The sequence below is a fragment of the Engraulis encrasicolus genome, chromosome 13, assembly GCF_034702125.1.
Source record: "Engraulis encrasicolus isolate BLACKSEA-1 chromosome 13, IST_EnEncr_1.0, whole genome shotgun sequence".
Lineage (NCBI taxonomy): Eukaryota > Metazoa > Chordata > Actinopteri > Clupeiformes > Engraulidae > Engraulis > Engraulis encrasicolus.
Window position 1 is genome coordinate 27330021 of NC_085869.1, and position 72089 is coordinate 27402109.

The following is a 72089-nucleotide window of genomic DNA, read 5'->3' on the forward strand; positions in this document are numbered from 1 at the left end:
ATAATGAATAACCATGAATCTAGCTTATAATACTTTATAAAACCAAGGGTATTATGAGTGCTCATGACTGGATATAAACTACAGGCTGCCTGATGGGGCTTACAGTACAGTAGATTACATTACAGTACATTATGATGCATTATAGATGTGCATTATAGATGCATATGAACTTCACTTTACTTAGAGCACTTATGATCTCACATGAAACATTATAGCATCGTATGAGCCCTTATGACAGTTTATCATCCAGGTCTGTGCATAGAGGGGTATAATGTACTATAAGCCCCATTGTGCTCTCTGATGATGGAGCCCAGGGGCAACATATATAGAGAGAATAGGAGAGGGCCCAAGCAACTACCCTGAGCAACTCCAAAAGGCACATCATACGTGTTGGAGACGTACAATGGTGACAAAAAACTGCCTTCCTGTAATATATGTTTTGAACCACTCTAAGACGTGGCCGGACATATGACGGACAGATGAATCACTAACATTTTATTGCTATTTTGTTCATTTTTGCTCATGGGTTAGTTTTTTGGTGTGTGTGTGGGGGTGCTGCGAGATATTTAACAGACTTTTATGTCAGCAACAGAGCAACATTAAATATCTGAGACATAGACATGTGTCAAAGTTTTGGTTTCTACTCAGTGGCGGTTCTTATATTGAGGCGTACCTAGGCAACCGCCTTAGGCCCCGCCAAATGTAGGGGCCCCCAGAGGACCCCCCCAAACTTCCCATAGGCCTACAGTTGGTAGTTAGGGCGCTTTGGTCAGTAATGCACATACTGCGTTCATAAATATTTATTTCTGTACGTCAGAAACAAAATAAACGGCATAATAAAACACAAATAAATATAGATTACATGCACACCCCCTCCCTTTCGCGTGAACATGGTATATTCCATCTATGCCATGTGCCAGACGAATATCCAAAACAACGTTCACGGTGACAAACTTGTGCAAGTCGGCGCGGCGCAAATAAGCGCATTGCCAATTACAATGCAATCAGTGTGGTTGTGCTCTGCTGCGCTGCCTGCGCATATTTGTGCAGCATGTGGCATCGCGAACGTGTTCCTTTTGCGAGAGGAAGTAGAGGAAAGTTGAGTCAAGCTCAGTTGTGATAAAGTTGCAAAATTATCAAAATGAAGCGCCAATACCCTGGTAGTGTTACCAAACGGAGGAAAGGGAAGATACTTAATCAAAGACAAATGCACTTACGAAGCTGATAATCTTTTTTTATGCACCAAAGCCAGTTGGCCCGAATGTTGTGGATGTCCATTAAGATGACGAGTGGATTACCAACTCCAAAAATGACGTGGTGGGGAAGGAGGATTGCAAGCAGACATGAAAGTTTTGTGCTTTCCTGAATATGGATACCACTATGCGTAAATCTTTTAAAACTCCAACATCGGTAACTTTGGATAACCCACGACATGACATGTTAGAAGCCTGAACTATCTCCGTGGATCCTGACCATTGACAGCCGTGCCGACAAGGAAGCGGTGCCCTACAGTAGCACTAGCAGGTCGACTACTGTGGCTATCCCCACTGATGGATCTGTGAATGACCGCGGCACTGATAAACCCAATCAGGTTTTGTTGAAAGAATACCTCGTGAGATATTTTGTTTCGAAAAGACATTACTTTTCCTCTAGCTGTGAACTGGGATTGGCTCGAGTAAGTTATTCCATTGAAAAGGACGCAGCCTTTTAAGCGCTTGCAGACAGTGCATCGGTTACTGTATCTTCAGACACACAACCTTCTCAATCTCTCTGAAATGATTTCAGAAACATGCTATCGAAATTTGGAAAGGCTTAAACAAGCATGCAGCTTTCAAGGAACATTCAGTAACTTGACGCGATGTGGCGAGATTCAGAAAAGCCCAGAACAGCTGACATGTCACCCACAGCTCTACATGTAGATATGCTGTAGTTTTTATTGGCTAATCAACTGCGTTACTCTGCGATATTGCTGGCTAGTTCTGGATGCTAACAGGAGGTGATGTGGAAGTTCAGCCTGGAGAAACGCCGACGTGATTGACAAAAGAATGCGCACTCTACTCATAGTAAGTCACATTGATTGCGTGTGTGTGTGTGTGTGTGTGTGTGTGTGTTCGCGTGTTCGCGTGTGTCTGTGTGATGGCAATTGGAACTATTGCTACTATGCCTCAGTTTGTTGCTTTGAATTTCACCCGCCGTGGTGTTTTGTTTTGTATTCAGTTTGAGATGCTTGCTGCTCGGCATACCATACGTCATGTGTACACACAGTTGGTGTGGTGGCGGTGTTGGCATTTGGGCAAAATGCAGCTACTCCTCTGTTGGTTGCTTTGAAATGCGTCGTCAGAGGTGCATCTTAAAGTGAAAGTGAAAGCCCATTGGGAAACTCCAACTCCCATTGTCATTGTGACACAGCGCTCCAAAGCACACAAGTGAACACTGCACACTGCACACAACGAAATTGCATTTATGCCTCACCCGTGCAAGGGGGCAGCCCTCAGTGGCGCCCCATGGGGAGCAGTGCGGTGGGACGGTACCATGCTCAGGGTACCTCAGTCATGGAGGAGGATGGGGGAGAGCACTGGTTGATTACTCCCCACACCAACCTGGCGGGTCGGGAGTCGAACCGGCAACCTCTGGGATGCAAGTCTGACGCCCTAACCGCTCACCCATGACAGCCCTATCTTGTCACCAGGCTAGAGAGGCAGGTGTGTGTGTGCGTGTGTGCGTGCGTGAGAGAGAGAGAGAGAGAGGATGCCCATGTGTAATTGATTGATGCGCATGTGAAGATTGCAATGTTGAATATGTCAACATTGAATGCTGTCTAAATTAAAGCAAAACTGTGCCCAAGCACATTATGTTCACAAGGCCTTCTGACTGTTGCAGAGAGCTTGGTTTTTGAATTGTGTAGATGCTGTGAGCTAAGCATTTTCCCTAAGCAAGCCTATTATTATTATTATTATTATTATTATTATTATTATTATTTTTTTTTTTTTTTTTTTTTAACGGGGTTACACACTTGGGTGGGCCGATGGGCCCCCTTGCTAATTTCGCCTTAGGCCCCCAAATTGCTAAGTCCGCCACTGTTTCTACTCATTTTGAAGACATTTTAGTGGCTGGAGTCAAATTGACCCCAAGGATCACGGATGTTACCCAAATCTGAGGGTAACAGGAGGGTTTAAAAAATATATAATTAATTTTTTATATAAGTGTTTATATAAGTGTATATATTTTATACTAAAGTGTATACATTTTTGGGACACCCTGTAGGCTATTACCAACAAAACTTGATTAAATAAAATATAAGCAACATTTGATCATAATACACACAATAAATTAGAATTTACAACAACAGCACAATTGTGAATGGGAAATTCCCCATGCAGACTTGAATACAGATTTTCTGGAGTACCAGACTGGCTCTGAGCACTTTCACAGTCAAATTACAAAATACAAATTATAGTCACATCAAAGTCAAATTAGCAATTCTACAGACAGGGGATGTCCAACAGATGTACCCGTATTGCTGATATCCACAGGGGCATTTTTTTCATACCAGGAAGCAACAATACCAAACTCATATAGACATACACATAGCGTTTTCCACATCATGATGTAAAAGTATAACTTTTTCCTCCACTTTGTTCCCTAGCCAAAACGGGCCAGGAGTGGGCATTTGAAACATAAGTATTATTAACTAAAGTCACAGGAATGGCAAATGACATGATACATACAAGGAGATACAAATGAATGAATGTTATAAGACAATTTGGTAACACTTTACTTAAAGCCAACATTATAAGCGCATTTATAACAAATTATAATGCACATTATAATTACTTACAACGTATTATGACTACACTCATAATGTTTCAGGATGCTTTATATTAACAGTTATGAATAACTATGAATCTAGCTTATAATGCTTTATAAATCCAAGGGTGTCATGAGTGCTCATGACTGGCTATAAACTACAGGCTACCTGATGGGGCTTATATATGACACAATTATATATCTCTGTTGAGCCTAGCCAAACCACTGCCATTCATGCATTGACTAAATGCATGTCTGCCATCACAGATTGGATGAACAGTAACTTCCTTAAATTAAATGAGGATAAAACTGAAGTGTTACTCATTGGCCCTAAGGAAAAACGTGCAAAACTCCACTCAAGCCTATAGGTGACCTAAGCATGCATATTAAAGATAATGTTACTAGCCCCCTAGGTGTGGTTATAGACTCGGATTTGAGCTTTGAGCCTCACATCAACAAGATAACAAAATCTGCTTTTTTCCATCTTAGAAATGTCAACAAAGTGTGCGACTTGGCCCCCGACAAGACGCTGAAAAGTGTATTCATGCCTTTGTCACCAGTAGGCTAGATTACTGTAATGCTCTCTTCTCTGGCCTGCCAAAAAAAGTTAATTGACAAATTGCAACTCATTCAAAATTCTGCGGAAAGAATCCTAACAAGAACCAGAAGGAGAAAGCACATCACTCCTGTCTTGGCAGACCTGCACTGGTTACCTGTCTCATACAGAATTGACTTTAAGATTCTGCTGACATTATTTAAAGCATTAAATGGACTTGCCCCTAGTTACATCTCTGACATGCTCTCTTTTTATGCACCTGCTCGAGCCCTCAGGTTCACTGATGCCAAGCTGCTAAGGACACCCACCCCCCCGCAAAAGAAGAGTGGTGGCGCCGCGTTCGTTTGCTATGCGCCCAAGAGATGGAACATCCTCCGCTGGTCTCTTCTTCCTGGCTATAGGGTTTTTTTTCTCAGACCTCATTGAGCTTCTTCCCCCTACAAACTTTGAAACTATGAATCAAGCCAAAGGGAGTTTTTCCTCACCCCTGATGCCACCAGGGGCACCAGGTGACTATCTATGACTTATGCTAGACCCAGCCACTATGGACCTTACGCATCTAAGAATCCTGGTCCTAACCTACGTTGACCTTAAGACTCTTCAATCTCTATCTAACTCTTCTTCCTCTGCCTTCCTGCTATTTCTGCCTCTCCTTTTAAATCCATCTCTAACAATGATGTTTTTTCCCATTTGTTAAGCACTTTGAGTTGCATGCCTTGTATAATACAGTGCTATACAAATACAATTATTATTATTATTATTATTATTATTATTATTATTATAGTTTAACAGATATTATTGGAATTTCAGTTGCTCCACATAGGCTACTCAAATATGAATTTCTGTTAGTATATAACATTTGAAAAGAAAAACAAATTTGTTTATCAAGGATAGTAACATCTATTATCCTCAGGGTCAATTTGACCCCTAAAGAAACATATTTCCAAACATACAGAAAGAGTTGTATATTCAACATTAGTTCTGCTTGAATGTTTAAGACTGTATGTATAGCATAAGGGTATTAGTTTGGTACCAGCAGAGATACATTGTCAATCAAAAGACCTTTTGGAATATCATAGAATATCATTGTTTTCAATAGCATTTCAACTATGTTTGAAGTAGTGTGCACATAATGAAGAAAAGGTTCATGTGTGCTCCTTGTAGACCCATTACATGTTCCTGGTATTGGGGTAAGGTTTGAAGGGACAGGTTTGTGATCTTATCCAAGGCCTATGTTTACCTCAATTCAATGCAATAGTAGCTCCCATGGAACAGGTTTGGGTGTAGGGGGTGTATAGGGTGTAATGTATTGTCTATGAATTAATTCCATACTGACTTTTCAATTGCTCATTTATTGTGTGGAGAGAGAGAGAGAGAGAGAGAGAGAGAGAGAGAGAGAGAGAGAGAGAGAGAGAGAGACAGACAGAGACTTTGGGTAGGTTAAATGTATGTAAGCGTGTGCTCTGTATAGTGAATATACTGTATGTGCAATGATGTGTTTAATGTCTGTGTTTTTTTCTGTATTTATGTATGTATGCTACTGGGAGACACTGACGAAGGCAACAGCCGAAACGTTTGTCTACACTTCTGCTGCTATGTAAATAATAAAAAATAAAAAAGAAGAAAAGAAGAACCCAAGTGCGATCCACTTTTTCACCTTCCCTGTATGCTACTGGACACCTTAATTTCCCTCGGGATTAATAAATGATAGGACTCTACTATTTCAGAACATTTCATTTCAGAATATTTCACACATGTAATTCACTGAAGTAGAACTGAATCTTCATGCATGGCCTTATTAAGCCTGGCTCAAACTACACGACTATTGCGCCGATTCTTGGCCGAAAACCCCCCTTACGACAATCGCTGGAACGTTACCCCCCAGGACCATCGCAAGCGATTGTCGGGAAAGATTTCCTCGTCGTGAGCGACGTTCTAAGATAGAACTTTGGCAGCTCAAAGAATCGCCGATCGTAAATCGTAGAAATCAAACAGTGTTTGATATTTGCGACTGGAAATAGAACGTCGGGCATTGTCTCGGTGGCTGCGAGCAGCGACAAGATTGACAGTTGCGATTCTCTTCTAGTGTGCGGTGCACCCCGACCCCAAAATCGCACACACAATCGCTAGTCGTGTAGTTTGAGCCTGGCTTTAGTCAGTCTCCTGAAATACATACAGTAACCCTTAATTAAAACTACAGAATAGCTTGTACACAGAACACATGCCACTTATGATACGGTATGTTCCTCCCACACACTTAGCCTGAGGTGATTTTGCGACTTATTTATGGTATGTTGTTCCTATGACCTTTGCCTGGTGATTAAACATTTGACAGGTGAGGTGGCCTCACCTATGTGGATCATGCATTCTGTACATGTGAAGCCTAAGGGCACTTGCTGACATTCCCTCTGTGAAAATGATTCATAGCATGGTACTGTGTTTGTTTTTGAACCATGGCTGTCTTGTCACCCCGGTGCACTGTCATCCAAGCTTTTTTTTTTGATTGGAGTCATAATAGCCTATTCATCTGTCGTAGTTGTGTGGATGGTTACTCGAGGTAGCCCAAATGATCAGTTAATCCACAATGAGAGTGCAAATTGTGATGGGCCTACCTTGGGGTGCATGCTTTCTCTGAATCAATTGCAATAGTAGCAATAGTAGCTCCCATGGAACAGGTTTGGGGGCGGGGGGGGGGATTGTGGATGGTGCTATAGGGTGTCATAGGTGCCATATATAATATAATAGGATAGTAGGATGCAGTTGGTGGATTGTGTCAACATTCCATTGCTGTAGTAGCCACCACTGGCAGTCATGGCATGAATGCAATTTCGTTGTGTGCAGTGTGCAGTGTTCACTTGTGTGCTGTGGAGTGCTGTGTCACAATGACAATGGGAGTTGGAGTTTCCCAATAGGCTTTCTTTCACTTTCACTTTTTCACTGCCCACGAACTACGAACTACGAACCAACTGTGCATTCACGCATCTGCGCGCGAGGTCTTGTCGCGAGCCACATTTGAAATAGCGCGATTACCTTCACTGCATTGCAAACACTGCGGCCATTATTAAGCAATGTTGCTTTCTAGCCCAGTTAGCTAAGTATTTTCACACAAACTGCAAAGGCAATGCACTGGTATCATTATTTGAAACACCCAGTCTGTTTTCACGTGCAGAAAATGCAAGCATCTAAGTTGCCTCTGCCGATGACATTCGGTGGAGGAACAGGCTATGGTAGTAAAACAACAGGCATTGTGCCACGAGTGTTCAACTGATGCATTGTTTATTACTTCGCTTTTAGCTTTGTGTATTTCCACACATTTACACACAGGACATTAATATAGGCTAGTTTTTAAACAGAATCAGCGTTGCTCTCAAACCACCGGCATTGTGCTGCCGCAAGAACAAGGAAGTAGCGAGACAATCAATCATAGCGCCTTTTTGTCTGCGTCCTCCGCATCCGTCCGATGGATAGTTAGAATTTAAAGCTGGGCTTACACCAAAGAAACTCGACAGAAGAACAATCTCTCGGGGGGAAATGCATTGGCCACGGTGTAGTACGGGGGCGTTGCCTGAGGACACGAGTGGATGGAAAATTAACTCCCTTGCGCATGGTCATTGGTCAGTGGGTGCGATGGATACAATTTCCGTACTCCCTTGCGCATGGTCAGTGGGGGCGACACCATGATGGATAATTTGTGGCCAAATTAACGGCAGCTGTTGGTCAGCATTAATTGCTGGGGGTAATTAAGGACAGCTGACAAACATTCACACTGTCCTATGACCTGTTCCACACTCCGACCCTCGCGGAAGTGTCATTGCATGCTTCCCTGATGCTTCCAATACTGACCGTAGAAGAAGAATACAATTTCCGTACTCCCCTCGCCATAATTTCGTACTACGCTGTTATGACGTGAGTAAGCCCTCTTGTCTCAAGCCTCTTTGGCTTATACTGTGCGACTTTTCCCCCGATTTTGCCAGGATTTGGCCCTCGCACAACTTTTTGGGAGTCAGGCCGATTTCCTGCTCAATCGCAGGTCAATCGTGAGTCTCGCATCGTGCAGTGTACATGGGATAACGACAAGCGATTTCGCGTCACGATCGTGCAATTGCAGGGTCGCAAGAAAATCAAAGCTGTTTGAAATCCTGGTCGCGCCTCGTGAGTAAATCGCACAGTTAAAGCAGTGCTACGACCGGAAACATGCACAAATGAATGGGGGCATGCGTTTCGCTGTTGATCACGTCCTCATCTCCACCTCAGGTGCGCATGTTCCCTCCTCTGCAGCCCCGGGAAACACGTGTGTCGTGTCGCACAGTCGGACCATTCTGCTCGCATCCGACCGTCGGCTCGTATAGTGTGAGGACGTGAGTCGTGAGATATGAACTTTTAACTTGCTAAATTTCCTCGTGCAGTGTGAGCAGGAGCTTAATACCCACAACTGAAAATATCGCATAGTGTAGGCCTATGCCCGGCTAAAACATTTTTGTGGAAATTTCCCTTTCGTCACATTTTGGCCTACCCCATCTACAGGAAAAGTAATCAAATATGAAGCAAAAGAAATATGTACTTAAAGGCCAACTTCCGATTAAACACAATTTTACTCACTCCTTTTGAAGATCGGACGGTCAGCCCAAGTTAAACTCACTTGCAAGGCTCTCATAGCGGTGCGTCACCTCGCCTGGCTGTGTTTCCCGGTGTTTCCCAATTGACATAAATAATGCAGAGAAACGAGCGAATCACGAAAGCCTTTCTGTGTTTCGTCACGTCGAAAGAAGGCGTTGGCCACAAAGGTTTATGTCGACCCATTTTTCTAAAAACATGTCGAGCAATTTTTTTCTGCTTGTTTTCAATACAAGCAACGTCTGGTGGCCCGAAATCTAGCTTAGCTTAGCTATCAGCTGGTTGCTACTCTCAGGTACACACACAGCACAAAGCCTCATCCATAGAGCAGGTCCACTCTGGTTGCTCCGTGCCTGCAGCTCGCCTAGGGGTCGCTGTCGAAAGAGCACAGCCCTGAATGGAGTATGCACGCCTCCGTTGGCGCCCCTATAGTGCAGTACCACCCGGGGAAGTGGCGACTCTGTTTCCCATTACATTCGCTCCAAGAACAGGAGGACTGAGCCAATCAGAGACGCATTTCCACGAGAGCTGGAAGAGTGAGCCAATCAGAGACGCATTTCCACGAGAAACACGGAACACCCTCTCGTTTCTCCACAAGCCACCTTGCTGGCTTTCAAAAACGGCTTGAAACAAAGCAACCAGAACGTTTTTTAAAACAGGACCAACGCGTAACACATTCAATAACAATGGGGAACACAGCAATATTAATCAAATGACGTTGAGAGGCCATCTTTAATGTATTTTTCAGACATTAAACATTCCAAATAGACCCCAAGGATAATAGGAGGGTTAATCATGTCATTTTGAAAGTGCAATAGAACTTACAGATATAATTTTGTTTTGTCACCACCTTTTCTCAGACCGACATCCATTCTACTGCAGGCACTTCTGACGATGCAAATCGGGCCACACAGGAAAACAGGATACACTCTGTCCACCTTGTAAGTTGCCTTGCTGGTTAGAAACATAGGCTAGGCCTACTAACGGAACAACCACAGGAGAAAAACATATACTAATAAACACTAATATATCACTGATTCTTGAGAAAGTGGCTAAAACATGACTCAGCAATAAACTGCCAATTCTGTTGAAAATAAACTACATTTTCATGAACAAAATGAATCCAGGTAAAGACCCAGGGGTCTGTTACACAAATGTACAGTCGTTTAAGTGTATATTTAAGTGTAATTTTATTACTTTTCATGGCTATAAAACTGCCCACACCCTGTAAAAACAGCTGTCCCAAGGACAGACATCATCATTTCAATTGACTTAAAATGTAAAAATCACTGATATTATTCAATAATATCACCATGATGTGAAAGTCCATATTGAAGTGGTTCTGCAGATATGCACATAGCGTGTAAAGCAATATTTACTACTATTTTCTGATTGCTCAAAGTGTGTCCAGCATATTAGTCACCATCGTCAGTTTTTTTTAAAAAAGACAATAAAATCAGGTATGCACAAGGTCATTGTCATTACTTAGGACCCCTTTTCAAACCTTTAGCTCTACTGAATACTTCACCATCACTGAATCTCCTGTACGTTTACTATTTTCTCCTGAATTTGTTAATTTGTTTGGACACTGGTACTGTCCCAATCATAAACTGTCAACACCGTCGCGGGTTTTAATAGTATTTTGTTACATTAATGTTAATTATATATACTTTTTCAGAAGCGGCACGAAGCCCTTAAGAAACAGAGCGAAAACGAAGTGGCTAATGTGAGCAAAAAATGCATAATATGTAAAAGAGTGTTTTTTTGTCTTACACCATCAGATTTTGTTCCGCTCATCATCTTGTTCCATTTTTTACTAAATTGTGCTGGTTAATGAAACATTACCAGACATGTTAGTAATAATTGTGACCTAAACTTATACTCTAGCCTCCATTGAGGTGCATTTGGAGGGTTTTTTGTCACAAAACCTGACATCGGATGTAGTTCACAAAAAAAGCATGTGTTTTACATGTTTTTGACAAGTTTTAAGAACATGCTTCCAATAAGTATCTACAATTATGTTGAATTGTAAAAGTAATTCACTTAAATACAGTAAACATATTTTTTTGCTTCTAATTCTGTCTGACACGGTTGAGAAAACCAAGAAGGAGCCCATTTTATGAAAAATGTAAAACATGGGGAGCTTGGCCAATACATTCACTGCACAGCCAAGACCTTCATCTATGATAACACACCTCTATATTTTGGATTTGAACAACTTAAAACCTGTTTATGCCACATTTTCAATAATCGAGGCCTACTTCCTAAAGTATCTAACAAATGAAGAAAAAACACACGCACAAACATACTGTGCACACACAAAAATAAAGTGTTTATGCTAGATGTCATTGACTTGAGAGGGCTATTTATTTTGCTAAATGTAGGTAATAATCCTTTGGAGTTGTTGAATTATCAAAGTAATAGCAAATTTAAGCCTACATGAATATTTATGAAATTACAACAAATTGTTTGGTCTATTTAGGCATTAAGTAAGCATTGTCTGACAGCACATATTTTTAAATTAGAACACATGAAACGGTATTAAAATAGAATGAAAGTGAATTTTCAACATTTAAAGGCGTATGTGTGAACCAAAAAAACATACACAATCACTTAAAAACTCCAGATACATATGCAACCAAATCAATATACTTTTTATTGCTTTTAATTGTGTCTGACGGTGTTGACAAAAAACAAGGTATGATCGGAGAAAAACCTGATTTCTGAAAAAAATTCAAAATGGGGAGATTGGCCTTGTGCATTTCTGAAAAGCCAAGACCTTTGTCTACGAGGATATACCATATTATTTTGTAATTCTCTTTGTTTTTTTCTTTCAAGATTACAACCTGTTTTAGCGACTTTCTCAAGAATCAGTGATTATATATATATATATATTTTATATGTATATTAGCCTAGCTATTTATTACTACATAGGCCTACTGGAAGAAGATACAGAAGAACTGACAGAAATTATAGGCTACATTGATCTAGTTGTTGCTACTGCTACTATAGAGTTAATTTTTGTTGCATTGGTGTGTTATTACATTCACTGGAAGAACTTATGTTGGCGTTACAGTGACATTTCATGTATTGCGCATTCCCCAACGACTGCATGACAGATGTAGATGATAAAGTACCCTTTATTATGGTAAACAGAAGAAGTAAAGGAAATATTAAAATACCATCTCAAAAGCAAACATTTAAATAGTAGCATAGACTGTATAATATTATATTACATCACATATAGCTGACACTGTCATCCAAAGCAGTTTACAGTTATTTACAGGGTATTATATTGGTTACAGTCCCTGGAGCAGTGTGGGATTAAGTGACTTGCTCAAGGGCACATCATTGATGGAGGGAGGAAGGGATTGAAGCTTAATTTCCTTGAAAAAAAACATTACAAAATATCCTTCTTGGGGAGCTAAAACGCACCTGTCACATTGGTGGTTTTATTTTTTTATTCCCATGCCATATTTACACGTAAGGGTAGTTGACAGATAGGCAACAAAAAACTATTTTTTCACAAAACATTGTTTATGAGACAAAAAAGTATATGTAGTGTGGCAAAAAATCCAAGTGGTCACTATGTTGGTCTATTAATTGATTATTGATTTACATTGATACAACACCTTACTGTAAATATGTCCTTTGGTGTGACGTTAAGAAATATATATACTAATAATTAACGTAGAAATCGCTTGAGGGAGTTTTATCATTGTTAAATTCTTTATATTTAGTGTATTATTTTAAAGTCTTAATTTAATGAGAAATGAACGTTTAAGTATTTTTTCCCCATTAGAGGCGAGAGCTTAATAGGAACCTTCAGGGAAACACAGGGATATCTCTTTTTAATTGTTCAAATTTTTCTGAATTTATACTAACATTTCAGGGATGATAATTTGCTGTCCCCTAATGCAATATTCAGTGTTAATCAAACAAATTGTTAAGCTCAATCTAATATTTGTGTATTTAAAACATGTCACACCATAGGGCATTCATGTCACGCTTAAGGCCAGAAATGTAAAATTGAGCCAGAAACAAATGTATCAACATGATAATTTGTCTTTTGCTGTAGTCAATATGGACCTACACGCTTATAAGTCTTTAAGTCGTAGATTATCAGCCATTACAGTATTTTAGTTGTAAATAACATTTCCATTTTGAGTCCAGAAAGATTGCTGGCTTCTGAGCTTTTTGCTCAATCAAATGAGGCTCATTTATTTCCAAAGCCATGTACAGATTATTTATCTTTGTTTCTACGCAATAGTTAAGATGCTTGTGTTTTCTTACTGCGATCCCTCATAACACAAAACAGAGTGCATTCATCAAATTGAACTCGATTTATCCAAATTTGACCTTAATTTCCCTCGACAATAGTTAAACAACAGAAAACACAAATACAAAGAACAACAAAGAATAAATATGAACTTAACTGTAAGGATCTTGATATCATACTGGTAGATACCATCACTCCCTCATAAAGTTAATGGTAAGTCTCCTTGTGTGTACAGAATTTACAGCTGTTGCTGTGATCTCAGTACATCCAAACTTGACCTCAACATTGATTTTGCGATCTCCCTGGGTAATGGGCGTAGGAAGCACAATGGAATCTATTTTTGTAATTCCCCAATCATCAACATATTCAGAATTTTCTCTTGTTGTGCTGTAGAATGGGAATATCACTTCTGTTTGGTCACTCCTTACTGGGTAGAATGTGTAATTTCTGATTTCATGAAAATCAACAGTCTCTCCCCTCTTCACCAGTCTGTGAAACAGATCGTAACAGTACGTTTCTCCATCAGCAGCAACAAATTTCTTTTCAGGTTTATGCTTTGACTCATCAAAAGGATGAGCAACGCCTACGCCATATGTAAGGGGACAAATTCGCGCCTTAACAATCTGCGGCTGACTTCCGAATTCTGCAGCACCAACCATTACTGCTTCCTGAGGATGATGTGGACAGAGGATTGTGCAGTCATTGCCAAACTCCTTTTTTACACAGTCCTGCAAGACATTGCTCAAGGCATATCCCCCCACCAACAACATGTATTGAATAGCCAGCCCTGGCTTCCTCATAATTTCATTCAGAAGCTCACATGTGCTACTAAAACTTTTATCAAAAAAAGATCTGAATCTTTCAGGTGAGATTACAATGTGGCCGTTTTTCCAGCTCACACCATGCATCTCCTGCAATAAGGTTTTTACTTCTACTTTTCTGCATTTTTTTACAGTCTCGGATAAATTATATGGGCAAGAAAATTTGAAGCCCTCATTCTCTTCACCACATTTGGCTGAGGCAAATTTGTACATAAGGTCTTGCAATTCATCTGTATGATGTTTTACATACTCTTCCCAGCATTCATTCCCACATATTCCTTGAAGTAATGATTTAAATTCTTTGTCTACGTTCTGACCTCCTAGTCCATTCCCTGATGCTTGGTCCACCTGCTTGAGAAAGCCACCTTCAAGCACTTCATGAACTGTGATGTCAATGGTTCCACCTGTAAAAAAAAAAAAAAAAATGACTGAACTGAGGACATACTTGAAACCACCCGATTCAATTATATGTATATAAACATTCCCCTATTTCAGTCGTTTAAGGTGCGTGACGATACCTCCACAGTCTACTGTCATGAACTGTGTTTTAGGCTTTTGTTCCAGTCTGGCTTCCTTTCCCCCCGCCATTTGAAAGCCATCACTAGGGAGCTGTTTGCAGTACAATGCAGCAGCCTCTGGCTCCAGGGCCATGATGAGTTTGTCAGGTTCTGCGTCTGTCACAAGTCCGGCCTAAAATTGAATGTGATTTTGTAGCTAATCAATGTAGGCATATAATTAGCTAACTATTCACCATGTGTTCTCATTCAATCATAGCCATTATGTTTATGTTTCTACCCCTTCTAGCAAGCCCAGTCTCACTCTAATAGTAACCGGCATGATTTTGAAATGTGAGATTTAATTGCTGTTTGGGCTTTAAGGTCTTACTTGTTTCGCTGCTTCCCTCATGAACTGCTTAGCTGCGTCATCCCAGATTGCAGGCACTGTTAACACCCAGGTGATGTCAGACTCCTGCACGATAATAGCTTTAGAGAAATTCTTGATCTTCTGGAGCGCATCGTCCTTTAGATATCGTAGACTTTCAGAGATGACAGTTATAGCTTTCATTGTGCCCCCATTGACAGCAGATATTTCCAAATTCCTCTGGATGTTCTGAAATGTTGAACAGATTTAGTCAAGGATTGCCTTAGGGTATTTTACACGCCTAGTCCCCCTCAAGTGAACCATACTCAGTCCTCTTTACATGAACCGAAAAGTGAACCGACAGCCAAACGGCTCAGCTCTGTTATGTTCATTCTTATTTTATTTTATTAAAGGATCCTCATTAGCTTATGCCGTAGCAGTTCGCTAGTCTTCCTGGGGTCCTAATTCCAAATACATGTAACACATCACATTTCAGATTAATAACAATACAGATAGACATGCCTTGCAAAAAATAAAGAGTTTTTCAAAGATTCAGCTCTCAAAATGTTATCAACAAGTCTAGCAAACTGTTCTAAAATGCAATGCTGCCACATTGCTGAAAGTTCTCCTTCACACATTTAAAACAATGAAAAAAAACAGACCTTACAACTTAAGATGACACCTATATCAACCATTCAAAAGATACCTTTTTAATTTCCTTTTAAAGTTTTTTTTTGCCTGTGTCTTCACGGATATCCAATGGCAATTCGTTCCATGTCTTAATTGCTCTATAAAGCACAGTCATTTTCATTGAATTCGTTTTTGGATTTGGTAGCACAATGTCACCCTTGCCTGCTTTCCTGGTGGCATATTTATGAGCCGTGTTACAAAACACTACTTGCTGGATCAAAGACTCAGGTCTCTGCGTTTTTATTGCTTCATTAAGACATGTCGCTGTGCTTAAGGCCAGTCTCTTCTCCACGCTGAGCCATGCCAGCGCAGTGTGCATCTTATGGATGCCAGTTCTAGGTGAACATCCAAGGACAAGTCTGGCAGCTCTGTTCTGAACGACTTGTAGTTTTGCCAGCTCCCTTTTTGAGGCTGAGGCCCAGACCACTGAGCAGTAATCTAGATGAGATAAAATTAAAGATTTGCAGACTTGCTCTTGGATTTTAAATGGCACATATGGTGCACATTGTCTAGTAAAGTGAATACCACTGCCCATTTTTTGAATGATTCTATCTATATGCTCTGACCAAGACAGATGGTTGTCAATGACCATGCCCAGCAATTTCAGCTTTTCCACTTGTTCAATGGGTTCTTTGGCCACATATAATTCTAACTTTGACTTGGTAGCCAGGTTGTGTCTAGACCCAAATGAAATACTCTTAGTTTTGGATATATTCAAGACCAACTTATTCACAGTAGGCCTAATCCATTTATACACCCGTTCCAATTCTTTGGATATTACTTCCCCAAGTTCATCACTAGTGTTGGCAGCACAATACATTGTTGAATCATCAGCATACATTACCAGTGTAGAATGTTTTACTACAGAGGGCAAATCATTGGTAAATATAGAGTAGAGTAAAGGTCCAAGACAACTTCCTTGAGGCACACCACAAGTTATGTTATTGATATTAGATAAGCTGCCATTGGCTACGTTTACATGATGTTTTTAAGTCCGATTTAATAAATGAGATTTAAATAGATCGGATTAAGAGTTATTTTGCGACGTGTATACATGGCACTTTCACTTAAATGCGATTAAACGTCTGGGGAAAATAAAGCATTGCGATTGGACTGAGGACGCACGTGCTGAGTGAGGCAAATAAGGCATGGGGGCGTGGTCGCCAAACCTCCGGGGACTCTTTACTACTGGGACAGAAGCTAATCTTCAGCCCGAAAATGAATTCCCTCAGTGGACTCAAGGCTGGAGAAATCCCCTTTGGGTCTGGTTCTTTCAAATGCTAGTTAGCACCCACCTAACTTAGAAAAACGAACTGGTGAAAGGGTGATGTGGAGTAACTTTGTTGTGCTTCATTACTTTGTGGGGCACTTTTACATCAATATATGGAAGCCACAACATTTATAGTCGCTTAGGGACTTTAAATTAAGCAAAACTTTCATGTGAAAATCAACAGGAAGTGCCGCCATTTTTTTCTCACTGGCAAAGAGCACGGGCTCTTGGCGCCATCGTGTGGTCAACGAGCATGCGTGGAACGACTGGATTTATTGTAATTCTGAATAAAAGGTTACATGACAGAGGAACGTGTTTAATCGGATTTAAAAGAGGAATAAACCACCCACTTTAATCGGACTAAAATCGGTTTAAATCGGAATAAACTTAAATCCTGTTCGGTAAGCGTTTACATGATATTTTTAGAGCAGAATTAAGTTTGAATCCGATTTAAAGTTAGTTAACACTAGAACTACCAGGATTTTTCTGCCTACCTAGAAGTACCAGAGAGGGGTCATTTGACCCGGCGGCTTTTACCTAATACACTATTCACTCATTTTGTTATGGTAATGAGGCTGTTAGGGGCCGTGTGTGGGGTGAGGGGTGAGGGGGTCACACCTTACAGTGCTAACAGCCAAGACAAACAGGGGCAGACAGCTTCTTCCCAAGGACTGTCAGCCTCCAAAATCACCACAGGTAAATAGCAACTTGCATGAAGATATCAGCAGCAAAGACAGATAGCACAGTTTGGCGGACAGTGTGTTACAGTTTTTCTCCATTGGTTTGGCTCATTTCTTGAAACTGAGATGTCATTCTCAAAACATGGAAAAATCCCCAAACTAATTTGCAGTTCCTCACAACAGAATGGCATTTATCATTGCTTTCATCGAATTTCAAATGCTTTTGTACATGTCTCAATCATTTAGTACATCCTTGCAAATGGCTATGTATACTACAGTTAACACAATCAGCTTACATTTAGTAGAATTTTCAAATGAATGTACCTTGCTGATCTATCCCAATTGGTTGATTCTCAGTGTAATGGTTGTCCTGAAAACATGTCAGCACATTTTCTTCATACAAGTCATCAATGAACGTGTGAATGTCCCATGTGATCATGACGAATCATATGACTGCAACCAGATAATGGTTGAATTACAGTTTTTCTCAATTGGTTTGGCTCATTTCTTGAAACTGAGATGACATTCCTATAACCATTGGGTCATTTGGCCAAACATTCTTACACTTCTGCACAACAGTTCAGATAACTAGCAAAATGTCATATACCTCCCAAAACACCCCATCAGCACTAAACCGTCTCACATATAAATAGTCAGTACCATCAAAATGGCATAGATCCTTCTCAATTGCTTTGGCTCATATGCATTCATTTAGTCAAAATAAACTGAATGGTACATGGATCCTCATCACTCGCTCATATCACCCCAAAAACAATTTACCCATGTTTCAAAACTAAATGTCTTCCCCACATATATCATCAGTACCCCCAAAATACATTGTCCCTTTGCCATTGTGTAAGCACTGCCAGTCAAAATGGTTAGGTGTTTTATCTACGTTCAGCTAACAGATTTTGACTATGTATAAAAATGAAAAAGTGAGTGAAACCATTGAAGTTTGACAACACAGATAATTTACCAAGGACATTTATCAGTAACTTTCTTTACTGTAAATTCATATACAGAAAGTAATGCCCATATATCACAGGTTTCTCATGGGTTTGGCTCATTTCTCAAAACAGAGATAACATTCTCAAAATAACATGGACAAATGCCAAAGCAACTAGCAATTGTTCAAAACAGAATGTCGTGCGAAAAAAAATGTCATGAAATTAGCCAAATAACAGAGGAAACTGTAGTATACACGGTTGTAAAATTATTTATCTAGTTTAACTTTAACTAGTAAAGTTACAATACCATCTGACCTGTTGAACACTGTCATGAATTTACTATGTAATGAAATTCTTAAAATATGATGTCTTTGACTGTTTTGGGAATTGCGTAGACCACTTTGCATATGATGACTTACACAATGAAATAATGCTGACGTGTTTTGGAGAGGGCAACCATTAGACTGAGAATTGTCTAATTCGTTTAGATAAGCAAGGTCAATTTATTTGGAAAATGTGCCGACTGAAGGGTATTTGTACATATCCATCTGCAGAGATGTACTAAACATTTGAGACATGTACAAAGCATTTGATATCTGATGAAAGCAATGAAAAATGCCATTCTGTTTTGGGAAATTGCAAGTTGGTTTGGGGATTTGTCCGGATTTGTCCGAATGTCATCTCAGTTTCGAGAAATTAGCCAAACCAATCGAGAAAAACTGTAACGTGTGAATCTCCCATGCCATGTGACCATAACGACTCATGTGAATGCAACCTGGCAATTGTTAGATGGATAAATACCAGTGCATGTGGACTACTGCTTCATTTCCCTCAAGAATTTTGTGGTGAAAGAAGCTCCTCTCCAAGGAACGAAGATGCAGAGATACAGCACTCAACAGGCATTGGAAATGATCCACACAAGCACACACACACACACACACTCTGTGTCTTAAGTGACAGCTGTGAGCTGCTAACAGCCACATTTCCACAACAAAAGGAGTGTCCGCAGGGGGTCCAAAGGGTCAAATGACCCTCTTGTGGGGCTTTTAGGTAAAAAGGTCAATTGACCCCTCCGTGGTAGTTCTAGTGTTAAATCAGACTTAAGTGTCTCATGTAAACGCACAGAATGTAGCAAACTCTTTGTGTTCTAGCACAGAGATAGCTCCTAATCATGGAAATGGCATTTTGTGTGAAGCCATAGGATATAAGCTTTCCAGTCAACAACTCATGATCTATTACATCAAAAGTAGCACTGAAATCTAACATAACAGCAGCCACTTACTTTGAGTTATCAATTAACCCACTTTAGCCTGATGCTGCGTATACGCTGTTTGACCTTTGGCTCCTGGAGCGACATATATGCTGCATTCAGGCTCTCGAGATTTGAATTTTGAGTGTAAAATGTGAGTATGTTAGAGCTGAACGAACACATACCCATGCAATATGAAGGTCCTAGCTTTTAAATGCCACTTATTTCATGTTTTATGTCCTTTGGAGGCTGAGATAAGTTTTAATAGGCAGAGAGCACCCTATTTCCAAAAAGGCCTTAGGCATTGAACAGATGTTTTTTTTTGTAGGTGCCTTAAAGGGTTTTCACACCTGGTCCCTTTCAGCCATTTAAGTGAACTCAGACCTTTGATTCAGCGTTATCTGTGCATAGTGTATGTGAATGCTTCAAAGTGTACCTAGACCCCTTGGAAGTGAACCGTACTGAGACCTTTATTGGCGTGATCTCAGTGTGGTTCGCTTATGAGTTCTGACAAGTTACTAGGTGTAATCACTTAAAGAGGGCATATTTGTATATTATATATTCGGTAACACTTCAATTTAGGAATACATCTATTAGCACTAATACATACAATGTGCCTGTATAAGAAACTTATAAGGCATGTACAAAGCAAAATCAAACATTTGTTTGGCATGTATTCACAAATGTCTTGTTCATGCACAATAAGGGATTTATTACCAATTTAACCTTAGTAAGGACAGTCTGCCTTAGCGTTTACTTAGTACATGTCTTACAAGTTACTTATGCAGGCATTAATATTGTATGTATTAGTAGTAATAGATGTATCCCTAAAATAAAGTGTTATATTCACACCATAAAACAATTATCTTTTGCCAATTTACTATGTGCTCCCCTGAAAAAATTATGTCTCCCCCGGCCCCCTGGTAATTTCGGTCTAGAACCGGCCCTGCATAAATAACCCCGCTCGGTCACGTTAGGTTTCGAGAATCTTAGCCCCACTCTGCTGACTTCCAGTGATCGACCCACCCCTGCCTGACTCTCTTCCCTCCTACCCCGGTAATCCTGATCTGCCTTCTGCTTTTCGACGACTCTTTTGAATATCCCTGAACGGTACTTCTGCCCTGATTAATTTGCCCTGTTGTCTGTGTGTTTCCCCCCAGGACTTCCGGCCCCTCCATCATCAGCTCCCAAGGATGCTTCTCTGCCACTGGGGGGGGGGGGGGGGGGGGGGGGGCGCGCACACACACACACACACACACACACACACACACACACACACACACACACACACAGGCACCTGGGGCCTCATTTATCAAGCGTTCTTAGGCACAGATCTGTGCATAAAGCGTGCGTGCGATCATTCCTGAGCAAAGTGTGGGATTTATGAACATGTACTTGAACGTAGAAATGTGCCTAAATCTACGCACACCTCAGACCATGCGTGCCAGTGGAAGAAACACGAAATTGCAAACAAGGTACCGTGCAAGGTATAGTTTACTTCGAATGACAATGGAGTATGACAGTGTGCTATTTTACAGTGTTTTCGTCCATGTGTGTCTCCTTCTTTTACTTATTTTGAAACACTGTCCTCCTCCTGTCGAAAGCACCTCCACTTCTGCTGAGGAAATGGCTTGACTGGCGCTCGACTGGCGCGTGTGTCCGCGTGTGTTCATGTGTGTCCAAACAGGGTGGCGCCTTTGAATTAACATGGCATTTGAATATATTTTAATACCATGTATGGTTACTTGGAGGTGTTTTGGGATACAAATTACCCCGAATGCGCGCGTGCACAGTGATTTGGAAGGTGTGGGATTTATCATGCAGACGTGTGCGTAGGAGCAGCCAACGCACGTTTGATAAATCCCGATTTTTCTGTACTTGCGAACATTCTAAATTTCACTCGTAAGACACAATTTAGAAGACATTCTACAAACGAATGATAAATGAGGCCCCTGGACTTCTGTAAAATAGCACACTGTCATACTCCATTGTCATTCAAAGCAAACTGTACCTTGCACGGTCAATATTATTTGCAATTTCATGTTTCTTCCACTCGCACGCATGGTCTGAGGTGTGCGTAGATTTAGGCACATTTCTACGTTCAGTACATGTTCATAAATCCCACACTTTGCTCAGGAATGATCGCACACACACTTTACGCACAGATCTGTTCCTAAGAGCGCTTGAATGAGGCCCCTGGAAAAGCAGTGACTAAGGAAAAAAGCTAAAAACTAAGAGTCAAAGGCTAAGGTATAAAGTGTGTTTTTAGCCTAGATTTAAAAGTTGTGATAGAGGGGGCAAATCTGACAGCGGGAGGCAAACCAAAGCCGTGGGACAGCCACTGCGAAGACGCAGTCACCTTTTTTTTTTACAAAGCGGGACCTGGGAGTATGGAGGAAGCCTTGGTTTACACCTGGGTACAGGGTGGAGGCGCAGCATGTCAGAAATATTTAAGGGGGCCTGGCCATGTAAAGACTTGAAAACTAAAATAAGTAGGCCTATTTTTTAATTGGATTATAAAATCTCTGGGGAGCCAATGAGAGGAAAGGACAGGAGTGATCTGATCGTGCTTCCTGGCACCAGTTAAAAATACCCGTTAAAGAGGGCTCTAGAGCACTGTGATCAAAAAGAGGACTGACACACCATTTAAAAGCCTACCAGGACAAGAGAGATCAGCCAGTTCTTTCTGTAATATACTCATAATATGAACAAAAAGTTATTTTGCTGTCAGTTCACTTTTTGGTCCACTTAAGGGGACTACATGTGAAAACACCCTAAAGACTACAACGGGTTAAATGTATTTAAAAATGTTTTGTCCCGTTACATTTTCATGGTGTTGCAGCCCTCTCTTTGATCACACCCGGTCCTCTAGAGCTCTCCTCAAGTGATTGGACCTAGTCACAACTTGCCAGGACTCATAAGTGAACTGTATTGAGACCATGTCAATAAAGGTCTCCATATGGTTCACTTCCGAGGGGTCTAGGCGATCACATAGGCACAGAAAATTATGAGTCACAGGTCTGAGTTCACTTAAAAAGCTGAAAGGGACCATGAACAACCTTACAAAATGCCCATGAAATGAAGTTCATATGCAGAATCCTTGCGGAAACATGACAAACAAGCTAGCAGCATCTGATAACAAATTGATGACAGTTGCACATATTTTGTTATAATATAACTTACTGCAAACTACCGTAGCATCATTACAGTTATTAAGTAACAAACCAATTGCTGAATTAAATTCCTTATCGATTCAGAACATCAGAGCTCTTTTTCAACTGTATTTATTTGCAGGTATACCTTGCCGAGCGTATGTTCCCCCACACCCCCTACTGATTTTTTTGCTTTTTTTTGTGCATGTTTGGCACATTTAACATCAGATCACCAAATAAATGTAAACATACGCACGGCACTGTATACTAATTTATCAATGTGTATTATTTATAATACTAAAATAATATTATTAATAACAAAGTGATTTTACACAAAAACAGTCATTGCACTTACTGGGTTTTTGTATAGATCCATTTTGAAGTTTTCAAAGAAATAGCCTGTTTTGTCTTGTAAGAACTTCTTCTTGGCACCATAACCAAAATCTAAAAACTCCTTCTTCTCATCAAATAAAATGCATGATGGTGTCTTACAGGTGTTAATCCCATATTTACCCCCCCACATAACACCTCTAAAACGCCCAGCCACACCAGGGACAGTACATTTCACAGAGTAGCCACTATATGCTGTGCCGAAATCTATGGAAATATAGAACAGAGACTTTGCCATTCTTATCACGTAATTGCTTTGGTTTGTTGAGTCTCTGTTGAAAATGTGGGAAATGTGGCCAACAGCACTCATTTGTAGTTCTGAACTGAACGCCCTGCAAGTGGGTGTGTCCATATTTACACTGTATATAAATGTAAGGCAAGGCACACCTCATAACTGGAAAATCCATTGATGCACAACATGGGTGATCAACATTTCTGGGATGAGAAAACAGACATCATCACAAGCACTCTGAAGGAAATGAGGTAATTTTGCTCTCCCTTCACCATTTCAAGAAAAAGTATGGGGAACTATTTCAGCTGAAATTTCTCAAATTAGCTCATTGTAGCCCTAAAATCGCACATTTGCGTGAAATATCGCTAATAACTTGACAAAGAGCCGGTTGTCATTTTTGCTCAATTAATTTTCACTAAAACACATTAGCAGATGATACTGGTACTGACGGGTGGCACAAGAGTCCACAGCTCAGGTAGGAGTTTTTATTTCATGTGTTATTCCGAAACTCTTCAATATTTTCACTGTAGGGAGAACCACAAACTTGAAGTTAAAGAGCTTCAGCAAAGGTAATCGTCTGCATGTTACACTCTGTTACATGATTTTGTTTCCAATTGAATGGTAACATGATTTTTTCACAATTAGAATACGTGCTGTGGATAATCGTCTTAAAGAAACACGCAAAGAACTAAAGTGAGTAGTTTTTGGTCCATTTAAAGACGACTGAGTTTGGTTCACTTAAAGGGGACTAGGTGTGACAATACCCTTTTTGACATGGTCTCTGTATGGCTTTGCTTATGAGTTCTGACAAGTTACACTTGTGACTAGCTGCAATCACTCAAGGAGGCCTTTCCGGGACTGGGTGTCATCAAGAAGAGGACTGACACAGCATAAAAGCCTAACAGGACCAGAAAGGTCAGCCAGTTCTTTTTGTATTCACAATGTGAACAAAATTCCTTTTGCTGCCGGTTCACTTTTTGGTCCAATTGAGGCCTGAGTTTGGTTCACTTAAAGAGGTCCAGGTGTTTTCTGTTTTTTTGGTTTTTTTTTCGCTTAGGTTAATTTGGAGAGTGTGTCAGAAATCTCCAAGTTCTACACTAACTTATGCGACAAGATCTACAGCCAGATCCTTTTCAGCCCTGCGGCATGTTAATCAATAGCCTACTGATAAGCTATGGACCTTACGCCTCTAAGAATCCTGATCTTCCTGAGGAAGAAATCCTTATTATTATTATTATTATTATTATTATTATTATTATTACTGTATTATTATTATTATCATTATTAAGCTATTGTTCTCCAATTTGTTTTCCCAATATTTTTTTCCATTTTGTTAATGTAGGCCTACCCTGTTTAGTCATGTGACCTTTTAACGTGCATCGTTGTATTACAATATCATCTAAAATTCTATGGAATACCACTGCTTTCATCCATATTCTATTTCTGCCAGAATAGCACTGTCAGTTGTTAGTGCTGCATGTTCTTGGCGTACCCCGAGGCAACAAAGCTAGTGCTGTTGCATATAGCAGCCATAGCTTTATTATAAGGAGGCCAGAAAAGTGCTTCTGATTATTTCCCTCTCAGCTTCTCTAAACTATTTTAACACCCTTAGGTTAGAATAACCAATTCAATTATGTTTGAAAAACTCATTAGTGTTCTGTATTTGTAAGGTAACACTAGCCCATGTTTATGTTACATGATGATGAATCCTGTGTAAAAAGAGAATATTAGATGGTCTTGAATGAAACGCATTAGTCAATAACAAACTGAATAACAATGTAGCAATAACAAACTGAATGCTTGAATTCTTGAGGAATGACAACTGACTTTTTTCAACATTATTAGCGTGAATGGCAATGCCGCTGAGATTGAGGCTCATTACAAGGACTTACTTCAGAAAGAAAAGTAAGTAAATTTGAATCACTCTCGAACAGTGAGGAAATTGTAATGACTCAAGGATGAACAGTAGCAAATAGAAATAAGGTGTTTTGTTTGTAAATGTAATAAGTGTTGACTTGTGAATCTTCACAACATTTCCATGTACATTATGTAGGCCTAGTGTTTTTCTAAACAAAATGTTTTTTTTTTCAGGGATAAATATAAAGAACTGGTCAAAGAACACCAGAGTCTGCTCAACAGGTGATTTAAGCATTTAAACAATAATTTTAACAGTGTCCCAATGATTTTAACAATAACTAGAAAAGGACCCAGAGTGTGCAGACCTCCGCCAAGGATGTTGATACTACTGTGCACATATATGAGTGTGTGATTTGTTTAACTTTTGTTTTGAGAAAGTTGAGGAAGTTTGCCATTCAATACAGTATAACTAAAGAGAAAGGAGGATTAGAAAGTCTAACCGTTCGTGTAACCGAATCCCAAACGTTTCCACTGCGCATCCCCTTCTACATCCCCCTCCCCCAACGACATCAAAACAACCTAGAAACAGACCCTGAACGTCATACAAAATACACGTGTTTTTTGATGTTGATGAACGTCGAGCAAAATGCAATAGCCTGTGCTTTTTGTAATGAAGGTTGTTTGTAATTAAGGTGCTTGTTAACTTCTCTAAATAGGCTATAGAGTGATAGCTTTAAGCCTCATGACAAATTAAAAGCAAATATCGTTGTCAATTTAAACATCCCTCTCAGACTCATGGCGAATGTTTTAGGCTATTAGGTTATAGCAATCGTAGGCCCTATTAACCTAATCTTAGCCTTATGCGCAAAAGGTAAAAATCAACCTACTTGAAAGCTTGTAATCACGCGCTAGAACTGCAGCCTAATTAGTGAAGGGAATGTAATGATTTTGACCAACAGCACTAAACAACCAAAGAAGGGTTAGGCCTATTTTTTTTGCCTACGATGGTATGCATTATTGTCATGGGTCACTGGTTGGTCTTGGCGCTGTCGGCTGAAGTGCATTTTCCTCTCCGTATTCCTCATGGGAAATCACTATTCGCCGTAGTTATTTAACTATTCAGTTCACGTAGGCCTACATTGCTGTTGCGCTTTGAGGTCCATCTCGCAACTGTGGTTAACTTTAAATTCAGTGAAGGGGGTGTAATGCATTTGACCAGCATTGTGAACTTACACAGCCACAAATTCCATATTTTTTGGCGATGGTAGGCTACCTAATTGTCAACCAAAATGATCTGCGGTGGTCACTGTCCATCTCGCAACAGTGCACTTCCACTTCACACACATTTTAGGCAGCGGTAATTAACAGGATTGCTTGTTAACTTCAACGAGGGTGTAGCCTACAGGTTGCCAGCTGATGAGCAACTTTTTAGGTTGATGTTGGAGCTGGCGTCAAATGAGACATTCGCAGCCCGTTCCGTAGGCAAGGCTACTGCTTAGAATGGCGCAGGCAAATCCGTGTGGAATATTCGCCGGTGCTCGGCCATTATGCATCCTGTCGGGCATTGTGATCCCTGTCCATCTCGCAAACAACTTGGGGTTCACTTTAAATGTAGCTAAGGGGATGGAATGAATTTTACCAGAATTGTGAACGTACATTCTTATTTTGGCAAGGGAGCCAAATAAATTCGACAGCATTGTGAACCCAAGTCACAGTCCACAACTGCATTGTGAACTTACACGATCACATATTCCATATTTTTGACAACGTAATTAATTCGACAGAATTGCCAACCTAAACTATCTGCGGGAGTGGTCACTGTCCATCTCGCAACAGCAATGATAAAAATAAAGGCCAACACAATCACAAATTCCATATTTTTGGCAGCGGTGGTAATTCATTTGACAGGATGCTGCCTGCGGCTGAGCAACATTATGAAATGCACTTGGCGTTGGAGCTGGAGGCGGAGGCAAAGGTTCCTCCCTGTTGCTGAGAGAAGCGCAGGCACGCCAGTGCTCTGTGCTTGGGAGCTCGCGCGCACCTTGTGGCAGGCAGTGAAATAGCAGGGAACGAACGAACGAACAAACAGGGAAAAAAATAGCAGGGAACGAACGAACACAGACAACACAGAGACTCAGGTGATCACATAACCTCCTGGCGGAGGTAATTATATCTGTAATTGAGAGTAACATCCTAACCCTTTGTAGAGTGTCTGCAGAGATAACAAAAGAATTTACAGCTTCAGTCGAGTTTGAAGACCTCTCAGACCCTTGTAATCAAGAAAGGCTAAATGAAATGTATGCCAAACTGAGGAACATTAAATGGACAGGACTCAAAGTAAAATTGCAAGAGAAAGACAATGATACTTTTGTTACTGAGTATGCCCAAACCTTACAGGTAGGCCTACCTCCTGTTTTAATTAGGTCAGCCAGTTCTTTTTGTATTCACAATGTGAACAAAAGTCCTTTTGCTCTCGGTTCACTTTTTGGTCCAATTAAAGAGGCCTGCGTTTGGTTCACTTAAAGAGATTCAGGTGTTTTCTGGGGGTTTTTTTTGTTTTGTTTTTCCGCTCAGGTTAATTTGGTGAGTGTGTCAGAAATCTCAAAGTTCTATACTAACTTGCTGCGACAAGATCTCCAGACAGATCCTTTTCAGCCCTGTGACATGTTAATGAATCAATGTTGATAAGCTATTGTTTTCCAATTTGTTTTTCCAATATTTTTTCTATTTTCTTAATGTAGCCTACCCTGTTTCTTCATGTAGCCTTTTAACGTGCATCGTTGTATTACAATATCATCTAAAATTCTATGGAATACCACTGCTTTCATCCATATTCTATTTCTGCCAGAATAGCACTGTCAGTTGTTAGTGCTGCATGTTCTTGGCGTACCCCGAGGCAACAAAGCTAGTGCTGTTGCATAGTGCAGCTATAGCTTTATTATAAGGAGGCCAGAAAAGTGCTTCTGATTATTTCCCTCTCAGCTTCTCTAAACTATTTTAACACCCTTAGGTTAGAATAACCAATTCAATTATGTTTGAAAAACTCATTAGTGTTCTGTATTTGTAAGGTAACACTAGCCCATGTTTATGTTACATGATGATGAATCCTGTGTAAAAAGAGAATATTAGATGGTCTTGAATGAAACGCATTAGTCAATAACAAACTGAATAACAATGTAGCAATAACAAACTGAATGCTTGAATTCTTGAGGAATGACAACTGACTTTTTTCAACATTATTAGCGTGAATGGCAATGCCGCTGAGATTGAGGCTCATTACAAGGACTTACTTCAGAAAGAAAAGTAAGTAAATTTGAATTACTCTCGAACAGTGAGGAAATTGTAATGACTCAAGGATGAACAGTAGCAAATAGAAATAAGGTGTTTTGTTTGTAAATGTAATAAGTGTTGACTTGTGAATCTTCACAACATTTCCATGTACATTATGTAGGCCTAGTGTTTTTCCAAACAAAATGTTTTTTTTTTCAGGGATAAATATAAAGAACTGGACAAAGAACACCAGAGCCTGCTCAACAGGTGATTTAAACATTTAAACAATAATTTTAACAGTGTCCCAATGATTTTAACAATAATTATATCTGTAATTGAGAGTAACATCCTAACCCTTTGTAGAGTGTCTGCAGAGATAACAAAAGAATTTACAGCTTCAGACGAGTTTGAAGACCTCTCAGACCCTTGTAATCAAGAAAGGCTAAATGAAATGTATGACAAACTGAGGAACATTAAATGGACAGGACTCAAAGTAAAATTGCAAGAGAAAGACAATGATACTTTTGTTACTGATTATGCCCAAACCTTACAGGTACCTCCTGTTTTAATTATGCTTTTTTGTAATTGAATATTCACTTTTGGTACATATTGCATGTTAATATTGAAAACTTAAATATTGAAATTTAAATCTGAAATTAACTCTTGCATTATGCAGGATATATTTAAAGTGGCAAAAGACCACATGCAGAGGAAGAGAGACAATTTAAAACAAATCTTCATACCTGAAGGGCAAGCTACTACAAAGGTGATGTTACTTTTTTTAATCCAAGCATTTGCTTTGAAAATAAAAGTTGTGTGCACATGGGTGCCGCTAGGGGGGGAAAGGTGTTACAGATTCTAAGGACCCAAGCACTGACAGCACAGTCAAAATTTGAATCTTTCATGGGGCCCAAAATTTCTGGCGGCGCCCCTGTGTGTGCATCATTATTCATATTTTACTGTTATTTGGTATTTCAGATACAGCGAATTGTGACATTAGCTGTTAAGAATCTTAAAGAAGCTTTGTTCCACACAAGCGATGCTCACTATCACCAAACCGTGGTAAGTCATGGTGCTTATATACAATATGATTGCATTGCACAGTCTATACTTTCAAGCTAGGGTGTCCTTAACCACCAAGACAAGTTAATCAAAATGTACAGAGACTGGCAGATCTTAGATAATATTTTTTTCGGGTGTGATTGATACGGAGCCTGGGACAGACCAGATGATATCTTTTTCAGAATGTATCAAGAAAGCGTTCTATGGTTCGAGACATGCTTACTGCAGGATAAGCATGCTTGGGCACGTTTCGGGCATGACCGCGTTGCCATGTGCATTTCATGTCAATTTTGCATGCAGGAACACATGACTTAAGGTATGCAGACGTGTGCGTACGGTGCAACACTGACAAAACCGCTAGGGCTGATCTTCCGAACTTCCATGTTGAAGTCGTTGCGGGGGAGTCAAACAATAATGGAAAACATTAATGAGTGTACCACGCACTGATGAAGGCTTGATAGCCGAAACGCGTTTGCTTTTTGGACATGGTGGTAATATAAATAAATAATGAGACGCAGTTTGTGAGTGCAGATTTTTCTTCCTTAAGTTGATACATTTTATCTCGCACCCAAAGACTTTCGTTTTTTCAAGAAGTTGAGCGCGTCCTTTGCCAAAACTTGAAACATTAATGAGTGCCCACTTGGCTGTCTAACCCTTGCATTATACCTCCAGTACTGTGTAAAGTGCTCCGGTTGTCCTGAACCAAGTATGTGCACTTGATCACACGCAGTTGCCGGTATTGACCCGTTTAGAAGCTACATCACCATGACTGTGTGCGCATTGTTGACACACACATACAAACACACACACATACACCAACAGACAGTGCTGAACCTAAAGAGAGCAGACCTGTCGTCCTGAAGCGTGTACTTTGTAAAAAAAATTGAAATCCTAAACATACACGTGTTCCGCTATTCCAAAAGGAAATAGGCTGTTCCAGAAACATAGGTGTGCGTGTGGTTACAAGAAATTAAACTTGCCTCTTGCCTGTGTCTGTGGCGCCTATATCTGAATTTATCATGACCATCCATTTCCTTATTTCGGGGAAAAAAAAACACCTGGCTTGTATCTTTACAAATGTGTGGTAGCCTACATTAGTATAGGTCCATATGTAAGTTTTGGAACATTTCATAAAGATTTTTCCATTTGGTGGTTTTTTTTTTTTTTACTTTTAGGACCTCCCCGAATGCAAATCCACCTTTTTCAATTTTTTTCCTTGATATTTAGTGGAAAATCCAAGATGGCTGTCATTGTGTGTAGAAATTTCGCCATTAAAGCCCTTTTTAAGGTTCAGTTTTACTTTTCTGATTTCCGGGGCAATACTGAATAGAAAACAACTTCTTTCCAATGCTTTCCTTCATTTTTTGTGGCAAAATCCAGATGGCCGACATCATATATGGCAAAATTGGCATGTTTAGTATTTTTAAGTCTATAAAGCTATTGTGCGTTGACTTGTATTGGTAATATTTGTTACACAAATGTGAGCCAGCCATTACATTATACTAAATCAATTACAAAATCCAAGACGGACGACATTTTGTATAGCAAAATCAACATTAATGGTGCTTTCAGGTCTATAAAGCCATTAATTTGTGAATTTAAGCACAGAAGATTTTGTGCAGGTCCAAATTATTGTTCAAACAAAAAATGCTATGAATGACATCATATACAGCACTGGATTGACTGCCTGTATCAAGGCAAAGACCTAAAAAGATGTTTCAAGGTCGGCTTTAGCTTATCTGAGGGCTATGAAAACTTATCTGGGATGCTGCATTCCTCCAATACCAACAATCTTGCCATGCTCTCTGCTCACAGAACTAGGCTCTTTGGCATGACAGTTAGAGCATAATCACAACTCTGATATGGCCTCCCCTTCAGTAAGCCGACCCACACTTTGAACATACCTCATATAACTTCCAACATACTTATATCATCCAAGCTGCACCAAACCCCTTTATAAACCAGTCTGCTCCCACACACAGCAGAGAAACCTGGCAAGAGGACAACTTGGTCTTTGGTGCAAGATTCTGGGTTGTTTGAGAGTAATTCTAGACATATGTTTTGATAGCTGAAGCAAAAAGAGTGTTCATTGGCATGACAGTCAGAGCACACCCACGATCCTAGTAATGGCCACGCTATCACACACAACCTTTGTGAGACCTCTGGCATCATAAGGTATAGGTGGCACAAGTGTGAATCTTTATTAGAATGAAATGAAATGTGTCTCCTTCAATGATGCTGCACATTATTTTCTATAATAATGTCTGGAATTCCATGAAGGTGGTCCTCCTACCCATTCATTTGGATAGTTGTTCAATGAAAGGAATCAATAGGATTTTCTTTTACTTCCTGACCAGTCTAGAGAGTTTACGGTAGTTTGAGGCAACTGGCCTACCTTTTGAAACTAGCTAATTGCAAGAAAACATTTGTGCACAAGCTGTGTGTCACCCCAAATTTCAAATACACTTCCTCTGAGACTGGGACAGCTTGATGATGGACAGTCAGGTCTCCACTCCTGTCTTGAATCCTATCCGCACTTCCTGCTAGGCTATTGAGAAACTTCAAAATAAACCAAATTTATTTTCTATTTCTTAGAAAAGGGATCAGTTCAGGTATAGATTAGATTCAGGATATTTGCTATTTCAGGGGTTATTGGATGTCATGTTGAATTTTGACAACGGATGAAATAAATATTGATAACATTTTATGTAATGACAGTTATGTGCCTATCAAAATATTACCAATAGGCATAATAGCTTTATAAACCTTAAAACACAAAATGTCTCTCTTTTGCTATAATGTCGGCCATCTTGGATTTTGCTTCTAAAATAATGTTTGCATAAAAGTCATGTAATTGCTGACTGAATAGTCCTGTATCCATCATGAGTATTACAAATACAAGAAAAAACTATGACTGTAAGGACCTTAAAACCCCAAATATCTAATTTACTATATGTTATGTCAGCCATCTTGGATTTTGGAACTAAAAATTGAGGGGGAAAATGTAAACAGGTTGTTTTGTATTCCGGGGGTTCAAGAAATATGTAAAAACACCAATTCCAAACATGTATATGGCACGTTTCTTTCAATTACATTCAATTGAGCTAGAATATGACTGCATATTCGCCATCTTGGATTTTGGGAGTTTCCACTCCAGGAAAAAAATGGAAACAGGTGGATTTGAAGACTATGGGATCTGTAGTTGTTACAAAACACAATTTGGAAAAATCTATAAATGTTCCTAAACCCCTTTTTTATGCAATTTCAACCTGCACTACATGGTCTTTCCTGCTCCAGCAATGCACGCAGTCCAATGACGTCACATCTGTGTACAAATATGCATTGTGAAAGGTGCATTTTAGCGGCCTAAATTGGATATTTTTAAAGACCAGAGTTTTGAAATGAGATTTCTAAAACTCTGTTTACGTGTAAATGTTTTTTTTTCTCCAAAAATAGCCAAATATGTTTAAGCAGCTTCTAAATCAGAGGCACTTTTTTCAGGCACTGATTTTACTGGCACCCTCAATATTTTTGTCCTCTATGACCCCTTAGAAAACTATATACAGTTTATTAACTTGCACGCTACTCTAAATCGTGTGTGCGCAGTGCGCACATTTACCATACAGTGTGTACTATAACATTGCGCTCACTACTCATGCTCAGGCCATTTTGAATGCACATAATAAAAGCATAATTATCTAATTGGCCACACTTAATTGTGTCGGCACACGAGCAACATAACATTGGCTCGACTAAAAAGCAGACATGCCTTTACCTAAATTGGGGACTAGAGTTGGCAAAAAACAATTGCAAATTGTGGGCACATACAGTAAATTGTGTTCAAGAGGCAGGGCCTACAGTATGTAACCTGAACATAACATTTGTATTAGCCTACATTTCTAGGAGGTCAAGGCATACTTTGATATGAAATGTGTATGGCCCGAAGTATAATGTTGTTTGACTTTTTTAGAGTGAGAAGTTACAGAACTGTAAAAGGTGGTGCCATGATGAAGAGATGGAGAAGATGATGACTGATCTGGCAGCCCAATACTACAAGCTGATGTGCCTGATGCTCCTCCACAATCCCCCAATAGAGCCGGACTGGCAAACCAAAAGGGCACACAATGAAGATACAGTGTTCCCACCACTTATCTCAATGTCACAACACACAGAGTGGCAGATGACAGGAGGGACAAACAAATCTAATGAAAATAGCGTGCCCTCACAAATGCAAATGCTACAACAACCAGACCAGCAGCAGACAGGAGAAACAAACAAATCGAATGAAAATATAGTGCTCTCCTCACCAACATGTATACCCCCACCACAGCAAACACAGGAAATAGACAGATCAGTCCAAATCAATGGAAATGACGAAAAGCGGATTAGTGGTGGTGAAAATGTTGAGATTAATGCAAAATAACTCAAGAAGCTTTTTCTTGGCCTTCTAAACTGTGTGTGTGTGTGTGTGTGTGCGTGTGTGTGTGCGTGTGCGTGTGCGTGCGCGTGATTTTATTGCAATACTTAGCGATGACACTGTAATTGAATTTCAACGTCTTAATCATCCCACCATAACCATGTAGGCCTACATGTATTTTTACTTTTTCATTTTCTTATGCTACAGGGCTGTGCAGGACCACTGCTTCCATTACTAGTTATAGCCTACAGTATGTCTAAAGATCTGTTGTTAATGCTACTATCCCCTAGAAGCGAGCTAGCTTTCCCATGAATTTAACCATTGTAAACGCTCTGATCTCAGACAGATGACTAATATGCTATTATGCACTAAATAAATGTATTTGCGTTGCTGAAGATATTATGCTGTAGTTGTCAATAACATTGCGCATATTTTTCTACATCGTTATTAAACTTTGCAGATATACACACATTGGAAGAAAGCTGGTACAATTTTGAGATAGGTTTAATTAGTCAATATGTCATTTGGGTGGATATCAATTCTTTCTTAGATTCTTAGTTTGAAAACGGAAACTTCCAACCAACAATATTTAGAATAAACTGCTGCACTAGCAAAGGCAAGCCAAGCGGACAAGTCATACAGGTAGTAGGCTAAGTGTATTTTGCTCTGTATTACTACAAAAATACTTAAAAAAAACTAACTAACCCTTCTTTGCATCTGGTTGTTCTGTATATTTCCTGTGCACTTTGTATCTGCTAGTGATGTTGGCTGTGATTATGCAGGTCATTTGTAAGTCGCTTTAGTTATAAAGTGTCTGCCAAATGTCATGTAATGTAATGTAATGTAATGTAGTGTGTAATAAAAGTCACTCATGCACATCTATCTATCAGGATAAAGATGCTAGTCAGATGAATTTGTTTTCATTAGTTTATACATTTACTGTATATATTTATATATCTAAAAATTAAAACCTTTCTGTTAAATTGTTGGATTCGTGTCCTATTATACCAAAAGGTTTGTCTTAAAGGTGGGATAGGAGATGTTTTTCTGGCACATATTTTACCATATCATCTGAAAAACTCCTCATGACGCCATAGCACCCATTGAAATAGAGTGTTTGGAAAAAAAACGAAATCTTTTGGTCCAGTCTAGAGGGCGTAGTCAGAAGAAAACGGCAACCAATAGAAGTAATACTCATCATCACTTCTATTGGTTTCTGACACGTCCATCAACCGGCAGCACTCACCCCTCCTCCCTGCGCGTTCACCGACTCGTGAACTTGACCGACCCCGCCCCCATCATTCATGCACACGCGACAAGGCTCATCATCACTCTAGACTAGAAGCATTTCCAGAAAAAGGCCCTTTATAAGGGTGTTAGAAGCATTTTTTAGTAAAAGCTGGGAACCTAGTTTTCTAAGACAATTAGAGTACCCTGAATTCAGCTAGCCTGGTTCCCAAGCTGAATTTTGAGTTTTTGACCATGAAATGGGCAAAAACAAAATGGCTGCCGAAATTCTTGATTTTGGGGAGAATACGTTAGAAAGTATCACTTCTCCATGGAAATAAATGTGCAATGCTCACATATTTGCATTTAAGATGTATTCCTACACTTACACAAAGGCAAAATGTCATGGCAAAAAGATAAAAATTACTATAATTATGCCTTTTTATAATGTGATATCCTCGTAAACTGTCTTTCAATAGCAATAGCCTCCGTAAAGCGCATTATCATGCACAATTGTCATTCAATAAGATTTGGAAAGAAAAAGAGAGAGAAAGAAGATAGTATTATCTCTATGGGAGCACACTCTCAGCTGTACGATTAGCTGAAGACCTTTGCAATCACGCCAAAGGTCCAATCAACTGCGTCGTGGGCGGGATGTCCACTTTCTCAAAACCGAAAATAAGCCACTTTGATGCCAAACCTCTCTTCGGCTGTCGGCAACGAGGGTGTCTTGAGAGATGGCTCACTCATCTCCTTCAGAGAACCAGGGACATATTCATGTCCTAATGTTCTCTTTCAGTCGAATCGTTCACATATCTATGGGAGAGTTACAATCACTCCCGATTGCTGGTCCAAACTAGGCAGAACTCCAAGAGCCTCCTGTAAGGATAGCTTTCCTATCACCCTACAGACAATCAGTAGTCGTGCCCAGAACCCTATGTTCCTGTGGCAATGTGGTCACATCTAGCCGGTAGAACCGGACAAAGGTGGCGGGGTTGGCCCAACCAGCCGCTCTGCACACGTCTGAAACTGCTGCACCCTTGAAGAGAGGACAAGATGTAGAGACCGCACTGGTAAAGTGAGCCCTAATCTGAGCCAGGGGTTGGCGACCCTTGGACTCATATGCCAGGGCAATGGTTTGAACCAACCATTTGGAGACCTCTATTTTAAAACTGTGAGCCCTGTAGAGGGCTTGATGAAGCACACAAACAGCTGCTCAGTGTTCCTAAAAGAGTGAGTCCTGTTCATGTAGATGCGTAAAGCGTGCACAGGGCACAAGTTGTGTTGTCCCCTCTCTTCCACGGATCTGAAAGGTGGTGTGCAAAAGCAGTTTGGAGAGACCCCTCTTGGAGGGGCTCGAAAGGGGCCCCACACATAGCCTCCAGTACTAGAGAGATATCCCAGGTGACGTAGCACGGGGCGTAAGTATCTAGTGGATGGGCACTCAGAGTGTTGGAACTGAATCCTACATGGCACAATGAAATCGCTGCAAAGTAGACTTAAATGGTAAAGCATTGTCTCCCCCCAATAAGTCTTGTAGAAAGGACAACACCATCGATACTGAACACTGAGAAGTTGTCTTGTCGCGTTGGTCACAGTAGCGTTCGAAGACAGACCACTTCAGGTTATACAGTGTCCCAGTAGATTGGGCCCTGGCCCCTTGAATTGTCCTGATAACGTTATCCAGAAAACCGGTTAGGTTCAAATGTTCCCTTGCCAGACTCATAGGGGCAGGTGCCCCCTGGGCTGGGGGATGTCCTCCTGGTCCGGTGCCAGACTCGAACCTGCAGGAGAGAGGAAAGTAGCAGGAGGGGCCGAAGCCCCTACGCTCTCAGCTGAGGCCCCTGCGCCCCGTGGGTTAAGGTTAGACAAACCCTGAGAAATCTCGCCTCCTTGCAGGAGGGGAAAAAGGGAGGCATCAGACGAAGGCGCTCGTGGTGTATTATACAGGACTTTTGGCGTCTACAAGCGCGCCATGAATGGTGACGGGGTGCGCTTTTGTGCCAAGCGCAATGGCCTGCGGTGATGGCCAAGGGGCTCCGAGGCAGCTGCTCGAGCTGGGGAAGCCACATCAGCCACTAGGGTGGTGGTCAGTCCCTGCTGTATGAGATTCTCTGTGGTGGCAGGGAGTTGGGATAAAAAGTCGTCCACCTTAGGCGGGAGATCGAAGCACTTTGCCAGGGGCAAGTCAGAGTCTGAGTCCAAGAAACTGGGTATGCACAAATGTGTGTAAAGAACTTTTACTCCGTATTGTTTCTAATCTGCGGTGAGTAGGTTCCGTCATTGTGAAGTTTCTTGCTGCCATGGAGGACACTGTACCAAAGAAAGTGGATCTATCAAGAAGCATCATTTTGTTTCTTTTCCAGTATCCACTTTATATCGGGGGAACGCCCCTTTAGGAGACCTTCGGTTAGGAGAACTTCGGAGTCCTGAGGTTGAGAATAAATGAAGTCCCCTTAGCGCTGTAGATGGCGGTAGCGCACGTCTTGTGCAAACACCTCAAAAAGAGAAGAAGAAGGAGGGGACAACGCCCCCTTAGGAGACCCAACTTGAGCACACGCTTTTGCATTGAGTGGGCGTGTTTTGCATTATCTTTCTCTTATCCAGTATTTTTGACTGTACATTCCATATGTTTGATCTGCAATGTGTGATCTCAGGTTAAAAGAGAGTGTCCACCTACACAAAGCTGAGGCTGTCTCGGTGATCGCAATGATGCTCTTTTATTGCCTGTGACATTTACCCACTTCATAGCCTGATCAGAATCTGGCTAAACTTGTATGTTCCTGTCCAAAATGTGAAGATATGACAATGCAGTTGTATTCAAAGTATCAAAATGTGTGCAAAACGTGTGCAGTAGCGCATAGTAGGACTATTGGCAAATACAACGCAGCAGTCTGTTGTTCCTTTGATGACAGTGACTGATTGAACACTGACCAAGAAGTCTTCATGTCTAAGTTTTGACAGTGCAAGAAGAAAGCTATGTCCGTGGCCTTTGCTTGTTTAGCATACTTGTGCTCCTCTCCAGATTTTCCAAAGCATGATTCAGCAATGGGTGCTGAAAAAGTTGGTTTGAATGTCCTAGGAGTAATCCTGAGAGGATGTAGTTCCATCAGGGCATTTGGCACATTTAATGTAGGGCCTATGTCTAGTGGACACCTCATATCTTTAACAGAATCATCAATTGGTTGGCCTCTCTGCCATGCTGCCATTTGTGTTGCATGGGAAGTATTCTTCCCACCAAGTGTTTCATCCAGGATGTCAATGTTATCACATGTGTAGTGGATGAATTTATCTGCCGCAATGTTTGTTGGAATAATGGCACCACTCTCTTGGTTCAGTGTTTTTACAGTGCTCTCAGCTAAGGGGGATCTGGACTTGGAGGACCTGGTTGTAACTGAGACAATGACCTGCCAGGTTGAATTGTCGTATTAGGTCTTTTACCCAATAGCTTGATGAAGAGTACAAGCAAGACCGACATGTTTCGGAGTCCATTTTTTGCTATCACTGACACAATAAACAAGTACTTAAGCCTCATTCAGAACTGTACTTTGAGCAAGTTTTTCCTTGCTACCAATTCCATCATCTTCAAGAGATGTCTGGCCACTAACAATCAGGCTGAGTAGCATGTATAGACTATCTCAAATGTATGCAATAGTATCTTATAAAATATGTAAAATATGTCTGAACATTTTTCAAAATGACACAAAATAACTTATGTAATATCATGGTGTCAACTAGCGATTTCTGGAAAGTTTTCAGAGAGCTAATAGCAACTTTAAGTGATTTTTTGGAAACACTAAATACTGCACATTATGCTAAGTATTTCTAAAATAAATATATCAATTTTCTTAACCATATAAACACACATAGGCTACAAATATCTTATTAGAAAAGCTAAATATTTGAAACGTTTAGGCTAACACCTACAATATTAGCATTATTAGCATTCTAGAAGCTATTTTATACTTTTTAAAATCCTCTATAGTATATACATTCATCAAGAAACATTATTGGGACACAAAATGTTAAAAAAGAGCATTTATTTCCAAGTACAGCAATACTTGGTAAAAATGCTCTGTCAAAAAAAGCGTATTTTGGCAGCCATTTTGTTTTTCAAATTTAACTGTCAAAACCTCAAAATCCAGCTTGGGAACCAGTCTAGTTGAATTCAGCACACTTAAATTATGGTAAGTACATAGGTTCCCAACTTTTACTAAAAAATGCTTCTAACATTCACAAATATGAAAAATGTGTCTAGACTACTCGGCTAGTAGCAAGGTAACGAGAGTTAAGGCTCAGTTATGCTTCCTACTTGTGCCACAGAGTGAGCTTGTCGCAGCCATGATGCAGTTAATTTTGGTTTATGCCCTGTTTTGAAGCACGGTCTGCGCGATGTCATTCCACGCTGAAACTGCCTTCAATACAAAGAGTAAACTAGACGTGTCGGGTTTTTTTTAGCATCACAGACTCGACGAGAATGAAAATGAAACATTAAATCTTTATATCACGTGCATGTTTGATCGCATTGGCAGCCACAGTGGTAGTTTGGAACAAAGAAGTGGCTCATTTGTCGAGGACGAAGCGGAATGTTTCCTCGACCTCGGAACCACTGTTCAACTGTCCAAATAACTTCAGCGTCATAACTTGCAAGCGCATGTGTTGTCTTTGGTGTAAATAAATCAAACAACAACGCACGGGCAACTTATTTAATGAAGAGCTCACAGTCCGTAGACCGACGAAGGTTAGAACAAGGAAGTAGCGCTTGTTCTCGACTCGAGGACAGAGCAGGCTGGTCGAGAGGACCAATCAGAGACCTATTTTCGCCCTTTCACGCCGTCGCTCCCTGCGTCGAGACACAATTTTGGGGAGGTGCCCCAGAGTACCTGCGTGATGGGGGGGGGCTTCACTACGTTAACTGCGCGGCTCACTGCATCATGATGCAGTGACGCTGATCTCGAGGCATAAATCACCCTTTAGCAGCAGGCTGAGCTACTTGAAAACTTTGGTGGCTTTTGCAGAGCTACAGGAAGAACTTTGGCTTTTGGAACACTTGACTAACCATGTCAGGATAACATACTCCCTTGGATTATAGTCATCGGACTCGCAAGACCAGACTCCAACACGGGCTGAAAATTTGAAATGGGACCTGACACTCTTGGACACAGATGTCGGCTACGGCAGCGGCTTCAAATACGCTTTGGTGACCATATTTCTAATCGAGAGGTGAGATAATATATTTGTCTGTATAATATTTTGTGAATTGGTTTATAGTATCCATTGAGAGGGGTCAGAGGATTAGCTCAAGCTCCAACATATCTAGCTGCTACCTCAATCGCTTTATTTTTTTTGTGTTTTTACCCCCTGTGGCATTTATTCTGTGCACATGAACACGTTTTCAGAATTGCTATGTGTAACTCAGACGGTTACTCTTGTGTGTTTTGCTACTAGTTGTGCGAACGAGCCAGACAAACCAGCTGGGAGGAGGACGGAAGCACCCCTTCTCCATCCGCGTTCAGTTGCTAAATACTGATTCACCCCGTAGTAAGTAATTCTACCATGTTTACGCACACATTACTTTGACCAGCAAAGCCCATGTCTTTCTAGTGGTTTACAAAAATATATCGTTTGCATGTTTTGCTTTGGTACGTCTCTGTTGTATGACTCTGGTAATAGTAGCAAGCACAAGCACAACCTGTTTGCCGCTCCAGCATTGCAAAATATATTGCCTTGGGTTTTCAAATGTTTACATGATTGTGGGTGTAATGTTGTTAACTCGCTGATGTCGTTTTTGAGAAGACGGTAGTTTTGCATTTGATAAATACCACCTAATGACCATGACGGCTACACGGCAGATCTTTATTGTGATGGCTACACTGAATGATCACATGGAGATGCCGGTACATTATTTGTTTTACCCTGGTTATATTGAAATGTTCTGCTTTGTCCATTCCAAGGTGTGGTGTTTTCCATAGCTGTTCCTTGCTCCTGTATCACAACATATCAAGGCTGCCAAGTAAATGAAGAATGAATCACTGCACAGTGGTAGTTTATTTTATTCATGTGTGTGGGTGTAATTTCGTCCAGTTGCAGATACCAGGGTTCGTACGGTCATGGAAAACCTGGAAAAGTTATGGAATGTGATTTATGTAGTTTTCCAGGCCTGAAATACTCCTGGAAAAAAGGTGCAGCCTGGAAAAGTTATGGAATTTTACAGCTTTCATTTCTAATAACAGACACATCAGTCCTTTAAAACGTGTTAATTTTGTCCAATTTATATGTATAAAAAAAAAATCAGTGCGATTAGATTTGATTAGACATTGCAGAGATTATTGATCCGCGTTTTGCCCTCTGCGGCCATTACCGTAGGGGAGAGCAGGGACGAATGAAACACGGGACGAATGAAACACTGCGATTTACTCGAAAACAATACACATCTCAAACATAATATTCGGTCAGTACATTCAGCACGGAAGACTTGACAACCCCGGGAAAGCTCGTGCCGTGACGTCACCTAGTTCCAACGTTAGCCCCACGAGCCTGTTTTTGACACCTTAAGTAAAATCTTACCCGCCGTAGTTTTTTTGTGATCAAAAGTTGTTTTGGTTGTTTTATGTAGTAATGTTATGTTCATACAGCAGATGAATCGTTCCTTTAACATACCTGAAAGTATGAAATGTCAAAGTTGTCGAGTTTACAGGTAAAAAGGATTTTAGTGTCAGTAGACACTGTCGGGACGAATGAAACACCCGTTTCATCCGTCCCTCTCGCCCATTGACTTAAAGCTGGATCAAAATAAAACAGGAGGATCCACTGAAAATCCCGCATCAGGACTTAAGTAGGCTAAGCTGCCTAATAATTATAGAATAAGTGTTTTAGATTAAATTTAGTCATCAGAATGGCAGAAAAAATGCCATAATGGAAATTTGGGTCTCGCGCATTTGCCCACGTGGAAAAACGCTATCTCTCACCCATTTATAGTTTGATAAATTGTATAATATTTTACTCAGGAGAAGTGTAGTAGTGTATTGTCATGTGTGTTTCATAAAAAATAGAGTACAGTGAATTATTTCTGTTTACAACCCACTGTTTCATTCGTCCCTCATGTGTGTTTCATCTGTCCCGACAGTGAGGGACGGATGAAACAAACGACAGGTTGCATTCAAAGTTAAAAATAAACGTGATACCTTAACGGTTGTGTTAAATTACAACTGTAACTATTAGAATACACATATAGGTTGTTGATCATATCACAAAATACTTTTCATCTGCTTTATTATTTTTGAAAATAACCGTTAAGTAAAAAGTGTTTCATTCGTCCCTGCTCTCCCCTACATGTGTCGCAGTTCTGAGGTAAATTAAAACCTGACAGCGTTTAAGGTCTCCACCTCAGTTCGGATTGAGTGACTATGCATCAAAAGAAAGTACACAATTCCGGGAAAGTGCGTTGGAAAGTGTCTGGCTTCATGCCGACAAGTACAAGTCGTGGTTGGAGAGAGGATCCTAGTAAAGCAAAATGTGTTTTGTGCAGCAAAGTTTTCGACATTGCTAATATGGGAGAAGCTGCTTTGACTAGCCACGCATATCTGGTAAGCGTGAAACATGATGAACCCACGTGTCATGGATGAATCCTGGTGAACATTTGTTATGAAAAGGAAATTCTAGTGCTATTTTTGTAGGCTACCATAGTTCTCAAATTCTTAAATGTATTTAATCATTTCAACTGTGTGAGCAGCTGCACTCCTGTGAATGCTGCCTGTGTTTTGCCATACCATTGAAGTAGCTAAATCGCATAGAACTATCATGGGCAGATGCATTGTTACATGTTTGAACAAATTTAGGAGCGAAATACATAGCATATTGCATTTGGCCTTTAATTCAATGAAAATAGTCATACAATGTCAAGTAAATCCGTTTGCTTTCCGTGGATCTTCAGTCACTTTGGCTTCTGTTCCACTGTTTACTTGCGAGTCAAGCTCAACACGGAGCTAGAAATTTGTGTTGCCAGCTGTAGAACGAGAAATAAGCGGCTGTTGTCCTGAAAACAATAGCCCAAAACCGCTACTTAATGTAGTACTGCGACAGCCCTTGTAGCCCTTCTTCCTTGAAACTTTTGTGGCATTTCTTGGACTGAATAGCATGCCCCCTGGTGGAGAGGAGTATTGCAGTGTTGGCTCTGACACTATTTTATGTAATGCTGCATCTTCTCTTAATTAGGATTAAGGGAAATATAAACTATAAATTATGAAGGTATAAATATAAACTATAAATTATAAAATATATTATTGAAATGAAAAAAATGTTAAACAAGAGTTTACTTTAAATTCAAGATTTTATCTCAGTTTTAAATTTAATTCCAGTCTTCTTCAGAAACATTGAGATTTCGCCGCCTATAAAAAAACGTGCAGAAAACCATGATATCCATTTTCATCAATAAAACCGTGATAAACATTTTTTCCAAAAACGCCAAGCCCTATAATACGACAATTATAACAGCAGCTTATAGCCTGTAGTAAAACATAGTCCATAGTATAAATATATAGTTACATATTTATAGTCTATGTACAGGCCTAATATGTAATATAAATGTCCTCACCCTGTGCACGCGCACGATTGGTCATTGTTTTTTTGGTCCTGGAAATTCAGTAAAAGGTTTTGGAAAAGTCATGGAAAAGTCATGGAAAAAAACTGGTGAAAAAGTGTACGAACCCTGAGATACTACTAGCCTATCCTTTTTGGAATGATCTGCCTTTGAAAAACAATGGTTCTATCTGACAAAAGCGAACAGATCCTGTAGTTGTAATTGATACACTAAATCAGTGTTTCTCAACCTTTTTTTAGGCGAGCCTTTCAATTCATGAAAAATTTCAAGGCACCCCAAACCAACTAGCCGTAATATAGCATCACATCCGATACCACACAAGCTTAGAAAAGTAACACATTTGGAGACACACAACCTAGTCGCACGACCTACGTTCAAAGTTGCAGCTGGGGTGACCAATATTTACTTTATTGTGCGTATTCCACTGACTAACATTAACTTATCAATTTTGACAAATATGTTTTATGTTATATAATTTATTTATCAGCCACGTTTCCGCGGCACCCCTGAGGGGGCCCTACGGCACCCCAGGGTGCCCCGGCACCCCTGTTGAGAAACACTGCACTAAATTATGATATTCCTATGTGTGCGCGCGCACGCGCCAAGTTTTCAATTCAACACACTGGGACACTTTTCAGTCTTTGAGGTTGCTGGAATCAACACAGACTACCTCCATGCACCTTATCAGAACACTTTGCATGTTTTTTGTATACTTGTCCCCTTTGTGTATTGCTGCTAATCTTTCTCTTTCTAGGTTCTGTTGGTTGCATGCAGATTGTGCCAGATGATTTATCTGTCTATGGTCTAAGCATGGGCTCTGTGCTAATATGCAATTTGTGCTCTTTTTTCCCTCAGGTCAACAGCAGACAGGGTCCTTCCACAACCACATACTTATGCCAGTAAAAGCTACAGCTTTTCTCCTCCAATCCAAGAAGCCTGGACTGCAGTCACCATCTCAACACACCAACCAAGAGAAAGGCGGATGGCTCAATTCAGTATGTAGTTCTGCAAATATTATCAAAGGTCTTCACAGCCCCCCATGGTGCTGAATGCATTTACATTTATTTGTGTAAGGTAAAAACAATGCTGATTACAGAACATAACTAGGGCCATGAATGAAATTTGAGGTAGCAGCCAGTCATCACCTGATGGTGAGAGGTGGTCCTAAGATCAGAGAGAAGCAGGTTGAAATCCCATCCTTACCTCTCCCTACCTACACCTCCATCCACAGCTGAAGTGCACTTGAGCAAGGCACACAAGTCCACTTAGGTCCTGGGACTGTAGCCAACACCCTGTAAAACCCTGCTGTGTAATTTGATGTAATGAAGCCCTAATATAGTCTAACACATTGCTTGTTACAGATATGGAAAATTGCACAATAAAAGTTCCAGGACATGAAGGCTGCATACTGTGAACGTCAACCTTCAGGGCACCGTCCTGCGCAGAAGACTTTCTACCCTAAGAGGGATGGCTGACCGCAGACACTCACAACCAGGTGAGCCCAGATAAAGGAGTTATTTTTGGTGTCCCTGCCCCAACAACCCAGGTTACTTACATTTAAAATGTCACTGGAGCTACTGTCAGATATGTGATTTCTAATTCTGTTTATCTTTTTACAGCACAGACGCCTCCAACCTCAGACTAGGCCCTTCACAGTTGCTGCACTTACCCACCTTCCCAGAGTTTTTGTGTGGTAATGACAACTGTAAATATAGTATAAAGTATGTCATGTGTAATACATTGTTTAAATTGTCCATACATTTCAATGACAGTAAATATTGGTGGACACAATTTGACTGTGTGGCTTTTTTTAAAATTCATTCTCTGACTGAAAATGCATGGTTACATAATTTATATATTCCACAAAACCACAATCAGAAGATTATTTGACAGGTTGCATTTATTTTCTATGTATGAAAAAAAAACAATGGTAACAAGACAAACGTGGTTCCAAACCAAAAAGGTGAGATGTATAAATGTACAGATGAATGCTCCTACAGATAATGAAAAATAATAAAACTCTGCACACTGCCGATTTGTGTGTTTTATACCGTACTCTGTATAAACCTTTTATATTGCTCTAGTGGAGCAGGGTAACCCTGGCTAATCCTGGGTATTGTACTGTGTATTACAACGTCAGCCCTGTTCAAGTGCCCCATACTGTCTGTAGGCTGCATGCCTGAAGAGACCGTTTCTCTCACCTGGTCCTACATCAGCCCAAAGTCTTATCAAAACTGAGAACACCACAGCATTTCCTTTCAATGTTCATGGGCATCTCCTTACAGATTGCGCAGAGGCGCCAGGTTGGTTGTGCTACTGGGCTGTGACTGAGGACCAGATGTCATGTGCCAGGTCGAACATCAAACTGGGGTCACGGGTCAGGGCACGCTGCAGTAACCGATGGGATTGCTTCAAATTCAATGATTGAATCAAGGCCTGCAAAGCAATAAATACATTTTATGTAGTGCATTTTCTATTTGATGATGGGGACTAAATAACTCTATTGACAATAAGACCAATATGGACATAAGCAATCATTATTGTGTATATAAAAGATGTGCCAATTATATGCATACAACGTTTTCAGTCAATTTCTTACAAACTGGTGTTGTGACAGGGGTTACACAGATGTATGAAGTAGATGGGCTTTTATAGATGTACTTGAACTACCACTGGTGTTGTGTACCTACAACCATGTAATATCACACTACTACTCATAGGAGTAGAAATATTGTAATGGTTATCACAACAGGTGTACTCGTGTAGCCTACTCGTGTTGCGATATAGAGTACATCCGTTGTGATAACATCCATTACAATACTTACACATCTGGAGGAATACAGCAGGACATAATGTTATTGAGGGATGAATGTACATACAGTTAGCAGGGCGTCAATTCTGTTGGAGTCTCCCTAATCAATACCCCCGACCTCTGCTGCGTCTATCTTCCTCCTCCTCCATCTCTGGCCATCGGTCCTACTGGGCTGTTAGGTCATTATGATTGTGATGGGCCAGGAAAGTCAGAGCTGGAGCTCTCGTGGTCGTGGAAGGTCTAAAGCATATGAAAATATCGTCAGCCAAAACAATTTCATTAGCGTTGATCAGTTCGGTTGTTTTTCTTTACTCCCTCTGTCCCTGTGTCTGCGCGTGCGACAACCCAAGTGAAATCAGAAGTCATAGCCTAAAACACTACGGATCGTGGTGTCGGGTATATATAAATACAATAGTAAAATGTATACTGCGGTACACATCTGTCAAAATAAATCCATGTGTCAGTACTGTAGCTACTGGCTAGAACTACTGTCTAGGGATGACAGTATAGCATCTGTCATCAGTGTTAGGAAGTTATGGCTCGTTCAAAAAATCGAGAATCCCCAGAAAGCCGACCTAAAACCTCGGGAAAGTGGGAGTGAACATTTGGTGACGCAATGTCAGATCGATAATTATCGAGGTTGATCTCTGGCGGAAGTATAGAAGAACGAGTTCCCGAGCTTGTGTTTTGTGTGACGACACACGCATCATCAACATGGCGCCCATGCATGCAACTGACATGTAAACAGTATCACAAATGCTAAAATATCATCTTGTAATCACTATCAACAACACCAGTCAATGTCATTCAATTGCAGATGCACATATGTCAGTAATGCTGGTCTCTGGCTGTTTAATTTAGCTTACTTCAGCTAAAATTATATGTCGTGGGTGTGGAGGCTCAAGGTGAGGTGAAAAAAAGAAAAGAGAAAAAAACAAAACACGCATGAATCCCGATTGTTCCGGGATCAGTGGCGTTCATGCGCCAAAGTCCAGAACTCGATTGTCATGTGAGCAGTGTCGTCAGCTGTCTCAAGAGGTCCCGAGCTGGTGAAGGCAACATTAGAATGAGATATCTAAGTAACACGTATCAAGTCAAGTTCAATAACTAATCTAGTATACATCTACTGTCATCAATATTTCTTGAAATGGCAACCATGACGGCCTGTGTGTTTATTGTGATGTTGAACATTCTTACCGTAGCCTGAGACAGTGCCATGGCTGGAAGTTAGCTGGCTAATCGATTTGTCGTGGCTTCTAGCCCGCCCCCGCCTCGTGAGCTCTCGTGGGTTCCCGGGATAATCCGAACACTTGACAGACTGCATGCGCGTTCATGTGTTTTGAAGGCGTGGCTTTGAGGGGAGGGCTGAAGGGAGAGGCGGGCTGTGTATTTTCAAAAATATAGCTCACAGGAACCGTTTTTCAAAGATCTCCAACCCTACCTTTAATGAGTGACAACAATAGAAATGAAAAACAATTGTATGCTGTGACTTTTGCTCTAAGCACAGACTTCACTTATTGCATTAAAATAGCATATGACAAGCAAGAGATGTAGAATAGCTCCTGATGTGTCTCTTGGTGGTGCTAATGTCCAGGCATATCGGCAGCCCATCTGCATCCCACTGGATCTGCAGGGAGGGTGCACGGAGGGTTGTGCAGAGCCACCAAGCAGCTCAGCCTGTACCACTTTAACAGCACCACAGAGACCTCTTGTGGCTCATCCTTCACAAACTCCTGTGGATGGAATTAAAATAAACATAGTGATAAAACAACAATATACATACAACATACAAACATACAACATAAAAAACTATAATTTTCAGATATATTTTACAATATTTTATATATTGTATATATATAATATATTACAAAATGTAGATGCTGTTTGGTGTTATGTGGCACACACAGAAATATAGACTGACATAGGGTCAACATTATACAGTAACAGTAGGCTACATCCACATAACTACAGGTCTACAAGATCCAAATATTACGAAGTCTTCACATAGATTATCGTCGATTCACTTAACTTTAGTAAAGGTGATAAGTAAGAGTTGATAGTTAACACGCCTCTGGAGGGGTCACACTTGTTTACCTGAATTGAACTCTGAAAGTAAGATTGACTGCAGTTCTGAAGGTGAATAGCTGTCTGTGGGGGACATAGACTATAAAGCATGAAGGATATTCATACATATGAACATAATGACTACAATTATGAACTATGAATAAAAAACCTTGCCCTTCATTACCACCCTGCCATAGCGAAATGACATTCATATCTATACAATTATATTATCTAATAATCTACTGTATGTATGTGCATGTGTGTGCGTGCGTGTGTGTGTGTGTGTGTGTGTGTGTGTTATGGGCAATGGCAAGGCCTTGTCTTGGTTGCTGCTGATATTCAATGCACACCTGGTCATTTATGTCAGTTGGGAAAATGCAATGGAGTTCATCTCGTTTTTTCTCCATGTCCCGTTTTGGTATGTCAAATGTTCACTGGAAATACACATTACAAGACCATTCAATACCATACAGGAATGTAGAATGTAGTAGCCTATCTGGTTACATTGTAGACATCTTGGTTAAAGTCTTTCAACTTATTACAGTGAGCAGACAGAGGAAGGAGTTTACACCTTCATTTTCATCTTCAGGGCATTTCCTTCTGCGCTATTTCCCTGTGAGGTGACAGGTCACAGCTTTTGGCAAGTCCTTTCGTTCAGTTGCTGGAATTCCCTCTTTAAAGAATGCTTCGAAATCTGGGTCTTTGGTGTCTTCAGATTATGTATAGGTGCTATAAAATGCCATTTTCACATCAAAATCTTGTTTAAATTAGCGTGTTAGCAGAACTGGTGACTTCATAAATATAGGCTATAGGTTTGTGTTGTATATGCAATTATCAAGTGTATGGCAATGTAGTTGATCTTATCTGCAATGTGTTTAACTTCTGCAAGTGCTGTTAATTCTGTAGTAATGGCTTAATGTGTTGGTGCAGATGCTGTCCAGCAGGCATGTCAGGACTGCGGACACAATTTCCAGCAACTGTAAGTTATTTATATTTATGTCTGTACAAAATGTATAACTTTATAATTTCATCAGTTTTGTCATACACTTTCTTTGCTGTTAGGTCAGCTATTCTACAAATTTCACAGGAAAATGCAGAGAGGTAACCATGTTGTTTTTTTACACTGTAGGCCTATATTGTAGACTATATTTTATACGGTATAGCCTATATTTATGAAGTCACCAGTTCTGCTAACACGCTAATTTAAACAAGATTTTGATGTGAAAATGGCATTTTATAGCACCTATACATAATCTGAAGACACCAAAATTTTAGTCCAATTACAGAGGACGACCTCTGTAAAATAGTCAGGGAAAGCAAGCAGTCTACCTGCAGCCTTACGCTATTCCAACATATCTGCTAAAAAACATACTTGGCTGCTTAGCAGCACCTTTACTGCAAATCGTTAAAGCCACTGCTCAAAAATATTCATTTAGATCAGCATTCTTTAAACAACTATAGGCCTACAGGCAAATGCCCTCCTTGTCCTCCCTATAGCTATGTCACTGGTCATTCATTTTCTCATAGGCAGTGTGTGACTTTATACATACAGATTTTTAACTCTGGTGACTGTTGTGATTGATCAATGACCCTGGCGGAAAGACAGGGTGATTCAGCTGTGGTAGGGGAGTAAGTTTATGTAAAAATCTCATTTCGACCAAATTCGGACTTAGGCGGAATATTCCAATTTTAATCGGAATGGTGGCAGGAGTTTGCTGTGCTAAATGCTGTCAACATTGGCAATCTGAAATACACCTAAAAGAAACATGCATGTCAACATGCACTGTGACTACTGAAGCAGATCATGATATTCTCCATAGGATTGCATTCAAATCCCACACCAATCTATTTAAGCCAGATGCAGACTCAAAATGTAAAAGTTCAATGCAAAGAAAGGTTGAAACGCACACTGATGACCTCCCTTTTCATTTCGTTTCAATTCGAGACGATTCGAGCCAACACAGCCCCTTCTCTACCGGATTTTAATCTGGGGTGTACTCACTTTTGTGAGTACATGTTCAAACATTCATGGCTGTATTTAGTTTTTTTCTGAGTGAACAAGAAATTTAAGCGGTTAAATATGTTGTTAAAAGGTCACTAATCATTGTGTCAAAGTGAAATTTCTGTAATGCTTTCCTATGAAAAGATATACTCAAAAATCTGCAAAACTGTGAGGAGTGTATTCACTTTCGTGATATACTGTATGCCAGCATATTTCAATAATCCAGAAGGGAGAAAATAAAAGCATGAATGACCATCTCAATGTTTATAAAAGATAGAAAAAAAAGCTTTAGCCTTGGATAAAATGCTTACTTGATAAAAAAAAATATTTCACAACCAAATTTATAAGTGGTGGCACCTGTAGTAGAGGGGACGGGTGAACATCTTGCTGTAAAGAATAGTGGGTCCATCCCATTATCTTATCTATTCATCACCTCCATGGAGAAAACAATTACGTTTCCCACTGTCACTTTAGAAACAGCAAGTTTTGCGGGAATTTTAGCCATTCAACTTCCTGGTTGGAAATTAGAAAATTAACTTTTCCATATAGACCATTGCAGCCTCTCTTATCTCTACTTCTCTCTATGTGTCAAGATTTAAACATTTAAACATACACTGTACAGCATATCATGAACACAAACGCCCCTAAGCAACCACCAGAGGACAGTGCTGTGCAGCCCAAAGGTAGTGATGGTCTAACAATGAAATGAAGGGTATGTGTTTGCTTTGTCACATTTGCATTTTCTTTCTCAGTTTTTATATGGTCTCTAAAAGATGGGGTTTTTTTTTTTCAAATAACGTTTGACTTCTACAGTGTTGGCTTTATGAGAGGGAGCTCACCTGGCAGGTCAGGTTTAGCAGGTGGAAAGAGGACACAAATAATCGTGGTTGTTTTACAACATTTCTTTCTTTCTTTCTTTCTTTCTTTCTTTCTTTCTTTCTTTCTTTCACTGTTTTACTTGTCAATTGAATTAGGTTTGTCATCTCAGATTATTATGAATATGCATAAGCCTATTTGGTTTTGCACTGGCTTTGTAATGTAATGGCAATGACCCTGATGGCTGAAATGTTGGTCAAATAAAATATTGCATGAAGTTCTGAGTGTGCAATGAAACAAACAAAAAAAAAAGAAAAGAGATGATGTGATTCCCATTGTTCATGCCGAAGAGCCATTGAAAAAAATCATTTCATTCGCAAATGTCACAACAGCACAGTGGATTTGTGTTGGTGCCTTGGCATGAAAAGGGAAATAAAGAGTGAACTGAGCCTATCTTTATTGGAGACATAAAGGTCAAATATATTACAGATAGGTCCCGTGTTATTGTTGAAATGGGTTTGAGTCTGTTGTCATTTCACAGACTTAATTTAGGTCATGCAAATATGATAATAGCAGGGAAAAGAACAAATTAATAAAAGACACTGCAGTGTGATAAAAAAAAACCAACAACATGTAATCCTTACGTTTGCCATCATGATAGGCCTACTGTTGGACTTTTATTTATCCAAGTTTGAAAAACTAAAATAAATCCAAAGTAGTCTGTTAAACCGAGATGCTAAAATGCTTCTGCCACCCCTAGAAATGGGAGTCAATGAAACATTATCTTTTCAAATGATCAGGTGTGATTGGTTTTGTTTAAGTGTTGTCTAGTGGAAAGCAGATTCATTTCAACAAGATATTAGCCACTCTTCTTAGATTGACAGAAAGAGGAAGGTTTGGCAAAGCATGTCGGACTGTAATCGAACCCGGGTCGCCTGTATAATGGTAGGGTATGGCACTCATTGAGCCACCGCACCCCCACATAGGTTACTCCTCGAAGAATCAAAATTGTAATAGCTGTTGACGAGACCAAATTCTCAACGATATGTTAAGTCTTGATAGCCAGGATAATGTTTGTATGAAATTTGACTAAGATCAAAGTTCAGGGTATAAAGAATAATAGCTCCACTCTTGTGTGTAAAACATCTGTGACTCCTTGATAAGGGCTGAAATAAGGACGCACTAAGTTCTCTATGCCAAACATGCGGAACAGGGGTTATCTTTATAGAGGACATAATAAAGTTGAGCTTTATTGTACAGCATACTCAAGTTTTGTTTTTTGTTCTTTTTTACTTTGCCTCCTGATAACTCTCGCTGCCCAGAATACACACAAAGGGTTAGGCATTGTGAAAAGGGTGGTGATCACCACTAAACTGGAAAGTACAAGTATGACTTGGCAAGAAAACGGGTTTTAAAAGGGCATAACAAAATGAGTCCCTCTCCACTCTCACCCCTTCCAATCCCCACCCATTCCCTCTGCTGGTTATCAGTTCCACTCTCGCTGTTCGCCTGTGCCAGGATGAGGTCCACGTGAGCAAGTAGCCTATTCACTCGACTTAAAATTTTCACAACTTTACGTATATCTCCACATTTACAAACGTTTAATCAAACAGCTGCCTTGGTGGAGCTAGGTCTGCATTCCCTGGGTGCATTTCTAGTTTTCTTTCTCAGTTTGCTGAAAGTGAAAAGATAACATGGCTGGTGCTCCATGCCTTTCCATAATCACATTTAGTGGAAATTGATAATATAGGCCTAAATAAATTATGATATATAGGGTATACATTATTTTAAAAGAAGTGTATCCCAATACATGTGTGTGTTTTATGCACTACTTTCTTGAGATCTTTTTTCACCACAATCCACTCACTTTTAAATGCTACTGAATTTCAAAGTGAACATGAAAAAGGCTAACATTTGAGAATGAACAGCATGGATTCTGTAGGCTAAATAAACAACTAAAAATATTACAGAATCACCACACCAAATATTGTGACCTTCTGGGTAAACACTTTGGCATAGAGGTGTTCTTATGCAGGACCTATCTCACCTCTCACAAATCAGGCTGTTGAGTGATGGCAAGGCATTGGTTAACATCAAGCCAGCACTTCTTGTTCAGAGAATGGCTGCATCCCACATATTACTGGACAGCACAACACTGCCATCTGAAGGTTCTTTAGAGTATTGATGCATTCGGTAACAACCAGCAGTTGCTCACAGTAAACCACAGCACACTACTTTTTGGAGCTTACATAGGTAACTTCTTTCTGTTGTCGTTTCAGTGGATATTGTATTCAAATCTGCTGGTTCAAAGTGTATAGTAAGACATGCCCCAAGAGAGAGGCCTCAAAGTAAATATAATTACATTAAGATTATCAACACCAGGAACGAACTCAGGCCACACATATTATAAGCCTACATAACACTAACACATAACACTACTCTCTGTGGGTCATTTAGGAGAGTACACTGTAAAAAATACCAGCTGCCTCAGAATTCCAAGTTAATTTAAATCCTTATTGTAAGTTGTGTGAAGCTTTGAATTGCAGCTTTGTGTTCAAACAACACACACAACTCCACACAACTTACAATAAAGATTTAAATTAACTTGGAATTCTGAGGCAGCTGGTAAACTTGTGATATTGCAGTGTATAGCAGAATAAATTAACTATACACGAAAGTTATTATGACTTATCACATTTTTTACAGTGTACTTACCACCACCATCAATTGTGTCTTTATAGGTATGTTTTATTATTTAATATGGTCTCTAAAAGCTTTGTTCAAATAAGGTTTGGCATTTATAATGTTGGCTTTATGAGAGGGAGCTGACCTGACAGGTAAGGTTCAGCAGGTGGAAAGAGGACATTTTGCTTTGAGAACATTTCTTTCTTTCTTTCTTTCTTTCTTTCTTTCTTTCAGCGCGCACCACATCCCCAGGCCTCAGGTTATACCTGTGCCCGGACTGAAGTAAGTGGTTGCGGCTACTATGTGACTCCTTCTGGTTGATCTACACTGAAAAAAACGATCCAAGGGGGTCTTTGGATATGCCCAAAAGAAGGACATTGATCTAACATGTTTTTTTCATATACCGTCACTAAACACATTTAAATCATGTTGGATTGAAATGTGTCATTTGTATTTGAGTTGTGCATATTTATATCAGGTTACTGGAACATGATTTTGATATGTAAAACGTTACTAATAGGCTACTCCTGACAAGCTGGTGGCAGTAGAGTGTTATGAATGCAACCATGAATGACATTCACACGAGACCATGCGAAGAAGACCAACATCAACGGACATATTTTACTTTCGCGCCCTTGGCTGCTTGGTAGCAGGCCCACCAAACACCCCCATTCAAAAGTAAGTTTTTTATTCAACTATTTATATTTATTATCCTTCCATTGGTGATAAACGTGTCGTTATTCGCACCACATTGAAATTGCCATGTTTGTGGATGATAGGGCTGTGAATACATTTTCGAAACTATTTCAGTTAGTTAGTTTAGCAATCAGTGGTGGTCTAAGTTAATCAATACCGAAGTGGAATACCTAGTTTTTCCTTCTCAATCTTCAGAGTGAAATACATCGGTACTTTAATAGAGGGTAGTATTATTTTGTGACAGAGAAGTATTACTTCATAAACAGTCGTGTTGGTTGCTCTGGTTGCATGCCGAGGAACGGCTCGAAACCCTGAAAGCCTCAAGGAGCTCTGTGTGACGTGACCCTGTGTAGAAAAGGCTGGTAGAACTGCGAAGCTCGCGTCTTCTCGTGTGGGTGAAGACGGTTACATTAGCTATCGACTGGGCTAGCTACGGGGTTCCCACCATGGTAACATATCTTACCCACCGTTATAAATAATGTACTCCTGGTCAAACTAAGTGAATGTGTCTGAACTGCAGAACCATGATTGTAACGCACGCGCACCTCAAAAGTATGGTGCCTCTAACAGAGACGGTTTAGGTAGGAGCTGTAAGGGCGTATTCAGACCAGGAAAGTCCGATAGTTCACTTTGTTTGGTCCGAACCTAATTTTAAAAATTTGGTGCGGTTGGCTTTCAGACTGTGTACATTTCAGTAAGCGGACCAAAATCGACAAGAAAGCCACGCGCCCTGAGGTCGTTCAGCTATTGGTCAGAAACGACACGCGCAACAAGTTAAGGCTATGTCCAAAGCCTACAAGCATCCAAAGAGTTCAGCGGCATGAAAAAAAACGTTCACGGCATGTATGGCATAGCGCTCACACGAAATATAGCGCAGACTATCTGAAGCTCATGAAGGGAGGGAGTCTTCCTGAAAGCCAATTGATTGATCCCGCGAGTTGGGATAGCCACATTTTATCCCTGTTTCTTTCTTTCTTATAATGTCATATAGCGTGCGGGCGAGATTGCTGGCTGGGTTAGTCATCAATATTAGGATAACCACCTCCCTGCAATCAGTGTTTTACACTTGGGATGTCTGGGAACAACGCAAAACAGGCTCAATGTGAAACATTGGCGAGCTTATTCCACGCACCACGCCATTCTTTCTTCTCGAAAATAAACAATGCGCTCCACTGTCATTTGGATACGTTTGTATTGGAATATTGGCTACCATTTGCAGCAATATTTCACGCACTCCATCAAGAAAAAAGTAACATGATGAGCACGGGCATAGCGTTTGGATCATACAAATTTGCCAACATGCCACCACAGCGGGTACATTAATGAATTTCCTTCGTTGTCTTCATCACAACTTCTTCAAGTAGCCTATTCCACTAGCCTACATCCATCCAACGCACAGCTAGCAAGCCAGGGGGATAAGTGCCAACGTCGTAATTATTGCTATCATTATCAGAATCCATACTGTGCGGACTACAGTGTTTTCTTCCGTTTCTTCAGTAGATGCTTTTCGGATTTGCCCCAATCAACATTTAAAATGCTGTGATTAGGGATTAAAGCAAAAAAAAGTAATCTGACTGAACTTTTTTACCGGTTAGGCACCCGATCGAGTATCACTCCGTAACCCTACGAAAACCAATGTAGCCAGGCTCTGCCCTCATGACGAAACATACATGCAAGAAATGGTGCCAGAGCCAGCGGCATAGGCAGACGGGGCAGTCGCCTAGAGCAGAATAGGCCTATGTCTTGAGGGCGCCAGTAATACCAAAAAGTGCCACANAGTCAGAACTTCAACCAACATAAATCTTTACACTTCACATGAACAATGAATATTCATTATACACTCAGTAGACCTATATAGACTCAGTATGAGTGTACCTGTAGGTACTAGATCAGATGTGCTCAATCAGATGTAGGCCTACAATGCTATGTTTACAGATGCCAATTTCTAAATACAAAAAAAGGAAAGAGGGCGGGCAGGCCTAGGCCGCTCACCAGATTGACTAGAACTGGCCGAGAATGGAGGGATAATGGATACTATATCAGACTGCAAAGATTGAACTGAAATTTGGGGCATGTTTTGGTTATTTCCTCTTATTTCTACCCATTGTTTATGAATTGTTCACAACATCATGCAGAATGGATTCACAATGAATGCTGCTTCAAAATGGTAGCTGATCTCACAGAATTATTGACTTGGAATTGCAATGTGTTGATACAGTGAGTGATCCCATTATGGGTTTTTTTGTTGTAGTAGTAGGCTATATTTTGTCTTTCACATTAGAATGGGCAAACACTGTTCTGGTGAAAGCACTGGTGCGCATTGCTTGCAGTTGTATTTCTGACATTTAAAAAGCCCTGATCATAGCAATCAGAGGGAGAAAACTAGCTTTAATTATTTGTATGTTTTTCACCCTTAGGCCTTTTTCAGTATTCATCCTGTTACAAATAACTTGTTGGCGTTTACAAACAGGGTGCGGTATGTCTACCTCTGTGTTCTACCGTTTTGAAAACTACTGGCTACTTTTTTGCTTCTCGATGTGCGGTGCCAAGCACACGCTTACCATTGATTTAAAAAACGTCCCCGATTCTTCCTATGCGCACGTGTTCTACAAGCTGACAGGACGCAGCAGACACGACAGTCACAGACATAGGCCTACGCCTATCGTTTACAAAAGTAACACACTTTCCCAAGCTTGTCGCGCAGCTTTCCACTCGAATCAAGGCAAATCACCCACCCATCAGTCCTGAGTGCGCAGTGCGCAAATAGGCTAGAACTGAACTCAAACGAAACGCATAGTCCGAGAAGATGGGCACAGACGTTGAGCCACTCAAAAACAAGCGCACACACAACTGTTGCTGCTGCACACTATTCCAGTTAGCAGAAATAGCGTCACACAGTAACAACTTGTCAGTAACAAGCCTTGAAAGTGAAACAAACGTCGAAACGGCATTTATCGACCATGAGTCCACCCATCAGAACTTCCCAGAAACAAGACGTGGCATAAATTGGCTTTGCCAGGGATAGCCTACCCGTGACCCAAATGCAACCCATGTTTAACTTATTTCTTGAATATATATATCGGCAACAACAAAGTTAATCTGATATGAGTACAGATGAGACTGTGAATTATCCGCTGTCAAAAAGACAACTAGCTCTACACGCAGCCAGTCAAACGCGCTAAACTATGAGGATGAAACGCATGGTAGGCTATCCTAGTTAGCTGCCATAGTCGTCCCATTGGGGCTATGAATAATGCTAGTAAGAGTCACAATGCTTAAAAGGCAAACCCTTCATGAAAAGGACATCATACGCAGTCGAAGTAAACTATTCATTTTTTTTCTAAATGTCTGCCACTGCAGGTGCAATGATATGGAAACGTCACTGCACTTTATACATTGTATTACAATTATTTTCTTTTCTGCCATCAGCAACAATTTTGGCTATTTATTTTTTTTAATCTCTCGCGCTGCGCTGCCACAGAATTGTTGACCGCTCGTGTAGGCCTACTTTTTTTTGGAACACGGAAGAACAGGGGATGACCCAAAACTAGGCTACTGATGAGTGAATGTTGTATCACACCGCCAATGGTGGAGTGTATAACTACATCCGTACACCAAACACACCTCGTCCCCTTCTCATGACCAGGAGTGCTCTCGATTTGAGTTCAGTTGGAAAGTAAAAAATGTACATTAATTGACATAAATTATACGGACGGAAATCCGTCCAAACGAAAATCCAGTTGACGGAATTCCGTCGTAGCGACGGAAAACTTTAATCCCTGTGTGATAGGTGAATTAACAGTCTCTTTTTCCTTTCCTGTGCTCCACTGACAAGCCATCCTCATTGAAAATATGAATGACCGTAGCCTACAATAATGTAGCCTACGCCCACGATTGCGATAGTAAGGCTATTATTTTATCAATATTAATAGGCTATTGTTGCAAACAAATCACTCTGTCGAATTTACACCAAAGACATGGACATGACAAGTTGTGGAGTCGCTTTGTTTACACTCTGTTTCCCATTAATCTCGAAAAACGACGGAAGCTCCCGAGGTACAAAAAAGCAAAAAGTCTGGGATTAGGTCCGGTCTGCTTTCACACCTCCAAAAGGTCCGCACCAGGGTTCGTTTGATCCGGACCGAGTCCGACCTTTCAGCTCGGTCTCGGTCCGCTTGTTTGGTCCGGACCAGGATTCGCTGGTTTGTATTCAGACCATCCCAAAAGGTCCGAACCTGGTCCGTTTGGTCCTTTGGTCCGGACCAAACGTGGTAGGTGTGAATACGCCCTAAATATCTACGGGGAAATGGGCACATGTTTGTACGTGGCTTATGGCACCCTGTATCATTCCGTGATATCACGGTGATAGAGATGACTGAATAATGCACTGTACTTAAACCACTGATGGAATGATACATGGTGCCTTCACGCTTCGCAGGCTATGCGATTTCCCCAGAACATATTGCTTGTAATATTATCCTATTGTTTAGTCGCTGGCTTCCTGCAGTTGTTAAGTTTCTGTTCAACCCCCCTTTCGTGTAATCAGCTCTAACTTGCCGTTTTAGTTACTCCCTCATAAAATTTCTCCATAATGGTGGAAGTAAGCACTAGTATTCACGTAATCAGTTATTTAGTCATGTTGTCTTAGTAGGTTTTATTGGGCCAGGCATACATGAAAGGCTTCAATATAACTTATTTTAAACGTGTACTTGTATCCTGTCTCGTGGCACTGCCGTCACTGCTTAGTAGAACGCGATTGCCACAACATAAAATCTCTTGACTCTTAGGTGCTGTTTCCACGTAGCAGGATATTTTTATATGTGGATATTTTTTTCTCCTGCTTGTATTGGTTTTGCATTGGTTTTGGCCTTCCGTTTCCACGTAGCAGATATTTAAAAATCCAGGTGCAGGAGAAAAAAATATCCTGTTTAGGGGTCTGAAACGCATTTGTTACAATGGAGGATTTTTTTTATCCACATGTTGCGTTTACACCTAGCAGGAGAAAAAAATATCCACATATAAAAATATCCAGCTACGTGGAAACGGCACCTTAAAGGGACAGCAGTGGTCCACGCAGTCTGGCTCTCCTGATTTACTATTTAACTGTACTACTTCTGTGTGTGTGTTGGGGGGGGTTAAAACACTGAATGTTATCAACCTGAACACTCCATTTTGCATTGATAGGAAAATACTGTAATTATGTAATGAATATGTTTTGCTTATCAAGATCATGTTCTATGACAGACATTGTTGCACCAGCAGGAGATCATCAGCGACATGCCCATGGCCACCGACTTCAAGTCCTGCTGGCCAGAAATGTTGGATATTGGAGAGGTAATGTTTTTACTCAGTAGGAAGTACTGGCTTGTATATTGTATGATACCCATGACATTAAGTGTTCCTTAACATACTGTCTTCTGGGCCTTTTTTTGTCATTTCAGATCCATGCAGAGTTAACTCGTTACCACTATGCCACTGCAGTTAAAGTTTCTCTCCCAGCTGGACCTCCACTGCGATGACCTGGTGAAAATCTTCCAGAAGAGGGGAGGGCACACCGCAAGAAAACTGTAGTCAGTGAGCCCTATCTCGCGCCAGTCGTAAAGTGTTCACGAAAAAAATGTGGGAAATTCTGGGGGAAATTCTGGGAGAAATTCTAGGCAGAATGTACAAGGACGTGGTGAATTCACGATATTGCCCGTGTTTCGTGGTTGATTTACGGTTTCAGTCTCGTGGTTGATTTACGATATGCATTGAAAACTACGTGGTTGATTTACGATATGCATGCGTTGGCATTTGCGTTGGCATTTTTGCACAGGGGCGGGGACCGGCCGCGACAGAACCAGAACCAGGGAACGGCAGCTTTTGTGATATGCACCGGAATTCTCATCCGCCTTGTACAGGGTACAGTGGGGTAAATCAAATATAGCCTACCTGTGTAACAATTCGGTTCCTGCCGTACAGTGGGGTAAATCAAATATGGCCTACCTGTGTAACAATTTTGTGATATGCACCGGAATTCTCATCCGCCTTGTACAGGGTACAGTGGGGTAAATCAAATATAGCCTACCTGTGTAACAATTCGGTTCCTGCCGTACAGTGGGGTAAATCAAATATAGCCTACCTGTGTAACAATTCGGTTCCTGCCGTACAGTGGGGTAAATCAAATATAGCCGAATTCCGGTGCATATCGATATCGGTTCCTGCCATACATTTGTCCCACATCGCTTGATGAGAATTCCGGTGCATATCACAAAAGCTGCCACACCGGCCGCGACAGAACACTGCAGATACATTCCTTTGATCAAAGTAGCCTACATCAAATGCACTGTAGCCATGACAGAACCGGCCGCCTCCCGATTTAAAACACCGCTGATAGCCTGATTACACTCATGCCCGTAGGCCTACTCCTTCCCAGTAAAAAAAAAATAAAATAACGATTGAATAAATAAGTAGCCCCTCGTGCCTCCTTTATCGGAATGAGGAGGTAGGTGCAATGAAAATATCGGAGTGAGGAGTTAGGTGCAATGAAAAGCGAAAACATTTTATTATTGCCCGTGTTTCGTGGTTGATTTAAGATTTGAGTCTCGTGGTGGATTTACGATATGAATGCGTTGGCATTTGAAAACTACGTGGTTGATTTACGATATGCATGCATGTAGTCTACAACTAAAACGTGTTTTGGCAGCTGATGAATGGCAGCGCATCTTCCTGATTTCCACCTTCTGTTTAAAATGACACGGGGAGTGACATGAAGCCGCCCACCGATTTAAAACACCGCTGGTGATTAGGCTACACTCCTGCCCGTAGGCTATCTTTGAATTTACACTCCTGCCCGTATCCACATGCATATGTAGCCTACTGCGTCAGGGCGGTGGGTCCCAGACGCTGATGCTACTGATGCTGATGCACCACTCCTACTCACCTTTTCTCTGAAAGATGCTGATGTAGGCCTAGTCACCACCTTGACCAGTGGTTTTCAAAGTGTGTGTGTCACAAAGTGTTGATTAAATGGTCTCTCTTAACACTACTATTACTGTATTATTATACGGCACTCTAGAATGGTGCGAGAGCTCCCATTCATTTTCAATGGGCGGTATTTTCAATGGGACTATTATTGTATAGGTAGGTTTGATACCTCACTACATCTCCATCCAGAAGAATTGACCAGGATTATTACAGACACGGTATACACTAACATTTAATGTGCATTTACCACTGATATTATAGAAGAAACTCACACGATTTCAAGTATTTATTTACAGTATTTATTTACACACACACACACACACACACACACACACACACACACACACACACACACACATGCGCGTGCACAGATTTTGGGGGGCAGGTGCATTGTTTAAAAAAAACACCAAAAAAAACCAAATAAGCTTTGAATAATAATAATAATAATAATATAATGATAGTAATAAAAACAAAAGAAATCAACACAAAAACAACTAAAATGTGCCTCACGGTAGCCAGACCGGTAGCCCTCCTTGTGAATCAGGTCTGGAGTAAATGGAAGTACTTGGTAAATGTTAAAGGGACACTGTGCAGGAAATGGTCAAAAAAGGTACTGCAACTATGCTGCTCATTGAAACTGGGCTGCCTATTGCCAAATTTGGTCTTTACATGAAAGTTTACTAAGTAATAAACAAATATTTTCTAGTATGGTCCGAGTACAGTCATTTTTGCAGCTGAAAGTGGCTATTTTTGGAAATTCAAAATGGCGGACTATGGAGAAGATCCCTTTTTCATGTATGAAAAGTGCAATTTTTCCAGTCATAATGAATACTTAGAATTTGATGGTGGTTGTGTATTCATGAAAAAGGTAACATTAGTGAAAGGGCAGCATGAATTCTGGAAATAGATTTGAATGTCGATGATAATCAGGCCAGCGTCATGGTGCCTCCCTTCATGGCGAGTGCTGGGGAGCTTTGAGGTCACTGAGAGAGAGAATTGTAAACATTAGACAGCTCTGTAGTTTTTCATTTCTACCAAATCTATAATTGTTAATTTGTACCACAATTGCATGTGAATATATATGTGGAGACAGCAACATGACAGCAGGGAATCTGGCCTTTTCCGCTGGAAAATACTGGTGTAGCTGGGCCATTCATGTCAACACAGTAATTTGCAAGTCGCTCACCCATTTGCAAGTAAGGTTGTTATGACACCCGGTCGCTTTCAGCCATTAAGTGCACTTAGAGCTGTTACTCAACACACTGCTACTATTTCACACATTTTAAACATTGCCATTTTGCAAGAAGAGGAACACCAGTTTAATTTCTCAACATTTGAAACAAAACTGTAAACAAAATTAATTGTGACCAGTTGATAATGGTTAATTATGTCCCTTTAAATGACTGTGATTGATGTTGAGGTTTATTTCCAGTTTAGTTTTCAAGTTGTACTCGTACATACATAGTGATGCATCTACAGTGAGGAGAATAAGTATTTGATCCCTTGCTGATTTCGTTGGTTTGCCCACTAATAAAGACATGATCAGTCTTTAATGTTAATGATAATATGTATTCTAATATGGAGAGACAGAATATCAAAAAGAAAATTCAGAAATTAACTCTAAAGAATATATAATAATTGATTTATATTTAATTGAGGGAAATAAGTATTTGATCCCCTGCCAACCATTAAGAGTTCTGATCCCGCAGATCAAATGGCACTTCCAATCAACTTGTTATCTGAATTGAACACACCTCTTAATAGTAACCTGCACAAAAGACACATTGAATCTGATGAATAGAATAGAATAGAATTAGTCCATAGAATCAGTCAATCAATCAAACTAAACTCGCCAACATGGGACAGACCAAAAAGCTGTCAAAGGATGTCAGGGACAAGATTTTAGAACTCAACAAGGCTGAAATGGGCTCCTGGATATTAAAGAGCAAACTGTTGGTGCATTTCTTCCCAATTTTAGGACATACAAAATGATCATCAATCATCAATCTTAGGCCTGTCTCTGGTTCCATACAAGATTTTACCTTGTGGGAATGAAATAATCATAATCAAAAAGGAGATAAAGCACCTTAAAACTGTATGGGAGGAGCTAGGAAATGATCTCAAGGCAGCTGGGACCTCAATCACTAAGAAAGCTATTGGAAACACTTGATACCACAGCGGATTAAAATCCTGCAGTGCATGTATGGTATCCCGGCTTCAGAAGGAACCTGTTCAGGCTCACCTGAGGTTTGCCAATGAACGTCAAACTGGATTAGGATATGATTAGGAGGTGCTGGAATCAGATGACACCAAAATCAAACTGTTTGGCATTAACAAAACTCGATGTGTTTGGAGGAAGAGAAATACTGTCTATGATCCCAAGAACAACACCTTCTCCAACATCATCAATGAAAGTGGTAACATTATGTTTTGAGGTTGTTTGTCTGGCCAAGACACAGGACAACTTCACATCGCCAAGAAATGGATGGAGGGAGACATGTAAACGTACAATGCTGCATGCCAACCTCTTTCCCACCACCACTAGACTGAAGGTGGGTCATGGATTGGCCTCCCAAAATGATAACAATCCATAACATACAGCCCAAGCAACGAAGTAGTAGCTCAAGCAGAAGCACATTAAGGTCATGAAGTGGCCTAGACAGTTTCCAAACATTAACCCTATAATAATCCTGTGAAGGGAACAGAAGCTTCCATTTGGCAAGCTACAGTCATACAACTTAAGTGATTCAGAGATGATCTGCAAAGAAAAGTGGACAAAAATCCTTTCTAATATATCCACAAACTTTGTCATGAACTGAAAGAAACATCTGGCCACTGTATGAGAAAACAAGGGCTTTGCCACCAAGTATTTTGTCTTCTTTGACTAGAGGGGTCAAATACTTATTTTCCTCAATGGAATACAAATCAATTAAAATATATTCTTCAAAGTTATTTTCTGGATTTTCTTTTTGATATTCTGTCTCTCTATATTAGAATACATTTTATCATTAATATTATAGAATGATCATGTCTTTATTAGTGGGCAAACCAACAAAATCAGCAAGGGATCAAATACTTATTCTCCTCACTGTACATACATAGTGTAAGTAGTAGGCTAAAGAAAAAAAATCTGGTTCAAAGCCTTGGATACTGTAGATGTAACATCAATGAAACATGCAACATAATTACCTTAAACTGTCTGCCAGGTTGGAGCAAAATCCTTCCCGCTGAAAAAGAGTTTGTTAACAGTTCATTAACTAGGTCACAAGTAGGGTACAAGTGCTATCGTAACAGTAATTTGCTGTGTAGTACTTACCATTCTGGGCATGGTTCCCATTTCAGAAGTCTTTGGAACACTCCCTGTGAAGGGAATACAATTATGTAATTTGTAGTTTGTAAAAGTGTGTAGGCCTATATACACACTGCAATTACCATTAGGCTACATGACTTGTCTTTATTCCGTAAAATGCACCATTCACTTGTATAGATCCATACATTGTTCAAACATGGTATAATTTTGAATGATTTACTTGTTAATAAGTGAGAGGCAGTCACTGTTGTGGAATAGTGCTCTTTGGAAAAATTAAAGACTCCTTTGCTTTCCAAATGGGTCCTACCTCTATATCCAGCGCAACCCCGTACCAATTATATTTTCCCCTAACGTTAACACCAGTTTATTATTTCTACTGTACTTTTCATATGCAATAAGCATGTCTTACCCTCCTTGTTCTTTCTTTCAAAACCCCAGCAATGGGGTATGTTTCGGCCTGGTGGTACTGGCACGCTGATAACAGAAAAGGGACAAATAAGTTACTTATTACTCCGGTAACAATATTTAATTGAGAGACCACTGGTTTAATTGAGAGACCACTGGTTCACTACTGGTTAACACATGCACACTTAAGTGATTTATTATGTAGTCATTTGCGTTTAGGCTACCTCGTTGTTTTCTCACCAGGTTTTCTCACCAGGCATTCAAAGATAGCCTACGGGCAGGAGTGTAATTACCAGCGGTGTTTTAAATCCGGAGGCGGCTTATGTCACTCCCTCCCCGTGTCATTTTAAACAGAAGTTGTAGACTACATGCATGCATATCGTAAATCAACCACGTAGTTTTCAAATGCCAACGCATGCATATCGTAGATCAACCACGAGACTCAAATCTTAAATCAACCACGAAACACGGGCAATAATAAAATGTTTTGGGAAGGATTTTCGCTAACCCACCGCCCTGTCGCAGTAGTCCTACCCGTGGCTTCAAATCGCCGGTGGGCGGCTTCATGTAAATTCAAAGATAGCCTACGGGCAGGAGTGTAATTACCAGCGGTGTTTTAAATCGGGAGGCGGCTTAGCACTCCCTCCCCGTGTCATTTTAAACAGAAGTTGTAGACTAGCCTACATGCATGCATATCGTAAATCAACCACGTAGTTTTCAAATGCCAACGCATAGGCCTATCGTAAATCAACCACGAGACTCAAATCTTAAATCAACCACGAAACACGGGCAATAATAAAATGAAGTGTAATCAGGCTATCAGCGGTGTGGAGTAGGGCTACGGGCATGAGTGTAATCAGGCTATCAGCGGTGTTTTAAATCGGGAGGCGGCCGGTTCTGTCATGGCTACAGTGCATTTGATGTAGGCTACTTTGATCAAAGGAATGTATCTGCAGTGTTCTGTCGCGGCCGGTGTGGCAGCTTTTGTTATATGCACCGGAATTCAAGCGATGTGGGACAAATGTATGGCAGGAACCGATATGCACCGGAATTCTCATCAAGCGATGTGGGACACATGTATGGCAGGAACCGAATTGTTACACAGCTATATTTGATTTACCCCACTGTACCCTGTACTTAACTTTACTCGGTCTACAAGCAGATACAGGGCGGATGAGAATTCCAGTGCATATCGTCTACAGGGCGGATGAGAATTCCGGTGCATATCACAAAAGCTGCCACACCGGTCCCTGGTTCTGGTTCTGTCGCGGCCGGTCCCTGTCGCGGCCGGTCCCCGCCCCTGTGCAAAAATGCCAACGCAAAAAACGCAAATGCCAACGCATGCATATCGTAAATCAACCACGTAGTTTTCAATGCATATCGTAAATCAACCACGAGACTGAAACCGTAAATCAACCACGAAACACGGGCAATATCGTGAATTCACCACGTCCTTGTACATTCTGCCTAGAATTTCCCCCAGAATTTCCCACATTTTTTTCGTGAAGACTTTACGACTGGCGCGTGATACGGTTGAGTCAGTGGTAAGTAAAGGTGCCCCACTTCCTGTCCTTCAGGTGAACTTGTTAGTTTTCTTCAATGCATTCATACCTGTATGACTTGGCGTTTCAATCCCCAGCCCTTCTCAACACACGCGTGCCTAAGCCTACCGGTAGTTTGGTAATGTCACAATGTGATGTTAATGTCATATTTCTCAATTCATCTGACTGGGCGGTGGGCTGAGGGCATGTGGAAACAAAGAATGTTGTCAACCTGAACACTCCATTTTGCATTGATAGGAAAATGATTAAGCCTAATATGTTTTGTTTATCAAGATCATGTTTTTTGACAGACATTTGTGTTCCACCAGCAGGAGATCATCAGCGACATGCCCATGGCCACCGACTTCAAGTCCTGCTGGCCAGAAATGTTGGATATTGGAGAGGTAATGTTTCTACTCAGTAGGAAGTACTGGCTTGTGTATTGTATGATACCCATGACATTATGATTAAGTGTTTCCTGTGTAGAATGTGGCCAGAATTGGTACTGCAACTATGCTGCTAATTGAAATAGTGCTGCATTTTGCCAAATTTGATCTTTTCATGAATATTTACTAAATAATAAACCAATATTTATTAGTTTAGCCAAAGTACAGTACGTTTTGCAGCTGAAAATGTCTATATCGGGAAATTCAAAGTGGCAGACCACAGAGCAGATCCCCCTTTTCATGTATGAAAAGTGCAATTATCCCAGTCATAATGAATACTTAGAATATGGTGGTGGTGGTTAGTTCATGAAAAAGGTAACATTTGTGAATGGGCAGCATGAATTCTGGAAATAAACAACTAAAATATTACACAGTGCACCTTAAACATACTGTCTTCTGTTTTTTTTTTTGTCATTTCAGATCCATGCAGAGTTGACGCGTCACCACTGCCACTGCAGTTAAAGTTTCTTTCCCAGCTGGACCGCCATTGCGATGACCTGGTGAAAATTTTCCAGAAGAGGGGAGAGCAAACCGCAAGAAAACTGCAGTCAGTGGTAAGTAAAGGTGCCCCACTTCCTGTCCTTGAGGTGAACTTGTTAGTTTTCATCAATGCATTTATACCTGGTATGACTTGGCATTTCAATCCCCAGCTCTTCTCAACATGCACGCAGGCCTACCAGTAGTTTGGTAATGTCATAATGTGATGTTAATGTCATATTTCTCCCTTCATCTGACTGGGGGGTGGGCTGGGGGCATGTGGAAACAAAGAATGTTATCAACCTGAACACCTCATTTTGCATTGATAGGAAAATGATTAAGTAATGAATGTGTTTTTCTTATCAAGATCATGTTGTTTGACAGACATTTGTGTTGCACCAGCAGGAGATCATCAGCGACATGCCCATGGCCACCGACTTCAGGTCCTGCTGGCCAGAAATGTTGGATATTGGAGAGGTAATGTTTCTACTCAGTAGGAAGTACTGACTTGTGAATTGTATGATACCCATGACATTATGATATTAAGTGTTTCCTGTGTAGGATGTGGCCAGAATGGGTACTGCAACTATGCTGCTCATTGAAATAGTGCTGCATGTTGCCAAATTTGATCTTTTCATGAATATTTACTAAATTACAAACCAATATTTATTAGTTTAGCCTACAGTAAGTTTTGCAGCTGAAATTCAAAATGGCGCAGATCCCCCTTTTCATGTATGAAAAGCGCAATTTTCCCAGTCATAATGAATACTTAGAATATGGTGGTGGCAAGTATTCATGAAAAATGTGGTGGCAAGTATTCATGAAAAAGGTAACATTTGTGAATGGGCAGCATGAATTCTGGAAATAAACCAAAATATTACACAGTGCACCTTTAACATGTTGTCTTCTGGGCTTTTTTTTTGTCATTTCAGATCCATGCAGAGTTGATGCGTTACCACTATGCCACTGCAGTTAAAGTTTCTTTCCCAGCTGGACCTTCACTGTGATGACCTGGTGAAAATCTTCCAGAAGAGGGGAGGGCAAACCGCAAGAAAACTGCAGTCAGTGGTAAGTAAAGGTGCCCCACTTCCTGTCCTTGAGGTGAACTTGTGAGTTTTCATCAATTTTCAGCGCAATTTTCCCAGTCATAATGAATACTTAGAATATGGTGGTGGCAAGTATTCATGAAAAATGTGGTGGCAAGTATTCATGAAAAAGGTAACATTTGTGAATGGGCAGCATGAATTCTGGAAATAAACCAAAATATTACACAGTGCACCTTTAACATGTTGTCTTCTGGGCTTTTTTTTGTCATTTCAGATCCATGCAGAGTTGACGCGTTACCACTATGCCACTGCAGTTAAAGTTTCTTTCCCAGCTGGACCTTCACTGTGATGACCTGGTGAAAATCTTCCAGAAGAGGGGAGGGCAAACCGCAAGAAAACTGCAGTCAGTGGTAAGTAAAGGTGCCCCACTTCCTGTCCTTGAGGTGAACTTGTGAGTTTTCATCAATGCATTTATACCTGGTATGACTTGGCATTTCAATCCCCAGCCCTTCTCAACACACACAAACACGCGCGTGCGCAGGCCTACCGGTAGTTTGTTTACATGCATATACATATTCAAATTATTGCCTTAGTCTGACTAGGAGAACTGAGTTTTAAATATCGGACTATGCTTGTGAAGTGCAGGTAAATTTTGTCACACTGTTTCATCCTAACTGGACAGGGTTATTTTAGAGAAACGTTTCTTTGACCTATGTCGACCAGTAACATTTCTCTCTCTCTCTCTCTCTCTCTCCCCCCCCCCACTTTTTTTTTACCTAGGATTTCACTGCAGCTCAGGTGCAGCTCAGCAAACGGCCATGGGGATAAAGCTCTATGACGATGGACAATATGGACGTTCACATTGTGTGAGAAGGTGATCTTGCCTGTGGCTCTGGCTGTAGTGAGGCTTTTTGTTTTGGAATTATCTCGCCCAGAAAAATCTGTTTTTGAAAGAAGTCTGTAGTGAGGCCTCACACACACTTTACTTTAGTGTGACCTTTACCATCTAGTAACTTGGCCTGCTTCTTGGAGATCTTGACTGTGTGGCTCTGGCTTTAGTGACTGTTTGGGCTTTTCTTTTCTTTTCTTTTCTTTTCTTACATTTTCAGAATGGATGCTAGCCACTCATCAGTTTTTATCCATTTCCAAGTATTCATAATGACTGGGAATATTACAATTCATACAAGGTGGGAAGGTGGCTGTTCACCATTTTGGATTTGTTGTAATGGACCTCTTTGGCGGCAAAACTTACTGTACTTTGATCAGATCAGTAAATATTAGTTTATTACTAAGGAAACATTCATGAAAAGATATAATTTGTGAATGGGCGACTGAAATGATATGCTGTATTTTTAAGTTACCCCAGAAAATGATAATGGTGCTAGAGGTTACAGTATCTGCCCGAATTGTCACTGAAAATTTTGCGTAGTGTGTAGTTATGCAAGACACTTCACTGCATATTGCGGTCTTCAGATTCATTTCAAAGAGCAAATTGTAAATGTGTTGCCTCTATTTAATGTAATGTGTAAAATGGATTGTGATTATGATCTGTGAATTCAGTCTGTTCTACTCATGTGTCTGACCTGCACTAAAGGTATATCCGATGTCATGAATCATTTGTTTAAATAAAAGGAAATTTGCAGTACATATATTTGTAAATGTAGTCTTGTTGCTGAAGACCATTGGAAATTGATTCCTTTACTTTATGCACAGAGGTAATGTCCTAAAATTAGTTTAAAGCGATAAAAGGTACAACTCAGTCAGTTTACTCAAGGGGATGTGTAAGATGAGCTTATTTCCAAAAATCACTATCATTAAGTTATGCATGCATTTTTGCCAAGCAGGTAATGCCTTTGTATTACAGTCGGTCCCCCTACAATGCACACCCTTTACCGAGGTAATGCCACGTCATCCACCTCGGTACGTACCGGGCCTAGCTGCAGTGTACCCAAACAACCGCCGGGTGGCACTTGGGAGCGCTCGCTCAATACCCATTCACTCACACGCACACACGGGCGCGCACACATACACATACACATACACACACACACTCTCTCTCTTTCTCTCTCTCACTCTCTCTCTCTTGTTCATATCAGATAACCATAGCACAGAGTGGTGAAGAAGCGCAAATGTGTTGGCAACATTTATTACCATATGGAATATTTTAGACGATGTTGACGGCATATTAATATGCTCATATTCACCAGCACGCACCGATTCAGCGGATAACGACATGCCTAATTAAATTGTGTGAGAACACCTCCAGGAAGTAAGAAGAGTCATAAAAAGAATAAATAGCCTAATGAATTTTCTTTTCTTTTTTTTATGATGATCGGATGAATTGCCATTAATGTGCAAGCTCTAGGCTATGTGTAGACCTAAATTGAAGCCACAAGCCCCTATAGGCCTACCGATTCTCGCATCGCAAGATTTGAAACGTCTAATATTGCAACTTCAAACTTGTTATCTGGATGTGGATACTTTTTTCGTTTGGTAAAAATTATGGAGAGTGCAATAGGGGGCCTAAACCTCACTGCAGTAACCTACAGCGCCGCGTTTGAGTGTTTAAGCGTTGGCTATTTATCTTACATCGCCAACAGCTGGGGCGATAACCTAACCTACACTTCCGTAATCAATGCTTAATTTGTAAATCACAAGGTACCGGAACGCAAAAAGCATATGACATCACAGCGACGGTGAGTTGGACAGAGGTCCCGGAACGCACAGAAAAACTATAATTACGCAAACGAATACAAAAGGGAAAAAAAACAGATGCAATTCCCTGCATTTGAAGGACATTGAGTCCCATGTCAGCTCATATCCATACGTTTGTTTCTTAATAC

General features: G+C 40.5%; 2 protein-coding genes and 2 long non-coding RNA genes across 5 annotated transcripts; 3 read left to right on the forward strand and 1 right to left on the reverse strand.

The window, feature by feature from the left end:
* Positions 1-10206: 10206 nt before the first annotated feature.
* LOC134460948 (heat shock 70 kDa protein 12A-like) lies at positions 10207-23668 on the reverse strand. The gene is made up of 4 exons (XM_063213596.1): positions 23282-23668; positions 14963-15187; positions 14596-14767; positions 10207-14481 (listed from the first exon to the last, which is right to left on the reverse strand). Exons 1-4 carry the CDS (start codon positions 23666-23668, stop codon positions 13448-13450), a joined length of 1818 nt encoding a protein of 605 aa, XP_063069666.1. The 3' UTR covers positions 10207-13447.
* Positions 23669-23725: 57 nt separating this feature from the next.
* On the forward strand, positions 23726-35084 carry LOC134460949 (uncharacterized). The gene is made up of 12 exons (XM_063213597.1): positions 23726-23799; positions 24079-24117; positions 24194-24241; positions 24377-24463; positions 25394-25453; positions 25640-25687; positions 28649-28708; positions 28895-28942; positions 29039-29228; positions 29352-29441; positions 29654-29737; positions 33708-35084. The coding sequence occupies exons 1-12, from the start codon at positions 23726-23728 to the stop codon at positions 34158-34160; spliced, it is 1281 nt and encodes a 426-aa protein (XP_063069667.1). The 3' UTR covers positions 34161-35084.
* A 5392-nt stretch (positions 35085-40476) lies between these two features.
* Positions 40477-41406, forward strand: LOC134461647 (uncharacterized). Its single transcript, XR_010037349.1, has 3 exons — positions 40477-40604; positions 40830-40922; positions 41336-41406. It is a non-coding gene; the product is annotated as an uncharacterized LOC134461647 (long non-coding RNA).
* A 3008-nt stretch (positions 41407-44414) lies between these two features.
* LOC134461648 (uncharacterized) lies at positions 44415-45696 on the forward strand. Of its 2 annotated transcripts, none has more exons than XR_010037350.1 (3): positions 44415-44975; positions 45342-45475; positions 45600-45696. It is a non-coding gene; the product is annotated as an uncharacterized LOC134461648 (long non-coding RNA). The 2 variants fall into 2 exon arrangements; XR_010037351.1 differs by lacking the exon at positions 44415-44975 and adding an exon at positions 45005-45049.
* Positions 45697-72089: the final 26393 nt, after the last annotated feature.

Bases quoted from the DNA above. Each gene is read 5' to 3' on its own strand.
- LOC134460948 (XM_063213596.1), bottom strand. From the start codon at position 23,668: ATGGACACACCCACTTGCAGGGCGTTCAGTTCAGAACTACAAATGAGT. The intron at 15,188-23,281 runs GTAAGTGCAATG...TCAACATTTCAG, and splicing joins TGGATCTATACAAAAACCCA to AACATCCAGAGGAATTTGGA. The intron at 14,482-14,595 runs GTATCGTCACGC...TTTTTTTTACAG, and splicing joins CATGACAGTAGACTGTGGAG to GTGGAACCATTGACATCACA.
- LOC134460949 (XM_063213597.1), top strand. From the start codon at position 23,726: ATGCACAACATGGGTGATCAACATTTCTGGGATGAGAAAACAGACATC. The intron at 25,688-28,648 runs GTGATTTAAGCA...CAACATTATTAG, and splicing joins CACCAGAGTCTGCTCAACAG to CGTGAATGGCAATGCCGCTG. The intron at 28,943-29,038 runs GTGATTTAAACA...AACCCTTTGTAG, and splicing joins CACCAGAGCCTGCTCAACAG to AGTGTCTGCAGAGATAACAA.